Source organism: Sciurus vulgaris (genome assembly GCF_902686455.1).
Source record: "Sciurus vulgaris genome assembly, chromosome: 6".
In the NCBI taxonomy this organism is placed as follows: Eukaryota; Metazoa; Chordata; class Mammalia; order Rodentia; family Sciuridae; genus Sciurus; species Sciurus vulgaris.
Window position 1 is genome coordinate 63777508 of NC_136466.1, and position 72089 is coordinate 63849596.

At 35.1% G+C, this 72089-nt stretch overlaps 2 protein-coding genes across 5 annotated transcripts; both read right to left on the minus strand.

Moving 5' to 3' along the window:
- Positions 1 to 13802: 13802 nt before the first annotated feature.
- LOC306664095 (serine protease inhibitor Kazal-type 12-like) lies at positions 13803 to 26920 on the minus strand. 4 transcript variants are annotated; one of them, XM_079144811.1, is made up of 5 exons: positions 26858 to 26920; positions 18598 to 18679; positions 17043 to 17068; positions 14215 to 14342; positions 13803 to 13986 (listed from the first exon to the last, which is right to left on the minus strand). In XM_079144811.1, exons 2-5 carry the CDS (start codon positions 18656 to 18658, stop codon positions 13941 to 13943), a joined length of 261 nt encoding a protein of 86 aa, XP_079000937.1. In that variant the 5' UTR covers positions 18659 to 18679; positions 26858 to 26920; the 3' UTR covers positions 13803 to 13940. The 4 variants fall into 4 exon arrangements, with proteins under 4 accessions (XP_079000937.1, XP_079000940.1, XP_079000938.1 ...); XM_079144814.1 differs by having other exon boundaries at positions 26900 to 26914; XM_079144812.1 differs by lacking the exon at positions 26858 to 26920 and adding an exon at positions 26646 to 26722.
- Positions 26921 to 35203: 8283 nt separating this feature from the next.
- On the minus strand, positions 35204 to 47554 carry LOC306664091 (serine protease inhibitor Kazal-type 6-like; the record flags this gene model as incomplete). Its single annotated transcript, XM_079144803.1, has 5 exons — positions 35204 to 35438; positions 36294 to 36409; positions 38857 to 38931; positions 44687 to 44709; positions 47497 to 47554. 5 exons carry the CDS (start codon positions 47552 to 47554, stop codon positions 35393 to 35395), a joined length of 318 nt encoding a protein of 105 aa, XP_079000929.1. The 3' UTR covers positions 35204 to 35392.
- Between the last annotated feature and the right edge of the window lie 24535 nt (positions 47555 to 72089).

The following is a 72089-nucleotide window of genomic DNA, read 5'->3' on the forward strand; positions in this document are numbered from 1 at the left end:
TAAAGGATTACTCTTTCTAATGATTCCCTCCATCTGCTCAACTCACAATACCCAAACTATTGAACCAAACTAGGTATCTTTCAACAGATGATGGATAAAGAAAATATAGTATATATACACAATGGAATACTACTCTACCTTAAAGAAGAATGAAATTACGGCATTTGCTGGTAAATGGTTGGAGCTGGAGAATATCATGCTAAGAAAATAAGCCAATTCCCAAAAACCAAAGGTCTGATGTTTTCTCTGATATGCGGATGCTAATTCACAATAAGGGGGGTCTAGGGAAGAATAAAGTTACTTTGGATTAGACAGAGGAGAGTGAATGATGGGATAAGAGGACAGTAAGTTGAATCAGACATTATTACCCTATGTGTATATATGACTACAGGACTGGTGTGACTCTACAACATGTGAACCAGAAGAATGAGAAATTATACTCCATTTATGTATGATGTGTCAAACTGCATCTTACTCTTATGTATAACTAATTAGAACAAATTAATAAAAAAGAAATATCATTTCTGTGGTTTGTAGATTGTGGATGGGATGAAAATGAAATATAAAAGGTAGACCTGGCAGGGTATGGGCTCAGCTGATGAGATTCTGAGTCAATAGTTTAGATAGAGGAGTTTGAATGGAATGTCATGAAGGGGGATAAGAAGTGGAATGAAGGATATGATTATTGTTATATGGAAACAATCCAGTGTTTCTCTCATTTAATTTAAACAGTATCATTGCAAATTGTTTGTCATTTGTTCAGTTAGTCATTTCCAGTCTTGGAAAATAGAATGACTGAGGTAAATTGACTTAAAAATACATATATCAACACTAACCTGAATTTCCATTACATTGCCCTTTGAAGCGTTGTCTACCTTTTTACTTTCTTCTTGCATGTAAAAAGACCGTGATTTCCTTTGTTGGCGAGATGACTCTAGCTTCCCTCGCTGGCTAGGAGATCCTAGCTTCCGTTTTTGGCTAGAAGATTCTGACTCCCCTTGCTGGCTAGGTGACCCAAGCTTCCATTGCTGACTGGAAGACCCTAGCTTCCCTCGCTGGCTAGAAGACCCTAGCTTCCCTTGCTGGCTAGAAGACCCAAGTTTCCCTTGCTGACTAGGAGACCCAAGCTTCCCTTGCTGGCTAGGAGACCCAAGCTTCCATTGCTGACTGGAAGACCCTAGCTTCCCTCGCTGGCTAGAAGACCCTAGCTTCCCTTGCTGGCTAGAAGACGCAAGCTTCCCTTGCTGATGAGGAGACCCAAGCTTCCATTGCTGACTGGAAGACTCTGACTTCTCTTGCTGGCTGGAAGACCCTGGCTTCCCTTGTTGTCTAGAGGACTCTGACTTCTCCTGCTGGCTAGAAGACCCTGGCTTCCCTTGTTGTCTAGAGGACTCTGACTTCTCTTGCTGGCTGGAAGACCCTGGCTTCCCTTGTTGGCTAGAGGACTCTGACTTCTCTTGCTGGCTGGAAGACCCTGGCTTCCCTTGTTGGCTAGAGGACTCTGACTTCTCTTGCTGGCTGGAAGACCCTGGCTTCCCTTGTTGGCTAGAGGACTCTGACTTCTCTTGCTGGCTGGAAGACCCTGGCTTCCCTTGTTGGCTAGAGGACTCTGACTTCTCTTGCTGGCTGAAAGACCCTGGCTTCCCTTGTTGGCCAGAAGACTCTGGCTTCCCTAGCTGGTTAGAAGATCCTGATTTTCCTTGGTCATTAGGAGCATCTGTATTTCTTTTTTGGTTTGATTCTCCTGACTTCTCTTGCAAAATCCAAGTTCCAGACACCAAAGGCTGATTCAAAACTTCCAGACTTCCTTGCTGATCAAAATTCCCAGGGTTACCTGGCTGATTAGAATATCTTGGTCTTCCTTGCAAAAAAATCATCCCTGGTTTTCCTTGTGTGTGACTTCCTTCTAGCTTATTAGATTCCTTTTTTTCTCCTAGAGGATTGGCTCCTTTTTTTGCCTCTAGAAAATGTGCAGATTTTTGATTCTCTTCTAATTTGAAAACACTTGGTTTTGAAATCTGATCTGAAGATACTAGAAGCATAAAAATAAAAATAATGTTATTGAACTTCACATATTTAAAATAAACAGGATTCATCCTAATAAACAGTTTATATTTAATGTCACCTTGATTTTTTAACAAAGCACAAGTCAGTTTCTTCTCTCTTTCTCATGCATTGAATATTTGGGTTCCATCATTTTTTTTCTTGATTACATTATGTGGTTACAAAAAGGTCTCAACACTTAACCAGTTTGCCTATTTCTAAATCAGAGCCTGAATTACTCTAACCAGATCTACATTCTGCCCCAAATTCCCTTCAATGGTTTTCTGATAAATAGATCTGGTTGCTGAGTATTTTAAACTTTTTCCACATCACAGACTCCATTCCCAGTTTCCCAGCCTCATTTTATAGATGAGTCTATCATCAATTTTCCAGACGTAAAGGTTGGCACAAATGAGCCCTACTTTGCATACACGAACCCTCTGTCCATCTTTTCTTTGTATCTTGTCTATGCTTTCTGGAACTATCTTCTTCCTTTTCCCTTGGCTCAAAATGAGAGGTCTCCCTTCTCCTTCAAGACTTACTTTCTTTTTTAATCAGTTTTATTTCCACCATTTCCAATAAAATATCCTGGCATTAATTATGCTCTTTTTGATGGTCTTCTTCCTCCTCCTCTTATTCTTTTTCCTCCTGCTCCTCTTCTTCTTCCTCTTCTTCTTCTTCTATCCTCCTCTCTCCCTCCTCCTCCTCTTCTTCATCCTCCTCCTCTTCTTCTTTCTCCTATTTCTCTTCTTCTTCCTCTTCTTCTATATCTTCCTCCTCCTCTTCTTCTGCATCATCATCATCAAATTAGAGATAATGGTGAATATCATCATTATGTCTTAAAACCTAGGTTTCATAACTCATGTACTCTATTTGCTTCTCCAATTTATTTTGGAAGCCCACCCATCACCTAACGAAAAAATCCGTTTATTCTTAGATTTTATTCAGATTCTGTTCCCAAAAAATGGGCATAAAAAACAATGAGCAAGCAAATGGAATGACTTCAGAGATTTGCAAAATGGCATTCCGTTTGGTTTTGTCCTTCTTATTTTTCCTGTGGGCCAAGTGTTTCCTTTCTCTCCTCTCGTTTTTTGTTTGTCAAGTAGTCCCCTTTCTTCTCTCATCTTCTTAATGTGGGGTTTCCTCAAAGATTTTATTAAGGTTACATTTTTTTTTCCCACAATCAACCTTGGTAAGTTTCTTCTTACTTTACATCATTTCTTTGTGGATGGTTCCACATTTATATGTAAGGTCTCGTTTGCATTTGCAATCACTCTGCTTTGTATGTTGGTGAGTGAACACACTTGTACCTTCAAGTTAATTTAAGTAAAATCAAAGGCATCCTCAGCTGTTGTCTGCTGAACAAGCTCTGGTATACCACTGCAGGTAGTTAAGGTCCTGTCTGGGCACAAAGGTCTAGCAGTAGTGGCATGTCCTGCTATCCTGTGGCACAGCATATGTGTGTGGGGGTGTGACTGAGTCATTCACCCAACTCAACAGAAAGTACATATTTAAAGAGTCCACTATTATTGCAGAGCTAAAGTAAGAGCAGATATGACAATGAGCAAGACACTTACCATCATGCCTTCATGATGCCGAGAAGTCTGGGAATGATTATAAACAGGTAAATAAGAATTTATAGCAATATGATCAATGCTACAATGTTGGAAGTAAATAAAAACAGACCAACTCCCAATCAGGGAACAGAGAGTGTGCAGCCTTTCTCCTTTCTAGAGGAGGTGACAAGTAATAAATATAAGACATGACCAAAAATATGGATAAGAAAATAATAATTTTGCAAACATATGAGTATATACATGGCCTCTTTGAATTCTAGGAATCAAACATTGTTCATTAACAGTCAGTAGCATCCAGTAGAAATCAAGTAGGGAAGAGACAGAATGGAAAAAATGGGTGGGTAGATTAATTTTTTATAAATTATTTTAAGTTTTTGAATAGATGGCATAAACAAATTGAACCAATTTCTGAAGATGCAAAAATGTAAGTTTTAGTTTAAAAGTTTAAAGTAACTTTCCCTTCCTTCTCTGTCTCACACAACCCATATTTTCTGCCTAAGACATAATCACATTTATTGGATTTTTGTGAGTTATACCAGAGATTTGAATTTATGAATACTTATGAATGAGTTTTCCCATGTGATTGGCAGCACATACTACCCACTGGTCTATTCTTTGCTTTCTCCACAATAAAGTGAAGCTTTCTCTGTATCAGTCCATACAGAGCATCTTTGTTATTACTTCCTGACTACATGCCACCCCATAACTATGGATTTGCCATAGTTTATTTAATCAGTCTTCTAGCAATGAGCAGCTAGTTCATTTCCTTCTTTTTCTATTATAAAAAAAAAATCATCAATAAAAATCCTACTGACATCTCATTTCTTACATGAAAAAAAGAATAAACGTAAAGGTAAAAACCAGAGATGAAATTTTGAGGGTAAAAAAAGTAATTAAGATACCAAATTATAGTTTAACATTCTATTTTTTAAATTAAAAATTTGGAAAATATTTTTTTGTTTTACATTTCGCTTGCTAATTTTTACAAACTCCAGTAAGTGTGTGTCTTTGCTTTCCTCCTACATCTCTCTTCTTCACCTTCCAAATCCACATAACCCTACATCTGGTGTCAACACACTTTCTCCCATCCTCAGGTGTCTGCTGAGCACTCACTCTGCTCTTGCAAGGCACTGAGACTACACAACAGATACAGTACCTATCCCCAAGGAATATGTACTAGTGAGGGATTTTAACCACATGGCTTTCCCCCTCTGAAATCACACATTCAAGCTCCCCCCTTCTCCCATTCTATCCCTTAATTTCTGTTCTAATTTGCCAATACTGTTGTTTGGCAGGCCCTAGTGGCATCCATGTATAACTTTTCTCACACCTATTCCATTTTCAATGTTACCACAAGACCAGTATTTTTAGTAGTACAGATGCAGTCACTCCTGTGCTCGGCAATATGAAGCCTCTCTGAAGAGCCTCTGATGTGATGAGAACCACTATTTCTTGTGTTGTAAGTAGAAAAAGTTGAAGTCCTGGGTCCTACATTTGTTATTTCCTTTCACTAGGTTTGATATGGTCAAGGAGGAGGTCACACTTTGGAGATAAATTAAAATCTGTTTTTGTGTGTGTGGGTGGGTAGGGGACATTGGGGACTAGGGGTTGAATCCAGGGTCTCATACATGCTAAACACATGCTCTGCATGTGAGCTATACCCACAGCCCTTGGAAATCTGTTTTATTATCATTTTTTATTATCTTAAGAAGTGTATTAACTGTGTCAGTTATCTTGAAAAACTCACATCTCTGATCTGGAATTTACATTTGAAAACAACTTTAACTTTATTGAGAAAGGGAATGAAGAGAAGACTGTATGTTGTGTGTCAGGACCTAAGAACTGAATTAATGATGGTTAATGCTATCATCCACATAGCTCTTCTAAGACAGGGAAAGTGTAATTATTTCTATTTTACAAATAAGAAAATAGACTCAAATATGTTTAACAAGTTTTCCTAAATCACATAAAAGAGAAGGTCAGGATTTGATGCATTTTTATTTGACTACATGGCCCAAGATCATAATACAAAATCATTCTTGTCTGGAACATGAGCTGGATAAACTTTTAGACTGAATTTGTCTTCTCAGTCAAATGTCTGGCCTTTCCCATTCCCTTGTTCTTGCTTCTCTTCAACCACACCGAACACTTTAGTGTTATTACACTCTGTCACTATTTTATGCCTCTGGATCTATCTATCTATCTATCTATCAATCTATCTATCTATCTATCTATCTATCTATCTATCTATCTATCTATTTTTTGCAATGCCTTCTTCCATTTCTCTGTCTGATGGAGATTTCCTGATTTTAAATCTTCCAACAAAGCATCACTAAATCATCCCCATTTTCTAATTTTTTTACTTTGAAAGCTGCAAGAAAAGTCACTGACTATGACTTTCTTACCTGAGTACACAGCCAGGAACATGAAGGGAAGGAAAATGAAAGCCCGCATGGTAGAGTCAGTTGTTCCAGACTTGGTTGTTGGGTGGATTTAAACGAAACTCTTCAGTAGCTTCTTTCGGAATAAACCATGTTGATCGTCACCATGTTATATATTTGAAAATTTCTCCGCCCTAATTGCTAAATACTGCCACTGTCTTTAAAAATTATAGAGTAACTTTCACAAACTGGAGGGTGTTGTTTCTTGAGAGAATTACCATTTAAAAAAAAAAATTAGCTTCACACCCCAACTCCCATAAATATCCAAACTTTAATATGCGTCTATCAGATATCTTCTCTCAGAAAAAATATAAAAAATAATGATGCATTCCATCTAGGAAAGTGGTAAATTCAGTTCTCTCTTTTCTCTATATCGTTAAGGGTTGTTTACCTTCAGTTGTTATTGTATGTCCATAATAGAGGCCCCTCAAGGTATTTTCCCTTAAATGAATTATATGCCAATTATTTACCTCAAATTATATATTAAAGCAAATAAAAAGGCATTGAGTATTGGTCATTAGTAAGCAATGAATGCATCCAGTGGGAATGACGATGGGTAATGTATTTTTATGAGTGAGTGAGAGACAATAGAGTTCATGTTTGAAGAATAACATTACACCATTGGCCTTCTCTTCTCAAACCATTACACCAAACAAAAGCTCATGTGAAAATCACCTTGTGACTTTTACTTGATCATAAACCCAATATTATAAAACAGTGGAATCCTGTGGTCAAGGATGGTCACCCTATCTGGGGAAAGTTTGAACTAATTGGAGCATGTCCAAAAGAAGATGACCTTGATAATGTCAGGTCTGGAGACCACATAGTGTGAGGAAAGCTTGAAATATAAGCTTGAACAAGGACAGACACAGGAGTGATAGTGGCATGTTCATTGGCTTCCTCTTTGCAAGGATATTTGTATGAAGAGAGTTACCTGTATAGTTCTAGATGACATATAAAGAAGCACAGATTAAACATTTTGGAGTTCTAAAGAAAATTTCAGTTTGGGGCAGGGAGGTGACCTAGATGATTCTTGTAAACCCTTTCTATTCTAAAATTCTCAGACTTAGTTGTTCTGAATTGTGTTTGATTTTCTCTTTAGCTTATTTAGAAGGGAAATTTTGAAAATTATTTCTTTTAATTGAGCCAGTAATTTTATGACACCAAGAGACAAGTTTAAGAGTTTTGTATAGAGAGAAGCCAAAATTCCTAGCCCCACTATCCCCTGCCCCAGGCATAATTAAAGAACCAAAATACCTTGGATTATATAGGAATTTCTCCACAATATTTCATTGTGAAAAAATTCAGAATGTAGGGAGGTCGAAAGAACTGTACCATGAAACCCCAAATATACTTCACCAAGATTCATCAAGCAATATTTTGCTACATTTACTGTACTATATATCTATCAAAACATGTAAATTTCATGGACATTATTTTCACATCCAGATACTTTTTGTGGAACTCAGTGCAGTAAGTTTTCAAATAATGAACGGACCATCATAACTTCATCTGTGGTTTGCTTTCCACACTTAGTGCTATAGTATGTCCTACTCATGCTTTTTCCTAACTCCAGGGCTACTGATACTTCAAAATAGCACATATAATTGAGAGATTAGTAGGTTGGGACTTTTCAGTGGAAGCTAAAGTCTCATGAAACTCATACTCTGAGATCTCAGAGATGGCCTCCAGTGGATGAACTTAATTACAATATTTATTTCTCTTCTAATCATGGTACTTCTCTCACCTTCAGAATCACCTTACATTCTTACCTTCCTTCACATTTAGGAATAAAGTGAAGAGTTCAAAGGATCTCAGAAAATGCTTACCACATCCCCACATTTGAGAAGGAGAAAATGTGTTTTTGCATATTGAGTGGGATTCTAGACCAAGGTTGTTCTTTTAGCAACTTCATGGTCATTATACTTGGGTGGGAATAACAATAGGAAAGGAGTTGAATGTCCCAAGGTGTCTGTCTCCCCTCACTTTTAGTTTCATGATCTTACACAAGTTTTCTTTTCTCTCCGTCCTATTTCTAAAATTGTTATAATAATACCCCATTGCTCACTGAAGGAGTCCAACTTCACTAGGTGTCTTATTGTGGTTTAGGTTTGGAAGGAAAGCCTCTTACTTGCAGTTTGGTGACTGTGTAAGGTCATATATCACCCTAACTCAATTTAATCTCAAGCCATTTGTTAGACACCTAAAGAACAGCGAATGACAGACTCCTTAATAACTTTCTCCTGATCAACACTTTAGCTACTATATTTCAATTTAATTCTTCCCCAGTGGAAGTAAAGCACATGTCAGGCTCTGTTTCTTGAACCCCAGGAGCAGTCTAGAGTTTGAACACAGTGTAAGGGAGAAAGCATCAGCACCCCAGCATTCCTTAGGTTTTTCTGACACAGACATTAGTATGCTTAACTAGGTCCAACAAAACAAATTGAATGTTTGGTTTGGTCTTTGAAATATAATTCATATTTCATGGCAGACACAATGCCTCTTAAATTCAGCGTCCTGTTGCAAAAACGCTCAGAGGCAGACTCGTCAGTCGATTACCAAACCTCTTTACATACTTTATAATATTAAGAAAGAAGCCAAAGGACACCACCAAGTAACCCCTGCCTAACTTAAGACCCTTCCTTAATTTATTCACTGATTTGAAAATTTCATACAATCTTCTCCCCTTCCTTATGAAGGTGTCAGTTTCAGAATACTGAGTCCCAGAGGGAGGCAGGTGATTGAGACAGGATCATAAGTAACTTCTCTGCACTGGCTTCAATTTCTTCATCCAACACACAAAGTTGCAATGCAAAATGAAATTCAAATGTATTCAATGTCATCACTGTTTATCAAGGTGATATATACATCTGACACACACGTTCCATTAATGTGAGTTATTGCTATTCTATTCATGTCAGCATTTGAGGAAATTAGGAACGCACATCCCCTTCCCCCTTCCCTTTAGTTGAACCCACATGAGGTGACCAGAGAACAATAGATATAAAATAGGGCATAATTATGATAGTTATGAAGTAAGGTAGTTATAATGAACATTTATGAACTTATTACTAAGACTTTCATCATATGGAAATTTTTGTTGTAAAAGTTTACAAATTCCAAGGACAAAATATGAAACATAATCTCTTTCTTATCCCTAAATTACGTCCCCATTACCATTATCATTAAAAATAACAGTGGCTTTCATTTTAACCTTGTCTTCACACTTAAGAGATAGTAATTTTACAGACAGATCCCATGTTGATCATTAGATTTATTCTTTTTTTAGCCATTCAGGACCAAGTCTTTTGTGACTTGTTTCTCAAACTTTGCTTTCAAGTACCTCCCATATAGTATCTTCTAATAATTAGACTTATAATCTTATTTTCAAAGAAGAGTGTATTTTTATAATATTGTTACAAAGATCAGCACTAACAAACCCTCACATTTCTCTTCATGCCATATCTTCTCTCCTACAGAAGAGCCCATTCCCTCTTCTTCAAATTGGAGCTAGTATTAATAGGGTGCAATAGACATAGCAACATACCAGGATTTGGTCTAAGCCTTAAGAGGCCTGGCAGGTTGGATGATAGATTATTGAGGTGGGGTGGGAAAAGAGGAAGAGAAGTCACCTCTCTATGGACTGAAATAGAAGGCATATTACTCTAACTATCTTGGACCCCAACTGAACATCCAGACAATACTCTAGGGAGTAAAAACAGAATACTGCCCGCAAAATTTGCAGAAATGTGGGCAAATAAATGTGCAATGATAGATTTAAGCCACTAAGTTGGAGATGATTATTCTACACTAAATACTCATTATAATATTATTGACAAGACAATGATTACTTTTCTCCATTGAATCAAGACCTCCATAGTAAATGTACTAACTACTACTTTTGAAGCATTTTATATGGATTATTTCATTTGATACTTATAACAATACTTGGGTAACTCCCTAAATATTTGATAAGGACACTCAAGCACGGTCATGAATCACTGCATTCACAGTTAACTCTAGCAAGGATATCTTAACATGTCTGTCTAAGAAAGTCCATCCTTGGTTATCTGGAAAACTGGAAATACCATTCCTGGGAATAGGTACTTGGGGAACAAGATTTTAGTGCACAGATCATCTTATGAGTCCTTCAGTTGGAGGTCAATAAATCATTGGCAGAGCAGAATTAATATTCAGGTGTAATTCAGGGATGGAAAGAGATCTGGATCCAGCTACGTGGAGGTTTCCAATTAATTTCTAGCATTAACTTCTAAATCAGCAAGGAGGAAGAGATTGGTGAATAGCCCGCATCTCAGATGCCAAAGCTCAAGTCTTGTTCAGGAAGGATACAGAAGAAAAATCAACTATCTTGTAACAGTGATTTTTAACTTGTGGCCCATCATTCCATAAGTGTGAGGAACAAAATTTCATGTGTATGAATGTTTGCATTTCCCAAAGAGCAAGTTCATGAATCACATCATATTTTTGAAATATCTAGGGTCAAGGAAAGTTGACAGTCCCCAACTTCAAGACTTCCTGTAAAGCTGCAGTAATCAAGTCAGTGTGATACAGGCAAAAGAACAGACAGATCAGTGGAACAGAATTGAGCACATAGAAATAAACTCACAAAAATATAGTTAAGTAATCGTTGACAAAGGGAGCATGGAAATACAATGTAAATACAACAGGAAATATAAAAATACAGCCATTTGAACAAATGATGCTGAAACACTGGAAATCCATTTGAAAAATGATTAGTATAGACACAAATTTTATTCTTAGGAAAACTAACTCAAAGTGGATCACCAATTTCAATGTAAAATGCAAAACTATAGAATTTAGAAAATAACAAGGAGAAATATGAGATAATCTAGGGTTTGGTGATGATTTTATAGGGTTGTTTCAAAGGTCTAATCAGTTAATGCTGTAGTTTCATTTGAAATGTCCCTAAAAGGCTTAATATGTTAAAGTCTTGGTCCCCAGCCCATGGCACCATTGAGAGATCGTGGAACCTTTAAACCTTTAAGAGGTGGGACCTAATGGGATGCTTTAGGTCACTGGGCATATGCCTTCAAGGGGGGATGTGACACCAATCTCTTCCTGTCATGAGGTAAATAGGCTTCCTCTGCCATGTGCTGCCATGGTACTGTGCTACCACAGATCCAAAACAATGGGGCCAACTGGGCATGGGCTGAAACCTCCAAAACTCTGAGCTCAAATAAAACTTTCTTCTTTTTAAGTTTATTTATCTCAGCTAATTGTTATAATAATGAAAACTAATTAACACAGCCAAGTAATGTAAACCCCTTATAGCAATGTCTGGCATGTAGTCAGCACTCAATGAATGTAAACTATTACTTTTTTATTTGGATCTTTAATAAGATCACTAATGTTCATTGAAATTATCAAAACAGGTGATTTCTAGTACTCCACAGCACAGCAGGGTGGCCATAGTTTATGATAAACTTTATTAATGAATAGAAGAGAGGAGCTGAAAGACTCCAAACATAAATAATGATAAGGAGATGGACATGTTAATAACTCTGTCTTATCAGTACACATTGTATGCCTGTATTGAAGTACCACATTGCCCTCACAAATATTTATAATTATTATGTATTAATCAAAGATTTTTAAAAATGTTAATGGAGGTGAAAAAAGAAGGAAGAAGGAAAGAAAAAGAGGGAGGAAAGGAAAGAAGAAAGGAAGGAAACAAGCTTTCTGAGGCAGGTGAGCATACTCTGATAACAGAGAAGGTAAATCTAGAAAACAACAGAAAGAAAGGGCTGTGAAAAACAAAATTTCAGCTGGATGGTACATTGTGTGCGTGGGGGGGGGTGTGCTGGTGTTATAAAAAGGTGGTTAAGAGGTCATTTTGTGTGTGTGGTTTCAAAACAGAGAGAAGTATTATCACTTTGTGAACATAAAAAAGAAGCAAACATGGACTTACTATGAAGAAATTGTTCTCTGTTGATGGTTTGAGCTGTAGCCTTAGAATATCAACTTTCCAAAATCAAAAGTACTCAACAAGGGGCTCGACATTGGTATACCTTAAAGAACAGATACAGACCTCATTTGTTCTCAGGAACCAGGAGCTAATGTTAAAGAGTAAGGCTGATCTGAGGCATTGGGGACACAGTCCATCTAAGAGGTCAGAAGTTAACAAGTTGTTGGTTGTTGAGGGATCTGGTCATCACATAACCAGATCTTCTCATTTCACATGTGTTTATATGTGAACTTTTAAAATTTTTTACCATTTATATGTGAAATTGATGATTTTTGAATGTGAACTTTTATCTTTTTTAAAAGTTGGCATTTAACTGAAAAAAAAAAAATAAAAGGAACCAAATTAGCTGTTTGTTGGCTAAAGAAACATTCCCAAGTCACACCCAGCTTGCTTGCCATTTGCTAAAGTCCTTTGCTTTAAAAGTATGTTTAGTTATATAATATTGAAGTACCCCTGTCTGAGTTCTGTTTTTATTTTTTCTGCATACTCAATTTGAGATTTAGAAACTATCTTTTTAAATATACTGGTTTTCATAATGTCTTTGTTTGTTTGTTTTACCTACAATGCTACATCCTCCTATATACCATGAATTTCTCTATGTCAGGAGTCTATTAATGTCATCAGTTCTATGAAGTTGTTTCTTAATAAATTTAAATAGTTCCCTATAACTCAGAGTAACTCTTTGGATTTTATCTGACCCCCAATGTGATAAACTGACTCTGCTCATTCACCTCATGATGGCAACCTTATTTTTTAAATTTATTTTTATTCTTTCATACATGTTATTTTCTCTGATTTAAATACCCTTCCTCCATAAGTATATGTGTCTCAGGACTCATGTCAAAGAACAAATTTTGAATAAACACTTTCAGCCTGTACCCTGGTTCTTTCCAACATATGCCTCTGCTTTGTTTCCTTTATAGGTTTGTTAATAACTGGAAAATACATTTTTAAAATATTCATTCTTATCTACACAGTAAAGCATGAAATTCTTTGTCAGAATCTTTCTTTGATTTATATATGGATTGGTATCTGGTATGTTATAGACACTGAATAATTATTTGTAGAATTAATAAGTGGAATAATTAATTCTTTGAGCTTTACTAAGTAGGTGTATATCAAAACATATTTTAGTTAATTGGAATACTTTGTCTTTCCTAAGAGTGACTGAAAGTCCATCCATCTCTAGATTTCTAAGCATCTACAACTCATTAATGAATCTGCACTTTCAAGTTTTTTCTCATCTGTCCACATATAGAAAATTCTATTTTCTTTGGTACACTGTATTTAACTGATAAAGTCAGAGACCAGCAAACTGTAGGCTTCAGCTGCCTTAGAACCTGTGCAGCTGCCCAATGACTGAAGTGACCGACATTTTATTCCACCTGTTACTTATTTCTGGCCTCAGCATATAAATTGAAGCTCCAAAACTCAATGTGTTACTTATGGAAAAACACTTCCCAAATATATGTCATGTACTAAAGACTGTTAATTTGTGCCAGATTATGCATATTTAATTCCTTGGATCCAGCTTTATTTTCCTTGAGTTCATCTGCATAACTTCTGAAAAACTGAGTACTGATTGGAGAATTCTTGATTGAGGGTGGTAATATTCTACTATTTCCAAATTGTATCATTTCATACTTAGGTGGTATAGCAATTATTCTAACTCAATTAAACAAAGGCACCTCCATTATTACCTGAAAAGAACATCAATGTAGAAATTTTGCTAGCATGACTTTATTGAAACTACTGCCTTTTGTGCACAATAACTGATAGGAAATACATTGTAATGGAGACTGGGGAAATAGGAAGACATTTTCTAAAGTAAAAGCAAGCCAAAGGTGCTTCCATATTGCAACATCAAAGGAATCAACACTTCCCTTCACGTTTGAAATCAAGTTTTCCAATTCTTTCTCTGAAAGAAAAAAAAGAGATTATTCAGAGATGAAATGGAGTAGAAATACACTAATCCCAGGCTGGGTGAACTGGGAGAGGGCATTTACACTTCCTAAGTCTCAGGTGGGGGATAATAATATTGTTTTATATAAGAATTATCTACAATGTACGTTGAATAATAACATTTTAATAGTTTCCCTGTCTCATACCCCGTTGACCCCAAGTAAGGGGGCTTCCATGTGCTTACATAGCTGCTTTGCAGAATTCACAGAGATTTGGGTAAGTTTTCCCATCAGTGCCACACACTGGTTTATTGGTCTTGGGACAGAATTTTCCATCTGTAGCTAGTTTCTTCTCGTAGTTGCTGCACAAAGCCTGCAATTTAAATGAAGTGACTTTATTTGATGAAAAATGCCATTGACATCATTTGCTCTCTTAAGGAATGAAAAAAATATATTAGACTTATGTGCTTAGAAATTTCTTCAAAAGACTGAAGTCCAAAAGCATTTTGTTATTTTTCTGCCCCTCTCCCTCTTCTCTATGTATTATATTTCTATAAGAGTAAAAATAGAACTACACTATACTTTCATTTATTCTTTATCACTTTCCTTTTATATTTTGCATATTCTAAAAGACAATACTTTTGTGGTATAATATTCCATCATAAAGATGTAACATGATTCATTTTACTGATAAACTATTATTATTTCCTTCTCCTTTCTTTTTATATATTAATTTGGTGCAGATGACTGCTTTCTATAGCTTTTGAATCCAAAGTTGACATTTAGTGAGTTGGAGATTTATTTTACTAGAAATTTATATATATCTCTTTTTGTTTAGAACACTTTTTGTTTTCATTTGTTTAAATCCATAAATAAATAAAATTAATTTCTTCACTATTTACCCAGCAAATGCTAGTAACCACTGAGGGGCACTACTTTGAATTTCCAAGGCAGTATAATCAATGCTCTAATTAAAACCCTACAGCTAAATTTTTCCCCAAGGAAGTAGCTATTGCCTTAAAAAGAACTGAGGATCCTGAAAATACAAAAATAATCAAATGTTATCTTAAATTAGATCTATGTGGGAATTTGAACAAGATCATAGATTAGTGAATTGTTATATCTTGGTAAAAATTTCCTCATGTTGATGCTTGCTAAGGTTATATATAAAGTTAACACTTGAGGAGGCTGAGTTAAAGGTTTATGCTAATTTTTGAACTATTCTTACCCTTTTTTGGGAAATCAAGTTATTTCAAATAAATTGCTGAAAAGCAAGTTTTTTAAAAAATAAAGCTCAAAAAATCAATTTTAGATCTCTTCATCAACATATTTAGAACAATGTTTGTAGTACATGTGCAGATAAAAAAGACACAATTTTATAGCAAGCTAATTTTCAAAACATGGAAGTAATATTGTATTTCACATCTGATCGTTTTCTTATATACTCTAACATTTACTGAATCTTCATTCATCCTTAAATTTGTCTATGCATTGATCCAGTTACGTATTTATTGAGTTAGTGCCGTGATCAAAAAGCATGAGGATTTAAAAAACAAAACAAAACAAAACTCTGACCTAAAAGAGCTCATATTTTAAGAGAAAACCAGTGAAGGGTAACATAAAATGATAAATTTTGAATTTAGTATGTTAATACTCTAATACACCTTCAAATGGGAAAGCAAGGAATCCTTCCTTGCTTGAGACCAATACAGAAGTTATTTTGTTCTTAGGTCATTTTAATAGGTACAGGACACATGAAATGAGGTATAAGAAGTTCCTTCCAAATGAGAAATATCAATTTAATACAGACAGTAGTGGTAAATATCTTCCAGAATGATCAACCTTTAGCAGTCATGAGTGATCCTGGTATACTTGGGAGACTAGGCCATTAGTGTGGTTCAAACTTCTGGTCATTGTTTAGTAGAAAATGAATGAGGTTGAACAAGGAGATTGTCAACTGATGGACTAGGCAAAATAGTTTGGATATTATCTTCACAAGAGGAAAAAATATCTATAATTACAAGTAAGAGAGAATCATATAAAGATAAAGTGTTAGACAAAATGTTCTCAAGTGTCCCTGTGGAGCTGTGGAGGGTATTTATTGAATGAATTAATCTTTAAAAACGTGCTAGAATTGTTTCTTTCCTATACATATTTAAAACATTTGATATTCAATTAGAAAAGCAAAATTATAAATACAACTTGGTCATTAAGATCAAACCATTTAATTTACAGTTTAATAGTAATTTATTTTTATTTAGCACTTATTATGAGCTAAACATTCTTCCATAGGCTGTCCATAAATTAGTTCATATACTTATGAATTAAGTATTATTAGTAGCTGAGTTTTATTGATGAAGTATTGGAGGAGAAAGGTAAAGTAAGTTCTAAAGAAATCTGTATGAGTCTGGCAACTATGTCCTTTGTTTTCAAATCTGTTAAGAGAAATTTAAAGCTGTGATTCCCAAATTTTTGTATGTATCAAAAATATTGGGGAATTTCCTGAAGTACAGATTCCTGAGCCTCATATTTCTAGAGATTGCATTCAATTCATACGTCTAATACCTATGTGTGGGGATCAGGAATGTGTATTTTACCAAGCATTGATTTTCACTTTTATGCACATGGTACTAAGATCTAGAGTGGCCACATCCTATGGGTTACTAGAGATAGACCCAGTTTATGATGACCTTCTTGCTGTAACTACTCTAAGCAAAATTTTCACTCAAAATTATCCTGATTTGAAAAATAAATGGCATTCACCTCACCCTTTTATAGATACTGTCCTATGATTATAAAGCTTTTGAGTGTAAAATCCTTGCATGCAAATGTGTTATTTGAGGAAAACAGGAAATAATTTTCAAACTTTTTCCTCCATGGAGGAATATGCAAAAATGCCAGTGGTGACACTCAAGAACTGTGTGTTCCCGGTTGGACGATCATCCCAACTTCTCACCAGACCAGCCACATAAGCGCAGAAGAGCAGGGGGAAGAGACAGAGTGCTTCCCCATCTAGGGTCACCATAGTATAAGACTTGTGAAAAGAAAGGGCCTGCGAGAGAGAAGCACATACCCGAAGATTTCTGTGGCTCACAGCCTCTGCAACGAGAGAACAGGCATTGATAAGTCACAATGAATCAGAGTTCTGTGATTTTACAGTTAAAATAAATCTCGGAGATCTTCCATTACTTCTGCTTTGCTTTATGGATGAAGAACTGAAATAGAATAAAATATATTCTGTGCTTTTATGAGTATGTCAGAATAAATCCTATTGTTATATATAACTTAAAAAAATAAAAACAAAATAAAATAAAATAGAAAAAAAATTTTAAAAAGGAACTGAGGCCCTGAAAGAGAGGAAACCTGCACCAAGACACATAGTTTCTTAACTGCCTGACTGAGAGGCCACATTATAAACCATCAGTACAAACTCTTTTGACTGTGTTTGCTTTTTGTGTGACTTTTATACATCTTACTTCTCTCATCTCTAAAGCTTGACTTACAAGGAGGCTGTACCTGAAGAGTGAAGGCAGGCTCTTGATTTATTCTTTGTCAAGGAGGTATATACTTACTAGAAAGATGTTGAAGATTCTAAAACTCAAGCCATGTGATTAACAGACAGATTAAAGCAATAGGTAAACAAGGTAATACAAAATAATTTTGAATCACTGAAAAGAATCATAGGATTTACCACCATTCCCACTAACATCATTTTACTGTCTACTGGGGAAGTTCTCCATTTAAGCATTGCATTAAATCCTGCATATGTTAAGTCATACAACCCCACTTTTACAGACAAGGAAACTGAACTCTGGGTCAAGTGACTTGGTCTGAGTACATGCACCTTGTAAATGCAGAACCAGGAACCAAACCCAGAAGCCTTAGAGTCTTAGAGCATATAAATTTCACATGAGCCATTAGCCTATAATGAACAGTAGTCAGAGAAAGGGAGTGACTTGTTTGGTATTAAAGAAAGAGATAATAGCAAAGGAAAATTTAAAGGCAAAATCTTAGAATTCCAGTCTTGGGTGCTTCCACTATATTATCTCTCTCTCTCTCTCTCTCTCTCTCTCTCTCTCTCTCTCCATAATCATCTTTATCTCTTCTTTTTGCTTATCCATAGGGTAAGAATGACTCAGCTTTCTGTAAAATGTCTCCAACATTCTAATGAACTTGAAGTTCACTAGATAAGAATTTCTTAAAGGTGACTTTAGACGAGAATTTCTAATTTCAACATTTAATTCTTCCTGAAGAATGAAGCTTATTTGTAACCTTAAGCCATTAATTGTGGCCTTTCGAGGAGAACACAACTGGCTTAGGATTCTCAAAGTAGTCCTTTGGGGCCCATTAACACAGCCTTCTCATTTCATGGGATGTGACTTTTCTTTTTCTCAGAATTTGATAAAACTATTTCTTGTATAGTACTATAGAGAAAATCATAGTAGCTAACTTGTGCATTAAAGTTTCTTTTAAATCAAAGTGTGATGGGTAGTCACCCTCATTAACTACCCTTATCATCATCATCATCATCATTATCATTGTCAACAACAACAAAAGCATCCCATCATAACTTCTGACATTGACCAGTCTGGTCCAGAATACCATATGTACAAATATGAGCAACTCACCTGTGAAGAGGAACAAACAGGCCACACTGACCAAAAGCAGAAGAGCTCCTGATGGCTTCATGGTCAATGAGATCTGCAAGGTCTGTAGGAAATATGTTAATAGAGTTCAACACTGTGGGTGTTCTAAAGGCTGTATTTATAAGTGGATCCATATGCATGAATCTAAATACCTATACATTTTTCAGTCACATCCTCCACCCTGATTATGTAATCTATTTCTCAAAAGAATAGAGACACTACAAACCAAAGAAGCTTATTTCAGTCCTTTTCCAAACAGTCAGAAACAATGGTCAAAATTATGTTTAGGTAGACCGAAATGTACTACAAATAACACACCCAGAATTTTCTCTGTTCAGCACACAGTGATAATTGCAATCAAGTCATTACCTTTCAATTTATATATTTTGTACCTGCCTCCAGCAGAGCCTTAGGGTCACAAAACTTGCAAGTAGCCATGACCTGCAGGATGATCTGAACAATTTGTGCATAATGTTAATAAAGTTTGATGTCACAACCACCAGGAAAATAAAATGCTGATGTGAGGAATTTTGAGGTCAAGGAATTTATTAAGCGGAGTAAGAGAACATCCCAAATGGTAACTGAAGTAGAAACTCTAGGCAATGGGAGTGAATATGAATTCAAGGGTTGTTTCTCCTAATCCCTTGCTCTTAGGCAGTGTATGCGTGAGAACGCCTATTTACTCTTTTCATTTTAGCAAGCATTTTACAGGTAACTTGTGCCACCTGAACTTTTCTTCTTTCTCATTCTCAAATACATCATTCATTCCTTAAGGGCTCTTGCTCTTAGTGTTTCATCTGCCTGGAAAATGAACCCCAGAAATTTGAATGACTTGTTTCTTCTTTCTATAAATATGAGCTTAAGTGTTATTTGTTCCACAAAGATTTCTTGACCATTCAAAATACTTCCACCCTAAACAAGATCGCCGTCTCCATAATGATATTCAATATTTAAAATTATCTTTGTTTTAATTATTTACTTGAATAAAACAATAAACCTTCACATGCATGAACATGTACACAAATGCAGGCACATACGTGCTAGAATGCAAGCTTGTGGATCTTTTTCTCTGCTGTGCTTGCAGGCCCAGAACAATGTCTTGCACATACAGGCATATAAACACCATTTGATTTTGCAAATGTGAGCCAATAAAAATTCCTTCCTTCCTTCAAAAATAATAATTGAGCACCGATTAATTTCAGGTGTTACTCGATGTTGAAAACAGTGACAACAAAGACATATTCATAGTGCATACATTCTTCATTCCTAAACACTTGAAGGTGGAACCTACTAGGAACTTTATTATATTTTGTGAATTTAAACATGAATAAGAGACGCTCCCAGGTAATAGAAGAAGAAAACAAGTTGATTAAAGCTACACAGAGATACACAGGCAAGGTCCAAAGAGAGCATATTCACATATTCACCAGAAATTAGTGTGGGGAAAGGGCAGAGAGGAGGTGCTCATGACCAGGCTTCACAGAGGACTTGGCCCTGAGAGTCATTAAAAGGTACCGAGACACATATAGGAACAAAAGATGTTCCAAGGTAATAAAAAATTAGAAGAAAGGAAATAAATACAAATGTGCTTTATTTATTTATTTATTTTTGTAAGTAAGAGTAATGTTTAGATTCAAATGCAAAGACGGACCTCAAGGTAAAAGTTAAGGGATATGATAAGGACTTCCATGTTTCTTGTATTCCAGATCCATAGATCTCTGGGCTTAGAAATTTTTATCAAATTTGGAAAAATTCTAATTGCTGTTCTTTTCAAAATGAGCATCTCAGCATCACCATGCCAGTCTATATGAAGTTGCCCCACAACTCGCTGATGTTATCTGCTTTTTTTTTGTATTTTTTCTTATTCTACTTCTATTCATTTATAATATGTTGTCTCCTAGTATTCTTATCTTTTTTTCTGCAGCATTTAATCTGCTGTTAAGTACTATTCAGTACATTTTTCTTTTCAATAATAATGATTTCTTTTATCTTTAGAAACACACTTCAGTTGTTTTCTTCATGTTTTGCTTGGATTTGCTAAATAAACTCTTCTACTTTCTTGAATATAAAGGATAACTGATTTAATAAACTTGTTTGTAATTTGTGTCTTTTCTTCTGTTTATATGACTGATTTTTTTTCAGATCATAAATTACATTTTCCTGCTTCTGTGGATACCAGGCACTTGTTACGCTGGTTGGTTATTTTGTTGGTCATTGGATATTTTTGTTATTTCTACAAATAAGTTTCATCTGTCCTTTAATGCATTGAAATTAAATTAAATTACTTTGAAGTAGTTCATTTAAAAATTAATTAATTAATTAATTTATTTATTTATTTATTATTGGTTTTAGATCTTTTTTAGATCTCACCAAAACAGCCTCTGTCTAGGTTCCTTTTAATTCACTTCAGAGGCAACACACTTCTGAACACCCCACCACATGCTGTGTATTTTGATGCTTTCCACTGTGTCTAGTGGGGCCGTAAAACATTTTCAGTCTTCTGTGAGTACCCAGGGTTGTCCTCGGTGTGCTCCTTTGGGCGAGTTCTCTTGGCCTCATGCAGTTTCTTCGCACATGCAGGTGATCATCATCCATTTGAAGACTAGAGGGTGTCCCTCTGCAGATGTCCCAAGCTCTGCCACTCTGCCCCATGAACCCTATTACCCTCTTCCCACTGACGGAGACTGGGGAGGCTCTGCTCAGGTTTCCTTTCCTGTGCTTTCCACCCGGCTTCTCTCCAGGAAGTTGACTGCTGCCATCTGAGGACTCACATTTCTTTCCTACCTAAGGATTAGTATTCTGGGCCTAATGTTCAACGTATAAAAACATGAGTCTAGTTTATTGGTTGTTTCAGATGGCAGTGTAAATCCAATTCCTTTTACTGCATTTTGGATAAAACTAGAACTCTATACTAAAGATTTTGTATCATTCCTACTCTAAACATAAGTTTTATATACAAGAGTAACATGATTGAAAATAATTACAAAGATCACTGCTTGTACTTTGTGGAAAATAGCTTAAAGGGGGTAAGAGTTGTGGGGCACTGGAGTGTTGTGTAAATGTTTCAGTTAATGTTTTTTGTCCTGGACTAAGACATTAAATATTCATTCCCACAACTCATCTTACTAACTTACTGCATCTCATATCAGTATCTTCATTACTTCAGTTCTATTTTTTTTTTTAACTTTAACAATGCCTCAAGAAAGTTCTTGGCCATCATATAAAGGTCAATATTTATAGGCTTCACTTATCCAGAACAGAGAATTAGCTGCTGGTTCACAGATCTTGCAAGGGTCAGGGATGTTACTCCATTGATTTTCTAAGGTAGAGAAATGGCTAAATTAGGGGTAAGACTAAATCTTCCATTATGTAAGAGAAAAAAGTGCCAGTTCTGGGTTCTCAAATTGGCTATTCATATTACTTCTCGGTAGTTTTAAAAATTATATTGAATCCCATATAATCATTATCATATTTATTCATAAGCTTTCTGCTTTTTGGTCTTTGGAAAGGATTTGAAACATCTCATTCTAAAATGCATATATACACATAACTTTTAAAATAGATTTTGAAAAAGGAAAATTACAGTAAATGCCAAGGAAAGAAATATGCCAATATAAGAGTTAATGGTTATTATGGTTAAATATTAACTTTAGATCTATAAGTTTCTGGAAACCCAGACAGAGAAAATCAGCAAGTTAAATGAATTTGGATTATCTGAAAGAACAAAGATAGAACTGGTATCCTGGAATTAGAATTCCTAATATTCTGTAATATTAAAATATTGCAAATGCGTTGTAAAGCATATAAAGCAAAAAACAGATACATCACACATGGGACTGTCACTGTCATTTACCAGAAGCTGGTAAATATAAATACAAATATTTAAATATAAATATATTTAGAATAGTATAACTATATAATACATATTTTGTATATACAATTTATATATATTTATTTATATATAATTTATTATATATAAATATATTACATTATATATATGCATAAATATATATTTATACTATTCTAAATATAAATATATTTATATTCCTATAAATATATTTAGAAGAGTATTAGCTTCTGGTACAGTGGATTGAACTCAGTGATGCTTAATTACTGAGTCACATTCCCAGGTCATTTTTATATTTTATTTAGAGACAGGGTCTCATTGAGTTGCTTAGGGTCTCTCTGAGAGGTTAAGATGATCCTCCTGCCTCAGTCTCCTAGGCACTGGGATTACAGGTGTGCACCACCAAGCCCAGCTTCTTCTAAATATTATCATTTTGCTTTGGAATATGTAAATCATGTTTAAAGATTCTGAACAAAAAAGGGACATAAAAAATGTTAGAGGTTGCTAGCTGTTACAACATTGAAGGAGGAGAACAAAGTCAGAGGACTGACTACCCTGTCAGCACTTTGTATAAATTTACAGTAATTAATGTAGTGTGATAATGACAAAAGAACAAACTGATGAGCAGAACGGAGAACACGGATACTACTCCCACACACGTAGCTAACTGAGGTATGACAGAGGAGCAAAGGCCATGCAGTGAAGAAAGAAGTTTTTCAGCAAATGGACTTCCACATGAACACAGACTTTGCACCCTCACAAATACTAACTCAAAACGGATCACTGACCTAAAAGTAACTTGCAAGGCAAAAAGTTTCTAAAAGATAACATACAAGGAAAGCAAACACCCTTGGTTTTGGTGATGATTTATAAATACAACATCAAGGCTTGATCTATGAGAGAAAGACTTGATAAGGAGCACTTCATTAACTTTTCAATCTTCTGTTCTTTGAAGAACTATCAAGAGAATTAAAAGACAAACTGCAGACCAGAAAATATTTACTGAAGACTTATGAGATAAAGAGTTTTTGAATAAAAACCACTTCAAAGTTAACAATAGTAAAATAGGCCACCTGATTTTAAATTTGGGGGAAAAATCAGACTTTTAATCTCGATAAAAAAGATAGAAAATAAGTATATGAAAAAAAATGTTCCACATACATATCATTAAGTAATTGAAAATTAAAACACTGAGATACCTCTACACATCCATCGCAATGGCTAAAATCTAAAGCACAGACAGTAGCAAATGCTGAGGAGAATGTGAAATAGTCACAAAAAGATCTAGAAGAAACAACTGCATATTTCTGAGTGAAAAAAGTCAATCTGAAAGAACACATGATGCATGGTTTCAACTGCATGATACTCTGGAAAAGGCAAAACTACAGAGACAATAAAAAGTCAGTAGTTGGTAGAAGTTCAGGGAGGGAGTAAAAACCCGGAGTACGCAGGACTTGGGGGGCTGTGAAACTGCTCTGCACGATATTATTGAGGTGGACACATGATTAGACATTTGTCAATATACAGAGAATGTAGGACATGAAGAATAATCTCTGTAAACCATGGACTTCGGTTGATAATAACAATGTGTCAGTATTGACTCATCTTTTATAACAAATGCACTCCAGTGGTGGACAGTGGTGGAAGAGGCTGGTTATACACTGGGGAAAGGGTGTTTGTAAGTACTCTGTATTTGCCATTAAATTTTTGCTATGAATTTAAAAATGCTTCAGAATATTCTGCAAAGATCTAGAAGAGAAAAATACAAATATACAAGGAGAGAAAAATGCTAGTTGCCCTGGTTTGGTCAGGGCATACTATGTGCCGGTGCTGAAACACCACATTATACTTTATCCACATGTGAAGTCATGACATGTCTAAATTAAATTTAAAATAAACAATAAAATTATAAGTTAAAGAAAATAAGTACGACATTAAAAAGCTAGAGACTCTGTGCACTTCATATTTATTCATTTTTCCTAAAACTACACCTGCGAAGTTTAATCATTATTGTATATGTGTCATTACTGAGCCTTAGGAACTTAAGTTTGACTCTTAATTCCTAGGAGAACCCAAATCGAACATATCCCTCCAACTTTAAATTCAATTCTTTTCAGGCACTCAGAACTCTGCAGAAAAATAGACCGTCAGGCTGTCTTAAGTACAAATATGCAGATCACACTGATGGCAAGGACAAAGACTGCCACAACCCCCCTAGAGGAGATGCAATTGAGCAAGAGAAGAAGGAAATCCATGAAAAATAATGAGTATTCTCTTTTACCACCTTTTTGCTTTCCTTTATCTGGACTACACATTCTCGGTCCTCTCAGTGTTTTCCTACAAGGTCATATTTCTCATCTAAGCAGCATGGTAAAATAGTTTCCTACAAACCAGGTGTGTACATTGCTTATTAGCAGATAGAAGCAGCAAGTCTCTTCCCAGATTCCAGGATTTTAGAAACAAAAGCTAGTGTTCTTAGAGGTTTGAGCAGGAATTCACACCTGTGTGTTCATAAGATTCTGCAGTTTCTCTCATATTAAAAAAAAAAAAAAAAGTATGAAAGTTTTCAGTAAGTCCCAGAAATTAACCTATAATTAGTTATGACGCCTATAGGAGGGGTTCAGTGCCTCTTTATACTCAGTGGGAAGGTATTTAATGATGTCTACATACGTCTATAAAACTTTTGTGTGTGTGTGGTACTGGGAATATAAAATTTTAAAAGCATTGCACATCCAACGAGTTAGTTGCAGCAGAATGAGCTGGGCTTTATTGGGTGAGCAAACAATTTCCTCATAATGAGAACCTAAGGAGGACTGTGTTTATTAGGTCAAACTCCTCATATGAAAGAAGAAATAATTCAGGTAATGGTGACTGTTGCTAGGACCTGACATTTGTGCTATTTGCTTCACTTCCCACTGCTAGCTCTCTTGCATCTGCATTGTCCCCTCATTTTACTCCTGAACACCAGCCGGTCCCTGACATTTTATATATTTCATATTCACATCTCATCCTTTCTGACATTTTAGGTAAGAATTTCACTTTAGTTGTATTGTTTTCTTTTTAATAGTTTAATAGTCAAGTCATGCTTTCCCACATCATGACTTTAATGTTTCTCTTGGGATTTTCTAAATCTTTCTTTGTATGAGAACATGCTCCCCCTAGTGGTGGAGGCTGATCTTCTAAAGCAGTGATTGCAAGCTGGAGACAGTGAACGGAATCAGCCTACGGCTCTTCCATTAGGTCTGGGCTGCTATATTTTGATTAGACGGGACATTTAGTTCAGAGAACACCACATTTCTTACTTCTAGTATCTTACAACCAGCTGCTTTTCACTAGTCTGTACTTTGTAGGCACTTTCTTTTTTAGAAATTTCATTATGTTACAGGATGTATAACAAATCTCAAAAAAATCCTGGTATGAGTTTAAGTTATTTATCTCGTTGCATTTATTATCACCAAGTATGTGTCCCTTATTGCTCTACACCTTGGGGATTCATCAGCAAACATTGGCAATGCCCTCACTCGTGTGGTATTTCTGCCCCAATGAGATAAAGCAAAATATGAAAGATAAAAATCATTAGTTCTACGGTAAAAATGAATCCATAAAAATGTGTTATTATTCGTAATCAAACTGGTACTCAAAAAAACATGTATGTAGGTACATTTAAAAAGGAGAAAGAATCCCAACAAGAACCAAATTGAATAATTTCAGGGACTAGACATGAAAGAGCAATCCTACCCCAAAGTTAACCAAAAAGAGGGAAAATGATGATATTAAAGCAAAGATAAGTAATACTGTGAATAGAAAAAAAAAATAGAAAAATCAACAAGACCAAAACTTGGTTTTTGAAAAAAGCAACAAAATTGGTGAAATTGACTAAGAAAAAAAGAGAACACTCAAATGTAAAAATCAGAAATGTAAGTGGAGACATTACCATTAATTTTATAGAAATAAAAATATTATAAGAGAATGCCACAAACAGTTATACTTCAATTTTTATGCCAACAAATGCATAAACCAAAGGAAATAGATAGGTTTCTGGAAATTCACAATTTACCAAAACTGAGTTATGAAGAAATATTAAAGCTGACTTGTAAGGAGACTTAATCAGTAATTAAAACCTCCCAATGAACAAAAACTGTATATCGGATTACTTAACTGGTGAATTCTACCAAATATTTACATAAGAAGAAGCTCCAATCCTTCTTATATGTTGAAGTGGAGGAATTTTCCAAACTTAGTTTATGAAGCCAATATTACTCTGATATAAAAGATGGGAATATATATTACAAAAAATAAAACTGTGGACCAATATTCCTTATGAATATTGATGCAAAATTACTCAAGAAACTACTAGCAAATCATATTCAGCAGCACAGGGAAAGGCTCAGACACCTGTCCAAGTGGGCTTCATCCCTGAATGCAAGAATAGTTCACCTTATAAAAAGGAATCAATGAATTACACCTAACTAGTAGAATGAAAGGAGGAAATTTGATTGATGTAGAAAAGGTATTTGAAAAATTTCAACATACTTACTTAAAAAATTAGTACACTAGAAGAAAACTTCAGGATGATAAAAGCTGTGTGGAAAACCCTGGCTAACATTGAATGCAATTTTTAAAGAAAAAATAATCTTTCTACCAAGGATCAGGAAGAAAACAAAATCTTAGCTTCATACTTTGATTCAAAATAGGATTGGAAGTTCTAGCCAGATCAATTAGAAAAGAAAAATAAATAAAAGATGTCTAAATTGAAAAGGAAGAAACAAAATTTTTCCTGCTTGTAGATGCCATGGGCTCAAATGTAAAACCCTAAAGATTTCCCCCGCCTAAAATACTTCCAGAGCTAATAAAATGATTAAATAGTGTATACAAAACAAAATCAGCACACAAAAATCAGCTGTGATCTATACACTAACAACAAACAAAAAGGAAACTAAGAGGCCAAGTCCATTTATAACAGCATCAAAATGGTGAAAATACTTACTGGGTGCTGTGGCACACACCTGTAATCCTAGTGACTCAGGAAACTGAGCCAGAAGGATCATGAGTTCAAGGCCAGCCTCAGCAACTTAGTGAGACCCTATCTCTACACAAAAAATTAAAAGTACTGAGAATGTTGCTCAGTGGTTCAATTCCTAGTATCAAATAAATACATAAACTTAGTTGAAATTAAAAAGAGGTGGGGATGTAGCTCAGTGGCAGAGTGCCTCTGAATTTAATCCCTAATATTGCAAAAAGGGAAAAAATAAAAATACTTAGAAATAAATGTAATTGAAAATTATAAATCATTGCTGATAGAAACTGGAGAAAACATAAATAACACAAGGAGACATACTCCTCTTTGATTGAAAGACTTATGTTGTTTAACCAAAGGTAATGCCCAAAGTGATCCATGCGACTCCTAGGAGTCACATTATAATGTGTTATTGTTTGCATTCTTTTAGTACACCTTTTATCAGATCTCAAGGGTGCTGTCCTGAGCTAAAATGGGCCATGCAAGGATACTCTTTTATTAGTAAGTCCTAAGTTTTTCACACTAAAGCAGAGGAGATTTGTTCTGTTTCTTTCCTTGTCTCAAACTGCAGAACAGAAATGAACCAACATTTTTAAAGGTTAGAGATATTAGCTCTGAAAGAAAAAACGAAGTCAAAGAAAGACGAGGAAAGCAGCCCTTAGATGCTTAGTTCAGAGTAAGTCAGCCCTTTCCAACACAGACCTTCTTAAGCTAAAGTCGTAGTCCCACCACAAAATTAACCCAATAATACACAGATCAAGAATTATGACAGACTCAGGTCACATTCCTTACATATTTGCTTAAACCTTTGTTGAATATTTCTATTTCTGATGTCCCCATACATATGGGACTAATCCTTCCAATTCAACACTTAAGTCCAAGTCACTGAAATTACTACAATTATATGATATATAGTTTGGAAATATGAGATTTTCCCTAACTATCCTCAGTTTATATTTAGACTCTACAGCTCAGACTATGATTATGGAAAGAAATCACTTAAATCTCTGAATAAGTAGCTAATCCGCAGACACATCAATGTTTATAGCAGCTCAATTCACAATAGCTTGATTGTTGGAACCAACCTAGGTGCCCTTCAACTGATGAATGGATAAAGAAACTGTGGCATATATACACAATGGAATATTTTTCAGCCATAAATAAGAATAATATTATGGCATTTGCAGATAAATGGATGGAACTGGAGAATATCATGCTAAGTGAAATAAGACAATGCCAAAAAAACAAAGACTGAGTGTTTTCCCTGATAAGTGGATGATGATATATAATGGGGGTCGGGGGGTGGGGAGTGAGAGAAGAATGAAGAAACTTTAGATTTAGTGGAAGGAAATGAGAGGGAGGTGGGGTATGAAAAATGGTGGACTGAGACAGACATCATTACCCTATGTACATGTATGATTACATGAATGGTATGAATCTACACCATGCACAACCATAGAAATGAAAATATGTACCCCATTTGTGTACAATGAATCAAAATGCAGTCTGTAAAAATAAAAAAAATTAAAATAGAAGTTTCTGTTTTATAAAATGGGGTTAAAATTCACAGCAGTTACTAAATTTAAATGTGATAATATATATGCTCAGTAAATAGATTTGTTGTCATTATTAGTGATGAGTTAATTCAATTTGTATGTTAGTAACTATTTTCCCTTTCTTTTTAATGTTGTACTTCCTTTTACTTTAGTATGCATTTGTGTGTGTGTGTGTGTGTTTCACTTTGGAAACCTTTACATTGTTGTAGACAGGCGGTTACAATTGGCCTTCACTCAAGCCTCATTGACTTAGAATGCTATTTTCGTTGTGAATGTATCTTTAGAACACCAGGAAGAGGAAAAAAATCTGAAAAAGACGTGACTTGGCACCAATTGGAGTGGGGAAATAAAAATATTTGAGGACAGTTAATGATTATAAGTTTGGTATGATACAATTTTAGCAATGTTCTCATTTTAATCTGAAGTTATAATAATAGATATGGGTGTTCAGATCAAATAAATTATCATTTTATGCTTTGGAGCATGAAGTACAAAACCATAGTTGAAACAGGGTGTTCTGCCCTAGATAACACAAAAATGAGGGGCATAAACTAAATTGCAAATATCTATTGACAAAGTCTCTTGTGTTTTGCCATTAAAATAAACATTTTTAATGAAAATTTTTAAGCGTATAGGAATATTAAAAAATTTTTTACAATGAATACCTGTAAATCTAGATTGAACCACTAACATTTTATATTTATTTTTATTGAACATATTTAAGGTGTATAAAATGCTTTTTTATACACTTACACAGTGAATTAAAATGCTAAGTAGTCAAACAGATTATATCTTAATATTGTTCCATAGCTCTGTGTATGTGTGTGTGTGTGTGTGTGAGTGTGTGTGTTTGTGTGTTAAGAGCACTTAATAGCCATTGTCTTGGCAAATTCTTAGCATCCAAACAAAATAGTTAACTGTAGTTCCCAAAGTGTAACTCGATCCCTAAGACTTATTAATACTAAAAAATTGAAAAGTTTTACACTTTGACTTAATTTCCCCCATTAACTATTATTCTACTCTGTTTCTACTTACTCAATGTTTTTCAAAGATTCCACATGTACTGTATCAATATTCTATCCAACTATCTGTCCATTGATTCATCTTAGATGCAATTCAAAGTAAATTGTCCCGATCAGAACCCTTCTCTCTAATACTTCCTTATGCATGTTATAGTTAACACTTCACTAAATATTTTATGTTAAGGTACTATTCCGGTGGAATTTCCAGGTTTCTCTAAATATATAATCATGTCATCAGCGAACAGGGATAGTTTGAGTTCTTCTTTTCCAATTCGTATCCCTTTAATTTCTTTGGTTTGTCTAATTGCTCTGGCTAGAGTCTCAAGAACGATGTTGAATAGAAGTGGTGAAAGAGGGCATCCCTGCCTTGTTCCAGTTTTTAGGGGGAATGCTTTCAGTTTTTCACCATTTAGAATGATATTAGCCATGGACTTAGCATAAATGGCCTTTACAATGTTAAGGAATGTTCCCACTATCCCTATTTTTTCTAGTGTTTTGAGCATGAAGGGGTGCTGTATTTTATCAAATGCTTTTTCTGCATCTATTGAAATAATCATGTGATTCTTGACTTTGTCTATTGATATGTTGAATTATGTTTATTGATTTCCTGATGTTGAACCAACCTTGCATCCCTGGGATGACACCCACTTGATCATGGTGCACTATCTTTTTAATATGTTTTTGTATGCGATTTGCTAAAATTTTGTTGAGAATTTTTGCGTCGATGTTCATTAAAGATATTGGTCTGAAATTTTCTTTCCTTGATGAGTCTCTGTCTGGTTTAGGTATCAGTGTGATATTGGCTTCATAGAATGAGTTTGGGAGGGTTCCCTCCGCTTCTATTTTATGGAATACTTTGAGAAGTATTGGAATGAGCTCTTCTTTAAAGGTTTTGTAGAACTCGGCTGAGAACCCATCTGGTCCCAGACTTTTCCTTGTTGGTAGGCTTTTGATGACTTCTTCAATTTCAGTACTTGAAATTGGTCTATTTAAATTGTGTATGTCCTCCTTCAGTTTAGGCAATTCATATGTCTCTAGAAACCTGTTGATGTCTTCGAAATTTTCTATTTTGTTGGAGTATAGATTTTCAAAATAGCTTTTAATTATGTTTTGTATTTCAATCCTGTCTGTTGTGATATTTCCTTGTTCATTCCAAATTTTAGTGATTTAGGTTTTCTCTCGTCTTCTCTTTGTTAGAACTCATGAGTGAATTCAGTAAAGTAGCAGGTTACAAGATCAATGCTCATAAATCCAATGCATTTTTATACATAAGTGATGAATCTTCAGAAAGAGAAATTAGGAAAACTACCCCATTCACAATAGCCTGGAAAAAAATAAAATCCTTGGGAATCAATCTCACAAAAGAGGTGAAAGACCTCTACAATGAGAACTATACAACACTAAAGAAAGAAATTAAAGAATACCTTAGAAGATGGAAAGATCTTCCATGATCTTGGATAGGAAGAATTAATATTGTCAAAATGGCCATACTACCAAAAGTGCTATACAGATTCAATGCAATTCCAATTAAAATCCCAATGACTTACCTTACAGAAATAGAGCAAGCAATTATGAAATTCATCTGGAAGAATAAGAAACCCAGAATAGCTAAAGCAATCCTTAGCAGGAAGAGTGAAACAGGGGGTATCGCAATACCAGATCTTCAACTCTACTACAAAGCAATAGTAACAAAAACGGCATGGTATTGGTACCAAAATAGAAAGGTAGATCAATGGTACAGAATAGAGGACACGGACACAAACCCAAATAAATACAATTTTCTCATACTAGACAAAGGGGCCAAAAATATGCAATGGAGAAAAGATAGCCTCTTCAACAAATGGTGCTGGGAGAATTGGAAATCCATATGCAACAGAATGAAACTAAACCCATATCTCTCACCATGCATGAAACTAAACTCAAAATGGATTAAGGACCTCGGAATCAGACCAAAGACCCTGCAGATTATAGAAGAAAAAGTAGGTCCAGATCTTCAACATGTCGGCTTAGGACCAGACTTCCTTAACAGAACTTCCATAGCACAAGAAATAAAAGCAAGAATCAATAACTTGGATAGATTCAAACTAAAAAGCTTTCTCTCAGCAAAGGAAACTATCAGCAATGCGAAGAAAGAGCCTACAGAGTGGGAGAATATCTTTGCCAATCACACTTCAGATAGAGCACTAATCTCCAGAATCTATAAAGAACTCAAAAAACTCTACTCCAAGAATTCAAATAATCCAGTCGACAAATGGGCCAAGGAAATGAATAGACACTTCACAGAAGAAGATCTACAAGCAATCAACAAACATATGGAAAAATGTTCAACATCTCTAGTAATAAGAGAAATGCAAATCAAAACCACCCTAAGATTCCATCTCACCCCAATTAGAATGGCAATTATCAAGAATACGAGCAACAACAGGTGTTGGAGAGGATGTAGGGAGAAAGGTACACTCATACATTGCTGGTGGGGCTGCAAATTAGTGCAGCCACTCTGGAAAGCAGTGTGGAGATTACTTAGAAAAATTGGAATGGACCCTCCATTTGACCCAGCTATCCCACTCCTTGGCCTGTACCCAAAGGACTTAAAATCAGCATACTACAGAGATACAGCCACGTCAATGTTCATAGCTGCTCAATTCACAATAGCCAGACTGTGGAACCAACCTAGATGCCCTTCAATTGATGAGTGGATAAAGAAACTGTGGTATATATATACAATGGAATATTACTCAGCCATAAAGAGTGATAAAATTATGGCATTTGCAGGCAAATGGATGAAATTGGAGAATATCATGCTAAGTGAGATAAGCCAATCTCAAAAAGCCAAAGGACGAATGATATTGCTAATAAGCGGATGATGACACAAAATGGGGGAGAAGGAAGGGTTAGTGTTAGGGTTAGAGTTAGGGTTAGGGAGGGAGGCAAGTATGGAGGAAGGAAGCATCGTATAGAGGGAAAAGAGGGGTGGGAGAGGTGGGGGGAAGGGAAAAATAACAGAATGGATCAAACAACATTGCTCTATGTAAATTTATGATTACACAAATGGTATGCCTTTACGCCATGTACAAACAGAGAAACAACATGTATCCCATTTGTTTACAATAAAATAAAAAATTAAAAAATTAAAAAAAAATTAAAAAAAATGTACTATTCCCAAAATTCCAAATAATTCTCCAGGTCCTTTGAAAAAAAAAGACAAAAGCTTTATTTCCGGCTGGGACTGAGTGAGCAGAGAACCAAGCAGTTCTGCAACCCTCAACCAGGATTGTGGGTAGGACCCAGCTTATAAGGACTAAAACCACAAAGAAGTGGGTGGGGGATGGGGGAGGGCAGGAGAGGCAGTTTCAATCACAAGATATATTTCATGAAGTACAAAAGTACCAAGCTACATTTTCTCAGAAATTACAGTTTTAGTACATTCTCAGAAAAACAAGCTTGCATTAGTTCCATAGTTCAAGGGTATTGTAGGTAAGGTGCAAGTGGGTGAGGGTGGAGGTGTTAGCTTCTATGTGAGTGGGCTCTCGTGGAAGTGGGGGCAACTTCATACAGGGCCAGGCGTCTGAACAAAATGGGAAAAGTCTGGGCTAGTTTTCAAATCAGCCCATAACATTTATAGATTGGGGGGCCGGGAGTACCAGAGATTGAACTCAGGGGCACTCAACTACTGAGCCACATCCCCAGCTCTATTTTGTATTTTATTTAGAGACAGGGTCTCACTGAGTTGCTTAGCATCTCACTTTTGCTGAGGCTGGCTTTGAAATCGAGATCCTCCTGCCTTAGCCTCCTGAGTCACTGGGATTATAGATGTGTGCCACCTCGCCCAGCTTGTTTAGAGTCAAAGCATAAAAAATACAAATGAACACATCCCTGTAACCCAAATTCCTATATTTTGACTACTGATTTTTTTTTTTTTAGCAAATCAGGCATGCTCCCATCTTGAGGACTGTGTTCTAACTTCCCTTTTTTCTCTTCTCCAAGATATTTGCTTGACCAATTCTCTCATCTCCCAGTTTTCCAAGTAAGAGCAATTCTAACCATTTGCTTTAGAACTCACAGGTTACCACCCTTCCCTTGGCATTTCTCTTCCCTTTGAACACAGTCTGCCTGAACTTTGTCTTACCACCTTCAGCACCCTCTTTCCTAGCATGCCACTTACGTGTTTACTATTTTCATTGTTTTTATCTGTTTCTCCCTAATTGTTGAAGGATTGTTGGCCCATCTCACTCCCATCCACAACTACAAGCACTCACAATCAAGTCTGCCTCAAAGTTGATACCCAGTAAATGTTAGCTGACAGAATGCTATTACATTGAAACTGCATCTAGAGAAGTATTCTGTGTACGTTTTCCCAGGAAGATATTATTTATAAAATCATGTTCTACTATAGGAAAGAATCAAAGGAAGTGTTCTCAAGGTTTTCATTTGACTTGCTCAGGATGAGCTAATTTATATATGCAATCTGGGTTTCACAGAACAGAGCCAGCTACAAGGATACTGAGCTGGTTATCAAAAGGGCTCTATTTAACCTTCAGTCTTACTCTAACTGGAGCTGTTTTCTGTGACAGAAAACAAATTAAATTTAGGATTTCTAATATTTATACAGTGTTCTAGTGTCACAATAAAGCTTAAAATTTAGCTTCATTCTCTAAATGTATATTATTTTTTAGATTTTGTGTGTTCATTGGATATTCATTGGGTGTTCACCATGTATCAAATAGTCACTATTTATTGAATATTTAGTCCCCTTTTTTCTATCTTGTAGCTCCTGGGAAGCTGAATACCACATGTTGTTAGATATTATGTGGTCTAAATGTGTTATTCCCAGATACAGGAGGATACTAGGGTCCACAGAGTCCAAATGTTTTGCTTGTATACAAAATATTCCTGAAAGTAGGAAGAACCAACACTATGTGATCTAATTCTTAAAAATTGTGTTTTTAAAAACTGTAAGAATAACATATGGTAATCTTTTCAAAATCTTTCACTATTCTCAAAGAGATTCCAACAATAAAAGAAAAGATAATTTTTCCCATGATTCCACAGTAACCGAATGGTTGATTTAGATTCAAAAAACGGGTCTTTGATGTACTTTTTTGCCACTTCAGTAAGTCCATGCTGTATCTGTGTGCTCTCTCAATCTCTCAAAGAAAGACACAGTTAATGCTTCTGCAGAATTTACTTTATTGACAAGCGAATCATGGTCAACTCCTGAGGATCCAGAGTAGAAGTTGTGTCTTTACAAATTCAAGGGATTCACCAAAGAAAAGTAAAAGCAGAAGGAAAGAAAGATTTGAGAGTTGGCTAGTCAGCATAAAACACTGGCTCTAATTCAGCATTTTCCTTGATACTTTAGGATAATCTTCCCATCACTTTTCCTGAAAAAAAAAAAAAGAAAGACAAATACATCCTCAGTGCAATTTCACAAGTACTCAGCACAAAGGTTGGAAGCAGGCATAACTATGTCATATCATAGTCCATCCAATCATTTCATTCTGTAGATATCCATATCTATTATGCAGCAGAGTTAATTAAATACATTCAGAGGAGACATCTGGCCTAGCATGGGGGAGCATAAGTCTTAAACAAATCTCAGAGTTTTGATAAGCCTCAGATCTTTCAGTACCAATTGTTCCTTCTCTGGGAGGAAATAGATATACAAGTGGAAAAGGCAGAAGTGACAGAAGGAAGAACAGCAAAGAGACTCTTGTCATAGCTGCATCCTGATAGAAGGTGTAAGAAAGTGAACCAAATACTCATGTACTTGGCATTTTCTTGCAGACTGCACATTCAGGACCTCTTATTAATAAGCAACCATTAAGTCAAACTTCATTTTACCCAGTTGACCTTCCTGAGAAAATTCAGTATTAATGAGTTATGTTATCCACCAAAATGTTCATTATGCATTTATGCTTTAAATTCAGAATAAATTAAAATAAGAAGTACCAAAATAATTTAGATGTATATGAGTATAATTTTTTAAATTACCTAAAATGAATCAAAAGTAATAAGAACAGTAAAGTGATTATAATTATTTTCCAATGATTTGTTTTGTTATTTGTTTGTTGTTGCTTTTGACAATGTGTTTTCAATCCATTTGCCTGAGTCTTATTTCTTCAGTCTCTACGGTGAGGAATGAGTAGAACTTTCTAAAATACCTCAAGGAAAGCATCTCAAATCTTGTTCTGTAAGTTTATGCTTGCAAGGACAGGTTTGGTGGGTATGACACTTACACCACTGCCTTACAGAAGGCACATTTATTGCCATATGTCTGGCCATCGGAGCCACAGTGGGGGTTGGATTCCCGAGTACAGAAGACCTTGGGGTCACGGAACTCTCCACAGTCAACCTACAAAGTAAGCACAGTGGCGTTTACATCGGTACCTTCTATCTCAAGGACTGTCCTCAGAATAGAAGCTTTGGACAGCAAACTTAAAATCACACACATATAAATACATAAATATGTAAATATATAGATAAATAGATGCTCACACACTCATATATATGCCACAAATATTATTATACATTATACAGAGAGATATACAGGTATACAGTGGGGTTATACATATATATACAGATATAGATATATACATATATATTTGCAACATACATATATAAATAAATACATAAAAGTCCATATATATGATATATACATATATAAGATATGTACATATATATATGATATATACACATATTTGTGACATATATATGTGTAGTTGGGACATAAGAACTTCCTGAAACAGAAAATCTGCTTACGTAGAATACATTAACTACTATATTGAGACTTTTTCTTTAAGACACAGAATATTCCTTATAAGAAAGACACTATATTATTGCATTCGGGAGTACATTAACAATGGCCAATGTTATAAGTAAGACTTTTTGCTCCAGTATTAAATTACTCCAACTGAGAGCAGGTTTTTGGGTCATTAAATGACATTTTAAAAAACTGTATTGATGTACTCTAATAATACTTTTTCTGCATACTATAAAAACATGGGTGATCCTTGCAAGGGGCCCCCAGACATCATCTAATGTTCTTTTAGTTTTTCCAGTGAATGCAGCATCCACTTATTATCCCTTGAAAACCAGAGTCTAATGTATTTATATTATTTTGTTTCAAAGTCTGGTTATAGAATTTGAATCTTTGTGCCTTCTACAAAAATTCTTTAGTTAGTAATGACTGCTTAAGTTGCTGTGTTTAGAAGAAGTTTGAGGTTGCCTTTGGTCTTGTTAAGACTGTTTTGACTGATTAATAATCATAATAATGGGAAGGAATGATGTCACCTGTGCCACAAATATATCCATTGAGTAACAGCAGTATTTCAAAAGGAGTCTGCATAGTAAGATTCTTTTCAATGCAATGTCCATTTGGTGAATGTTTGTTATGGGAATGAAATTTGTGCCATTTTTTCCAGAGCACTTTCAATATGGGATAGCTTTAAACTGAGTGCCTTCTAATAACAGCTATGTGCAATGAAGTGGCATTTACATGTGAATGGAGGAAACTTGCTTTAGCTCTGTGCTAGTTCCATTAAAATAATGGTCATATTTTTTATCAATTGCTTTATAATATTTAGCTACTTACGTATAGATTACTTCCAGTTGGGCCTAGCAATAACCTTGAGAGGTCAATTGAGTTTTATTTTAATAATCAGTTGAGAGATGGGAATTCTGGTCTTCTGCAAATTTAAGTAGCTTCCCAATGCTTAACCATACTTCTTCTCATGGCTGGTCCAGAATTTCCAACAGTTTACTGTGGTTGATTTCCAATATATTCTCACTGAGAGAATGGAAGACCAACTGTCACTCTGTGCCCCAATCACACTTGTAGTCAGGACATGTGGGTTTCATTAAAATAGCTCATTAGGTCTCACATATAACATAGGATTATCAGTACTACAATTGTACCATTTGGAGTATTCATGATAAATGAATATATTTTAGCTGCTCTTACCACCAATGCAAACAAAATATGAGTACTTATGTGGGATGTTGAATATGTTGACTATGGTCATCTTTTTACTATCCATATATATCTCATGCTGTGTACCTTATACACAACATCATTTATCTAAAAAATAAATATTGGGGAAATATATGAACACTGGGAAAAGGAATCGTTTAAGATGTTAGCAAACCACTATACATTAACACATTTATCTGAAGGTTTGCATGGGAAAATTACAAGTGAAAGAGTCATGCTATTAGGTTAAAAGCATGTATCATTTTTAAAGTACCAAAGGCTTCAAATTGCACATTTTTGTTGAAATTTGGCACTCAGTGCTCTTGAAGTTGGATTGTGTGGAGCTTACCAACTCTGGTCCTTGTTTTTCCCACCACCCTAAAGGATAATCCCATCCTCTCATTCTATTTCCAGAACAGAGAACTTCCTCTTGGGTTTTGAAGTGGAAACAAGGCTGGACAATCTTGAGACCAGTGTAATCCACAGAGTACCTTTAGCTTGAAAGATGATGCATTTTCTATTTAAGTCACTAATGTCCACATTCAGTGTGCTTGATTCCACAAAGAACTGCAAGCTGTGGTATCATCATTGGTATTTTATCACACAGTGCTGGGTGCTGGTCATCCAAAGAAGAATTGTTGTAAACATTATCTCAACAAGCACACAGTCTCATTTGCAATTAGAGAGGCAGAGAAGAGCTCAGATAAGGACAGTGCCAAGCGTGATAACTACCATGGCGGGATCAGCACAGGCAGGGGAGAAGCTGAGCACCAGGCAGCTCCATCTAGCGTCTGAAGACAGTGAGCAAAGTACATGAGAAAGTCTCTTACTTGAAAGAGACGGCTCCTTAAGGCAACTTTCCCTGCCAGTCGGCCCTCTGATCTTGTGATCCAGCCTCTTTTGTCCTTTAGAAAGCAAATATGGAAGAGGCACTTGGGGAGAGCATCCACTTTGAGAGCCTCCAGACCCCGCCTCCCTCCTGAAGCCCACTTGTAATCCCTTCTCCTGTCCCCTAGAAAGAGGACCAGAAGGGAGAAGAACTTCAGTATATCAAATCAAATCAATCGGCATAATTCCTATGAACCGATACATTTCATTCTTTTAAGTTGTAGTGGCCTGCAGCCAACTGAGAATCTGGCTACAGTACGTTCTGCTACTGATTATGTGTGCCATGCTACGTGAAGCACTCGATGCTGGCGCCTCAACTTTCTTAGCCAAAAAAACAAACAAACCAAAGAACACTGGACCTGCCTCATTCCCAGGTTCCCAGAGTTGTCATAGGAGTCAAAGTTGGTCGTGTAAGAGTTGTAGACAGTCATTGTGGATGATCTGAAGTGGTTCTGGATTAGAAGAGTACACAGTAACCTTCTCACTGGAAGTCTTTCCTCACTGAATCTGAAAGGCATCCACAGCTCATTCGAAATGGACTGTCCATGAGACTATGTGTTCTCTAATGGCCCTCTTCGGTTTAATGGTCCAAGATTCAGCAGTGTCTACTTTTAGTGAAGTGGCTTAAATAAACCTCTCATGTCCTTAGTTCTTCAGTTGGGTGAGAGAAATAGTAACCCTGGCCAAATGCTTCCTCTTTTACATCTAGAGAGCTCTCTGTATTCCTGTGCAAATGTTAGCATGGTGACTGGGGACAGAAGAGGTGCCCTTCTGTGGGCCCAAGGGATTGGGGAAGATGATAGATAAATGCCTCTGCAGAGTTACACAGAAATCCCTTCCGTGAGGCAGAGTGACACTAGAGAATATCAGAGTAGAAAGAAAACACAGTTCTCACAAACTGGGGAGAAGTAGATTAAGATTTCCTAATGTCATGCTTTTCCTCTGCTAGAATTTCTCTTCCTCTTTTATATTTTTATTTTGGAGTCCTTTAAATAGAACCCAAACAACTGGCTCCTCAGTAGAAATCAAAGCAGGTCTGGACTGTGGGTGACAGGAGGATTACCTTTTCTCCTTTAACGTTTCATGCATGAGACAGAAGACCCAGGAGGTCTGAAATCCACCTGAATCTAATTAAAATACCCCTAATGCTTCTGGAATGTTAGGGTTGTCCTAATGGATGGAATTAGAGTGACCTGGGTTTGAATGTTGCTTCCCTCATTAATTGTTGAAATACTTTATTATTCTAAGTTTAAATTTCTATATTCAACACAGGACTGAGAATACCTTTTAGGATTATCATAATGTCATGATAAGTCCTATAAAAACACTTTGTAAAATATCAAGTACCATGTGGAAGATTTCTATCATAAACACCAGCAATGTAAATTGTATCACACTCCAGAATTTCTGGAGCCCATTATTGCTCATCCTATTTTAATGATACTTGTTGTATTTTGTGTTTTTTAGATGGTGTTGAATTTAACAAGAAATTCCATTTATTATCTGGTATTACAGCTTTGAGACTGGCCTAACTCGCAGGAATGATATTTAGTATCAGCCTGACCCCTTGTGGTTCCTCAAAGAACTGTAGCTTTTAAAACATCAGAATGGAGGGACCCTTTCCAGTATCCGTAGAAATAAAAAAAAAAAAAAAACATTGATTTAGTTGGAAAATTGAACTTATGTGGTCACCAACCAAACCAACTAAAGACTTGCGATCATTAATATTTTGATCCAGTTTTCTAGATTTACAAAAAAGAAAAAAAATAAAACAGTGAAAATTGCCATGACAAGTACACACGCACGCACATATAGGCAACACACACACACACACACACACACAGGCGTTGGGTGTAGGATGACATCTCTTTTCCCTTTGCTTAAAAACACTACCTTTGTGACTAAATCGACTCCATCCTTTGCCCGACCAGTTTTCCTAACCCTCTAATCCTTCTCTGCCTTGACATGCCCTCCAACTGCTCCCCAATCTCTTCAACTCTGCTGAAACTGTTCTTAAAAAGATGCCTTTCAGACTACCCCTACTATTTATGAAACGTTCATGATTCCCTAGGGTATGTACTTCTAAAATGTCTTTATTACTCCTTCCTTTGAAAAACTCTTTGTGGTTTTTGTAATATATCATTTCTCTGGTTCCCCAACAATTTTTCTCTTTTTTAAAAATACTTTTGTCCCTCTTTGGTATTAATCATGTTAATTTTCAAGATAATTTGATAAGCTTGATTTTCTCTAAGAACATGTATTTTCCAAAATAATACTGATAAATCCCAGACTTTTTTCCTTGAATTTCATCAATACCTCAAACTCTAATTCTAAATTGTCATAGTATATAACATCTGTAGTCCAAAATTTGATTCAGTCTTAACACGTATTTATATTCAAAATATAACTCTGTATCTGTCCCTCTAAACTAGTTTTGCTTTCTATTTTTTTCCATTTTTTATGAGAGCATCATTCTTTAGATTCCTCAGGCGACCCTAAGTCTGAATCATTGCCATTTCTTGCCTCTTATAAATTTTCTTTTGTATGTTTTCGCCTCAATAAGACTGATTTCAAATTTACTACCTTAACCAACTCTCAGCATTACTTCTCTGAACTGATTGATACAGTAAGTTCTGCTCTCTGCCTCCTTCTCCTCGTAGATACAAATCTTTCTTATGTGGCGAAAAGTTATTTTATACTCTTGTTTTTGTCATGTTATTGCTTAAGAAATGAGGATGATAATCACAATCTCATATTTGTTTAGATATTTACAGAGCTCAAAGCTCTTTTCCATGACCTTCTATTGCTGCTTAAAGCCCGGTGGGTCATGTGGCTCCAGTGTTCCTGGGGTGTTGGTTTCCCAGCTGCTCTGCTGCTGGCCGACGAACCAGTCATGTCCTCTTTCTGAGGCATTGGTTTTCTTATCTCTAGCTAAGTTATAGATAATGAATAACATCTCCAGACCATATTAATATATCTGCAAACTCACCAATTTTAAGTAAAATCAAGGCAACTAGCACCATTCAAGAGCCCTAAACTGATTCTAATCATGAAGCGTTGTTTTTACTAATTTTTTTTATTAAAATTCACCACTATTTATCTTTAAAAAACAAACAAGAATAAACATTTATTCTAGGAAACATTGTAACAGAATATATTCACAAATCATTGCCTTTGACTATGTTTGCTCTGTTTGTTCCAATCCAGACTATTCATCTAAACAACACTTTAAGGATATGGTTCCCAAACACAGAGCCTGGTAGGAAAATAGAAAACATTAAAAGCAATGTAGTCAGTAACTAAAAAAAAAAAATTATTCAGTTCAAAGAACTATCTTTCCGAGAATGTCTTTCAAACTTTTTGATGTTGTCCCACAATTTCTTTAATGAAATGCTTGCTATGATAAATAGTAGTTTTATTTTACTGTCCTTATTAATATGTTACTTAAGGAACCTACTTGGCAAATGAAAGTCTTTGCCAAATATGAGTCATTTACATTTATAGGGAAAACTTTATTGGAACATGAATTCCCAAGCTCTGGGAACATGTTCTCTGTTTACCATGAACAATCTTTTTGGAAGAATGTGAAATGTTCAAAGGTCTATAATTTAGGTTGCTAACTATAATCTCCCATCAGATGATTCATCATGGATAGAATTCTTGGCATGTGAAAAATGACTTGAGTGTTAGAGACGGACTTCCTTTCCTCTTGTCTGAACCTGACTTGAGTGGGCATGCTCCTACCGTGAAATTCCTTTCCTGCCCCAGTCTCCTTCCAGTCACACAAAAGAGAAAGGGTAGCCCTGCCATGATCAGAAAGGGAGGAACCTTCCCTGTCCTTTATATTTAAGTAGAGGAAAGACAGCAGCCTTGACAGCTCAGGCTAGGTTCATAGTGATTCAAATATTTAGTGGAGGAAAAGGTTTTAGAAACCATTGAACCTGCACCTTCATCTTAAAGATGTGGCCAAGGCAAAGGGAGAGAAAGCATTACCCAAATCATACAGCAAGTGAGTATTTGAGTTGGAATTCATCTGGCTCCAAATTCAGTGCTTCCCTGTACAGATTTCTACTTGTAACCTAAAGAAAGAACTCAGATTTTATTCTGCGTGAGTGTCACCTGGATGATTATTTAGAATGAAGATCCAAACTCCCTTGCTTCTGCAATTATTGTTCCATGTCTTGTAGAAGGATCTACAACATCTGGAAAACATCGCAAGTGACCCTGAAGCAAAGAAACTATAAGACTTTGGCCTATCCAAAGGAATAAAATCAGTAAATAGTGGATTTTACATGAACATTAGAAAACATAATTAAAATTCTGAGCAATGAAAGTCCAAAGAAGGGAAGTGACTTGTATGTTAATGAGAAAACTGGGATTATATTTTATGTTTCTTAGATATACCTTGTATTTATTATCACCATATTTCATTACCCAATAGGATATGAAACACGTTGGCTGAGTTTTAAGCCCTTTTCTTCTGCATTTGCATTTATATTGAAGATAGACTTGCTACTATACTTCTTTAAATACAGTAAGTCAATTTTAAGGTACAGCAATACAAACACACATATACAAATGTGTTACCACAGGTAGCTAATAGTAAAGTATCACTAATTATAAGATGCATCTTAATTTCCAAGATGATAAATTTGAGTCAAACAAAGTCTTGTGCAATATAATGGATATATCAGGGTTGGAAAATATTTTTCAACTTCTTTGCTAACTTCAGTAAGTTGGCAGTAGTGTCTGGAAAATTTGATGCCAAAAGTTCTTGGATATACCAAGGCTAAACAAAAACTAGTGTCACATGCCTATAATCCCAGTACTCAAGGGGCTTTAGCAGGAGGATTGTGAGTTTTGGTTCAGCCTGGGAAACTTAGCAAGATTCTGTCTCAAAATAAAAAGAACTGGGGATGTATCTCAGCAGTAGAGTGTCCCAGGTTCATTTCACACTATTGAGAAACAAAGCAAAAAAAAAAAAAACAAACAAAAAGTAGTGCCCAGATCATTGTGGGCACAGAGCAGGACTGGCAGAGAGGACAGCACTTATTTGTGTCAGTTTTTAATAACTAGATGGCAAAGGGTAGAAAAACTTGTTGAATTAAGTTGAAAGGAAAAAAGTCTAACGATGAAAACAAATTGTGAGCATTCCAATTTTTAACCCAAAATTGTGTTTAAAATATGAGTGTGCCAGTCTGTGTATTCTCAATACGGAACATTAATATTAAACAAGTTCTCTCTCTACTTTCGGTTCTTATTTCTAACACTGAAATGATACCTCTGTCTTAACTCCTCCAGAGGCTAATGACAAATCAATAAGTAATCCACATGTAACTTTTTTAGTTTCTCACATACTTTCATAGAGTTTATGCAATTTATATATAATTTTAATTCTAGGAAGTGAATAATAATATCCCTTTTCTTTAATTATGGAAATTGCTGCTCAGAGAACCTATGCAACTTGCCCATCCAAGATTGTATAATGAAATCAGTGATAGAGCATGAATTTTATCTTTCATCCTATTTTTTATTTATATGCATACTACTCTGACAATATGTAAGAAAGCATACATAGGATCTTTTAAATTTAAAATAGTGTATTCATAGAAAGATGGTAGTTTTAAAAAAATCATCATTTCAGCTGATTTCTGCATTGGGCCTGTCTGCTCACTGTTTTGCTCTTTCACATCATAGTCAAACCTTTTTGGCTAGAGAATACCAACCAAGCACCTTCCAGGTCAGAAAAAATAGACAAAACTAAGCACTGACCTGTCTTCCTTGGCTGAAGACACCTGAAAAAAAGTATAAAATACAAAAATTATAAATACAAACAATAATTTATGAATGTGCAGAAGTAAGATTTGCAAACTTAAGAAATCCTCAATACCTGTTCCTAGTTCATGGCCATCTCAAGAAGTCATGGCATGTAGTTTAAATGTTTATACCTGCTCACATTTTAGGGAGGGAGCAGTAGAAACTTGGAAGGTTATGTTACAAGGACATGGGCCATGAAGGGTCAATATTTGTTAGCGGTTAGGATCGGGTGGGAGAAAATGGTCTAAGAATCTGGAGATTTCTGTGACAATACTGACCCTGTCATTAATATGCTGTGGGGATGGATTTATCATCTTTGGTATCATTTTGCAGAAGCTGGCTTGGAAAGTCTCCTCTAACATTAGTATTCCCAAATTCAGTCCATGCAGTTCCTCCACAAAGCCTTTGTTACTGGCAGTTGGAGAGTCCATTGTTTGTTGAGCTCAGAACTAAAGTTTAAGCCAGTAAATGGTAGAGACCAACTCATTCCCTTCTCTAGATCTCATTCTCCTTTCACATTTCTCTAAATTCCTGAAAGAAGAAAACAATTCATATATGCAGTCTTGTTTCTCTTCCTCGTCTTCCTTCTGACCTAATGTGCAGGACTTTAGATTGTGAACAATTAGTTCAGATTTTAAAATACTGAGATAATAAAACTCCTAGGTGTAATCTTGATACAGGCTGCTGGACTTGATCACTTCTGTGGAACTCCTAGTACAGCAACACCTCTCACGTGTACATCAAGACCACCTCAGGAGGAAGTATGGATGAACATAATGCATCTCCAATGCTGGCCAGCACTTAGAGGAGGACAGCTTGAAGTGCAATCTCTGTTGATGAGGATAAGGAGGGAACAGGACTTTTAAATTTGAAAGGCAATAGCTAATCATTTCCAGTAGTGTTTCCCAACCTCATGAATTCAAAACTAGCAGAGTAGGTAGTTATTAAACACACTGGTTCTTTGGACAATCCCTTGAAAATTCCATGATGTAAAACCAGATAGGATCTGTGAGTCTATATTTTGATAAATACTTCCAGTGATTTGTATGGCTGGGGAAAATTACTATAATTAATAGTCATTTCTCTATGTGCAAATATAAATTTAATTATGACAATAGTAAAAAACATTTGTTGAACACTTCCTAAGCCCCATCTGCTTTGTTAAGCACTTTTCATGCATTTTTCTTATTTAGTTCCCCAAAGAGAGGTGATACTTTCATATCCCCATTTTATATATGAGAAAAATGAGGCTCAAAAAGTCACAAAGCCATAAAATGGAAATACCTAGACTGAAAAATCACATCTCTCTGTTTCAACAGTTTGACTGTTAAGCACAATGTCCTCCCAATAATAGTATGTTTATGAAGTACTCATGCTTTGATAAATATGGTAAATAAGTCTATCATGTACAATTAACGATCAGTTCATCTTGTAAGAGAAGCAATAAGAAACATTAACTGATTTTAGGAACTGTCTTTGCAACTAAATTTTAACCTAGTCAAGTCAATTTTTTTCTCCCATATCGGTAATTGATTGAACTACTCATTAAAGTTATTTGACATTAGTAGTCATATTTAATCCATAACATCACAGGAATTCTTTATCTGGTTCTTTTCATATTTTATGTGTATTTGTTTATGTAAACATGACCAGCTACTGTGGGCAATGGCTTCTCCAGCAGCTAAGTCTCATTGAAAAATTGGTTCTAGATGTCCAAGCCATTTAAAATCTTTTATACACCAAAATTCATCTGCTATTATCACGGAAAACAAAGGATCATAGATGGAAGTTCCCAGGGTTTAGTCCCATTTCTAGTATTTTATACAAGAAAGAATATCTCATAGAGTTGAGACATTTCTCCAGTTGACAGTTGCTTGTAGAAGAGATGGGACTAGACCTTGGGTCTGGACACCCTAGTGAACACTTCATCTACCCAAACATAGTAGATTAGACTGAGAAGGAAGGAAAAATAGATACAAATGGTCCTGTCCATTCAGATAGTCCTGATACCTAGAAACCTTTTTTATCTCTAGAGGAAAAGAAATCATCTTGAAGTATGATTGTCTTCGAAATCCCTCTGTTGTTAAAATTTACAGCTGTTGTTCATTAAGGTGGCAGATATATTCCCCTGCTTAAAAAGTTTTTTAATTCACAAAGAATGTTTCTGCATTCTGAGGTTCAGTAACATCTTTTCTTTTCATGGATTTCCTTGAAAATTTTTTATTTCTCCCTTATTCAATTTTAGTTTTTTGAGTCCCTTGGTAATAATAACTAAGAACACAAAAGCTTTCCTTTGTCTTAGAAAGCCAAGATTAAAATTAAGGCAAATATTTAAAGCAATTATCCATCCTGCAGACTAGTTCTTTGAAGCAAGCATCAACTGTGATGTCTAGAAGATCTGGATTCAAATTACAAATTCTATTTACTAGTTGCAAATTCTCTGACAATTTTCTACACTTCTCTGTGCCACAGTTTCTTATATGTAAAACAGGGATCTGAACTCCTAGCTGCAATATTGGAGATGATACATAACAGTCCTTAGTACATGTCTAGAATAGAGTACATGCTCAATAGATGGCAATTCTTTTTCACCATTATCACATCATCATTTTCATCATCACAATCATTATCATCATCACTGTGATGATCTATCCTAATGTCTTTCATATCAAAATTGTTAGAATTTTGAAACATGGCGGAGAAGTACTCTTTTTATCTTCAATTCAGTATAAATATGGGATCTTAATTTTAAGAAAACAACTCACCTGAGAAAAAGCAGAAAAGAGCGAGAGACAGAAGCAGAAAGACACCTGATATTTTCATGGTGTCAATTGGCTCACTCAGATCAAGACTGCTTTGTTCAGCTTAGGTTCTTTGTCAAGACACTTCTCAGAAAGCACTACAACACAGGCTCAGACATTTATATAGACAGGATAAAGGGAGTTGAGATCTCCACCTTCTTTTATAAAAATCACTTTCTAAAGCCATATGCAGTCCCACATACTTTAGGCATTTATGAAAAAATGCTCCATGCACCCCATCCATCTTAACAATTAGAACAATTATGTGAGTCGCACCTTAGATCTTATTAATAGAGGATGTCATTTTCTACCAGTAGTTTACATTTTCCTAACAACTGATACATCCTCCTTGTTCTTCCCTCTAAAGGCTTCATTACATTAAAGCGATGACTCACAGGTGAAGCTGCACTTGCTCCATATGTCTCTTTCAGACAGGACCTACGTGTCCAGATGAGTAACTACAGGGAATGGAATCCCTTGGGTGTAACTTGGATTTCAGAGTCCCAGTCATACAAGTTGTACCTAAAAGAGAGAGGAATTCGACCTTGTCACCAGAACGTCATCAGAACAAGCATATTCTGGGAAGGAATCAGCTTGTTAATTTTAAATCATTATTGCAATCAAAGGCCAGTGCTTTCCAATTTTTGAGTCAAAATGAATGCATTATTTTTACTTTGTTGGATATTATTTCAAAAATTACTGAATTGAATATCTGAAATACATATTTAATATTTCCATTTATTGTACAAAATAAAAATTAATTAGCTAAGATAAAAGTCCTTAAATTTCACCTTCTTAGAAAGTTAGATGAGTTTCATAACCACAATGGCCAATTTGATCATACGATGGATCACACAATGGAAAACCAGTACTTTCTTTGCAGGGAACAAAGAAATAAAAAGAAGGAATAGTTAGAGCCATAGCTGGAAAGTCTGTCTTGAGACATAAACTGCCTTTTAACATGTCATACGTAACAACATAACAAGCTAAAATATAGGAAGATTACATAAAATGTGCCCAAGTGAAATACAAGTCATTAAGTTATACAACTAAATAATTGCTTTTCTTTTATTTGCTTTGAGAAAACATATACATGGTTTATAGTGTTCCTTTACCTTGGGACATTTGTTTTGTTTTTGGAAATTAGCTATTTTTAGAAATTTTAATTTGATGTATCAAAATATTTAGGACAAAGGACAGGGGACGGAGCTCAATGGAGAAGCTCTTGCCTAGGATGCAGGATGCCCTGAGTTCAATCCCCAGCATTAAAAAACAAAATACTTTCAATATTTAGAGTGAATTTTATGTTTTCAAAATGGGGAAATGTTTTATTGTGTTTGATAATAAAGCAATATATTATGGCTTTGATCAAAATGAAGTGTGACTGTGATAAAAAAAAAATGTCCTTTTCATTGCTTTTCTGACAATTAAAAAAATAAATAAATCAATAGAACACCTGAGCAGGACTAAGGATGTTGCGCAGTGGTAGGGAAAGCACTTGCCTAGTCTTCATGAGACCCTGGGATTGATCGCCAGTGCTACAAAAACAGACAAAACAAAAACACATGCACATAAATGGTAGAGGAAAGAAGGGAGAGAGGACCACAGGTGGAAAAGTGAAGAAAGGCCGGAGGATGGAGAGAAAACTTATGCTTAGCAAATTCTAAAATAGGTTTCAAGCAAAGGTGTGGTGATCTCTCTTTCTCTCTCTCACACACACACAACCTGAGTTACCCCTTCAGAAAGTCTGGGGTCAGATGTTAGACACTAAATGCTTTGAAGAAACTAATGAACAACCTTAAAAACAATATCTAAATTTTTCAAATGTTAGTGGGATGAGACATCTAGGGGTAATTGGAAAAATAATAGTGACAAATGCTTAAAGAAAGCTGTGAAAATGTCAAACAACAGTTGTACAATTTTACCTACTTGAGAGGCTCTTTATTTTCTCATTAAATGAGACAGTGTAAGAAACAGTTTTTTGAAACAGAAACATTACATGGCGTTGGTTTGAGTGATGCCTCTACCTTCCTTCTCCTCCTTCCTATCCTATCATTTCCAACATTTCCTCCTCTCTTTTTCCATCTCCTTTTCCATCCTGTGACTACCCTGGATAGGGTCAGTCTAATGATAATCTCATGCCCAAAGTAGCAACAGTTTGAAAGCATCAGCCAATAATGAAAAGCAATGTCACAGTGGTAAGTGGACATGTTTCATCATAAAATTCCTGGTGGCATTTTCTGTTTAATTTCTGTTTGAACCTTTTCCCCTCTTCCCAAAGTTTCATTTTTAGTTGTTGCTTCTTCCACTTTTCTTTTAACTTCTTATGGTTGGAATCTAGAATCTTTCCCAAAGTCTCATGTGTTGAAGACGTCATCCTCAATACAGCAATATTCACAGATTTTGTCGGGGGGGGGGGGGGAGTAATTGGATCATGAGGGTTTTGAACTCATCAATGGGTTAATTCATTGATGGATTCATAATTGGATGGGTTATTTGGAAGGTATTGAAAACTATAGAAGGTAGAGACTAATTAGAGGAAGTAGATCACTGGAACTCTGCCCTAGGAAGTTATAATCTGTCCCCAGCCCCTTATTCTCTCTCGCTTTCTCTCTCTCTCCTTCTTGATCATTACGAGGTGAACAGATGTGGTCCACATATCCTCCTCACCATGATGTTGTGCCTCACCATAGGCCCATAGTGATAGGATCAAGTGATCTCAAGTTGAAACCCATGATCCAAAATAAATTTCTTCTTCTCTAAGTATTTTTTTCCTCAGGTGTTTTGTCACAGCAGTGAACAACCGACTAACACACCTCTGAAAATCACTGTTCACCTAAATGTTACTCTCTCCTTATCTTCTGTTCCTTCCTTTCCTGTTTTCTGATAATCTTCAAGGATTTTTAAATAGAATGATTCTACCCTCTTTTTCTGAATCTTTTAAATTCTGTTTCTTTAGTACTTACCCTACAAACCACTACAAAACTTGAGATTATGAAAGGACAAATTAAATTTTGGCTTTGGACAGGTTTGAGAGAAAGAATATGTTATTGAAAACATATTTATTTTTAAAAATCCAATACTGAATAATCGTTTTTGTTGGGATTCTGAGCCCATATGAAAGTTTTTAAAGTGCTTTTTAAACAACTTAAAGGTAAGAAACTTTCTCTGGGGAATCACTTAATTAGCTCCTTAAATTAGAAGTTGAGATAATAGAAGGTAGTAAAGAAGTTACAGGCAATTATTCACAGACTGAATATAATTCTAGCCTTTTGGCTATAGTGAAAATAGAAGAAACCAAGTCTGAATTTTATTTCCTAGCTTGATAGAAAAATATGGAAAGCTTTAAGAATCTTAACATTTAGCAATAGTTAATCTAGAATCTTAACATTTAACAATAGTTAATCTCAATATATTGAATCATGTGAAAAACAAAAAAGCAAGTAAATGAACAAAGACCAAGAACAAATAACAGGAAAGGAGGTGTGGAAGAAGGCAGGAGAAGCTATGTCCCTTTTATGGACATAGAAGAATGTAGTAACAACGAAGGTACAGTGGACTTCCAAAATTTAGCTAAGCCTACTTTCATTTATGTAAAGACAAAATTCCTATACAGCTACTTTCCATTTACAATGTATTACATAAACATATACTCGGAAATATGACTGTGCAGGGTACTACTGTACATGAGATCATTCATCTACATTTTATTTAATACATATTTAGGAGACATTATTTTTGTGTATGATTTTTCTACTGATTCTACAATATCACTTCATCTAGAAAGATACAGTTTCATTGCTTTTAGAATGATTAGGTTTGAATCCAAGGATATACATCCATTTGTGTTTATTCATGTTTTTGTTTGTATAATTTCTCATTTCCCCCAAACTGAACATAGTAAAATGTATTATTTTTGAAATGTAGTCTCTCAGATATGTTCTGTTTCCCACAAATACTTGAATGCTTCTACCATTTTGCATAGGTTTTGAGATACAATCATATTTTCGAAGAGGACAGTGACTGTTTTAATCCAAAAAAATGCTAAATGGGAGAGTCGGTACATAATGTTGGATTGTAGTCCTTTATCCTCACAAGTATACTAAAAATCAAGATTTTTTTTTTTAATTTGCAAAAATCCAGTGTTTATTCAGAGTGAAGATTGTTTTTCTAGTATCTTTCATGGGTCTGTATATGAAAGCTAAACCTTTCCTTAGACTAGAGGAAGGCATCTAGGAAGAAAAGGAGAAAGGTGTTCCAGAGTTTAAACTTTATTGTTCTGTCTTGATTCAAAATCCCTGGTTTTTGGAAAAGGACAAAGATTCATCATTAGATTTACCACGGGGAAAGCAGAGAGGTAATAACAAGGGAGATACTGAAGTATTTGGACCTGACAGAAAATTCACAGGGGTCTCTCATATTCCAATGGAGATAACAAAAAGCAGTTGAAATTTATGATCCTTACAATACACAGGTGCTGAGAGGGCTGGATGCATCAGAGAGGTTTTTATTTCCAACAATTGGGCTTGGAGTTAAGAGACATTGCACTTACAAGCTTGATGAGAGGATCATATAATTCAGCAGAAAACACATCAGATAGATAACAAGGAGGAGAAGGGAGACACACGCCTTCTGTGACATAGTACCCCAGTTTGTGGGAGATAAACATCAACAGCCTGAAGCCAAGTGGAAATGAATATCCCACTGAGACCAATGTCACACTAATGTTATGAAGGATTTAGGCTTCCTCCTCTATCCAAATGCCATCTTTGAGAAAATCAAGGAACAGAGAAGAAACAGAAATGAGAATCAGAAAGAAACATTAACTCACAGAAATGTGAGTACTTAGTGTGAGAAACCTTATTTATTTTGTTCAATGTTGCGTCCACGGTATTGTCAACCATGCTCAGCAATTAATAGTTACTCAGAAAATTTTTGTTCAGTGTCTGAGATTAAAGTACTTTTAATTGGCAAGATAAGCATTTTCAAATATGAAAATTTCATTTTTTGACACACAAATGTTACATAAAATTTGATCTCATCTAACCAATGTATTAGGCCTGATCTCTATTAATGTTTCACTAGAAAAAATAAAACATCGATTATATGAATAACATATTAAAAGATATTTACTTCAACCCCTCAATACAAAATGTGATCTAAAGTTCTAAGAAATATACACAGTACTTTTAAATTCAACAATTCTGTGATTGACAAGAATAAACATAAACTTTGATTCCAGATAGACCAGGGATATGATTTCTACTACTTCTGCCACATGCTGTATGATTTGAAAGATGTCTATTAACTTTCAAGTCTTAGTATTCTAATAGAAGTAGCTTTCAGAGTAACGTCAGGCATTTCTTATTTTACTGATTTTCTTATATCTTAAACACCTTCAGTTTTTCAAGCAAACTGGATGATGTCCTCCCATTAGCAATTCCTACCAGCTTTGTATCAACTCTCTAGTACATATGACTTCTCTGTCTCATTGCAAAAGCATTGAACCAAACAGATTGAAAGCTATTTCACCAACATACCTCTAGGATTACACCACTGAAATCAAATTCATATTTTTTCTGGCGTAGTACCAAGCTTCTCACTCTTAGGAAATGCAATGAGGCAAGTCTTCCAGGAATATGCATTTAGTGAATCTATGTGGACTATTAGTCACCACTGTTGTCTTTCCTACTCATTTTATTATATTTCCTGCTCCTCCCACCATAGATTCTATACCCCTCTCAAAACAAGCTCTTTATGGTTTCTTATTTATTTACTTACTTATTTGGTCTGGGTATTGAACTCAGGGGCACTAACCACAGTGCTACATCCCCAGGGCCCCCATTTTTAATGTGCATTTTATTTAGAGACGGGGTCTTGCTAAGTTGCTTAGGGACTTGCTAAGATTCTGAGGCTGGCTTTGGACTCACGATCCTCCTGCCTCAGCCTCCCAAGCCACTGGGATTATAGGCATGCGTCACTGGGCCCAGTTAGTTTCTTATTTATTACCATTGTATCTCTATTTACCTCCCATAGCCCATGGTGCTGCGTTTGCCTGGGGTACTCTTTCTTTAACTAATTTAATGTCTAAATTCTGCATATCAAACTATGGAAGATCAAATCGCAACACTCTTAAAATCACCTAAGGCAGGCATTCTAAACTGGTTCATATGTTTTATTTGACCCATAAAAGGGTTTTAAACATTTTTCAAACATAATCTACAACTTTTAAAATTAAAATATTTAACAAAAAGTAAACATACAACAAAAGATTTCTTGAAAATATTTGGACCCTTCTTTACTTTGGCCAAGTACAGCTGGCGTTTGTTGGTGCTTGCCTCATTTAAATGTGCTTTAGTTTCACCCATTGGCTCTACCTGTTGATGGTTTTAATTCTTATTATTTATCTCTTCTCTTTCCTTGTGAAACTGTTTTTCTTTGTTAAGTTGTTTGTGTCGCCACTGTTTGTTTGGATGGTACTGTGAACAGACTCTATAAGTTCTTTTATCTTTTAAATTTCCATCTTGTATTTAGCAATCACTCCACAAACATTTATTGTTTAAAATATGATTTTTAATTAGTAGGATAGGTTCACCAGAGATCATTAGTAGCTGTTCTAGCCATCATCCCCCCACCCCCCATATCATCTTCTTCCTTGTTTAAAAAGTGAGCATGTGCTCATTTCTAGTTTTCTATCATTCCTTTTACTATGGTTCATAGAACTGGATTTCAACAATTGAATTCTTACTTGGAAATCTCTGTATCTTCACCTGCTTCCTAATGAGATAGAGGGTGAAGTTTCTGATTTTCATTCAGGATCACAAGGGCAACCTAGCACATAACTGGTAGTCAGTTTTTGCAATTTGCAGATTGCTGAGTGGTAATTTTTCCTGTGTCCAATTCTTATTGAAGCCAGAACTGAGGACAGGCAGTCAGTGTAGAATAGAGAATCAGGTCAAATCGAGGAATGGAGGTCATCAGAGTCTGGGAGGTTGGAGACCGCCCCTGGGAGATTGGAATGTCAGTGCTCCAGAACTTTTTGATCATCAAGGTTACTTGCCTAACTACCCGACCCAAAAGGCTGCAGACAGGGAATTGCTAATTAATGGGGGGGGAGGGGGGGGGCTTACCTGAATCTCCATTTGGCCCTTCCCCCTGCCATCTGCTTCTCACTTTTTTGCCCTGTCACTTGCAACTCCTGGTCCTAGCCAAGTAGGCAGGAAGGAGAAAGATAAGGTGGGGAGAAAATAGAAAAAAGAAGACCCTAATCTATAAAAATTGCAGGATGCGCTCACTTCTTGGGATTCTAGAACATCAGCCATGGTCCCCTTCTCCCTCCCAGGAGAAGTCTGTGTTGGCTGTTTTTAAATAAAGCCTGCATAATATGCTTGCCTTGGTGTGCTTTTCTGGTTGTTATACTTCAGCACCTGAGGAAGGTCACCGGTAATCATCGGTGTCAATTATTATGTGTACCACTCATTTCCTCTGCTCTACCTCCCACTCTGCCTTTGTAACCAATTTCTCTAAGCTCCAGGTAGTCTATAATTGTTTAGATTACTTCAATCACAAGTAAATCAAACTATGCCATAAATTATCATCTGTTATCTAAAACTTTTGGAAGTCACTTGATGTCATGAATCCTAACATAATATTAATAAAATTTTCATTTCCTTAAGATTTCCTTAGAGATTTATTTCTTCTTAATTCATTTTATTTTTTAATGTTTTTTGGATATTTCTTCTTGAATTTATTTTTAAAAGTTGAATTTCAGATTTCTTTTATAGTGAGCCTCCTTAACTCTCACGTTCCAATGCAAATTTTTCATAGTTTAGCATTCACTAATTTAAATAATATTCAAGAAGAGATTACATTAGCATAGGCTTAGGAACATGATGAAAGGATGTCATTACACTTGAGCATAAAGCCACAAACGATCCAGAGTAACTTTGTTCTCTTCATTACCTAGGTAACTAGACTAGTAGATCTGAGGTATACAGCAACATAATGGAGTTGAACTTCAGCAAGGTCTTAGATAAGGTCTTTCATACTGTAATTCTGAATGGACAATGTAGATTGGGTGGGCTGTTGTAACTGGTAGAACAACAGAACAAAAGGTGCTCATGGATTAATTAATGCAACCAAGGGATAACTGTCCCAGTTAGCTCCCTTCCAAATGACCTAAAGGAAGACATAGAAAGGTGGCCGTTAAATTGGAAGTAATACCTCTATTACCATCTCCTTTGTGTTTCTTTTTCTTGATTTACATCAAAAGTCTTTAATCAAGTTTCATCTAATTCGTTTTGGCCAGTCATCATTCTCAATATGTGGAATCTTTCTGACTCCTGATACAGACTCCCACTTTCAATGATTGCATTAAATTTATTAATAAAATTATTTAAGACAGTAAGGCAGTCACAGGTGAAAATAAAAAATCTAGATGGGACTTCTTAGAATAAACATAACAGATTTGAAGAGAAGTTTTCAAAAGATATTCATACACCCACGCTCACAGCAACATTATTCATAATAGCTAAAATGTAGGAGGAAACTAAGTGTCTTTGAATAGGGAAGTAGAGGAACAAAATGTGTCACACACACACACACACACACACACACATCTACACTCAAATGAGGGAATATTATTCAGCTTTAAATAGGAAGGAAATTCTGACATGTGCTACAAAATGCATGAATTTGAAGGACATTCATTCTAAAGTGAAATGTCAGTCATAAAAAGACAAATACTGTATGATTCCAATTTTAAAGGTCCTTAAAACAATCAGAATCATATGGAGAGAAAGCAGAATGGTGGTTTGAGGGGCTCAGAAGAAGGGATAATGCAGGATATTGTTTAATGGGCATAGAATTTCAGTCGGGGAAGGTAAGAAGAGTTCTAGAGTGGATGTTAGCAATGGTTGTGCGTAATGTGAATGCACTCAACACTACTGAATTGTTGAGCTGTACACGTAAAAGTGGTTAAGGTGGTCAATTTTATGTTGCACATATTTTACCATAATTAAAAAAAAATACCTCCAGGCTGGGAAGTGGGAAAGTGTTCAAAAGAACATGACTGAGCCTGGCACAGTGGACCACGCCTGTGAGCCCAGTGACTCTGGAGGTTGAAGCAAGAGGATCACCAATTTGAGACCAGCCTCAACAATTTAGTGAGCACCTCAACAACTGAGTGAGACCATGTCTCAAATTAAAAAAAAAAAAAAAATAGGATTTGGATTATCCCTCAATTTTAAAGCACTGCTGGGTCAAAGCCCCAGTAAAAGAAAGAACAAAAAAAAAAAAAAAAAAAAAGGACATGGTTGAATTTCTTCTCTGTGATCATTTGTCTCTCTTTTTTTAGAAGTTTCATTGATTTTCCAGAGAGGTTGATTCTGAATTGCTATCATATTATTTACTGATTGGTTCATGGTGCTTTGTCTATAATGATCTTATTCATCTTTTAGATTCTTTTATGGTTTTGCATGGTCATGAACATTTTTAAATGAAAATATTCAAATAGTTTATACATATATATATATGTGTATGTGTGTGTGTGTGTATGTGTGTGTTAATGGTTTTGGTTCTCTTATGTAAACTACCTTCTAATTTCATTTGCCTTTCTTTCTTGAATTTTTAAAGTGGTTTCTATAGATTTCTTTGGCTTTCCTTCCCCGACGTTTTCAAAGAAATTTGAACATAGTTTTTATAACATTGTATTATCCAGGTGCTCAAATATCTCTCTATTTAGCAAATCAGATACATACATACACACAAAATACATAGTATAATATAGTGTGATAACATTCTTGAAGATGTATTTTTTTTTCAAGATGCTATGAGCACATTCATCTTTATTCAGTTAATGATTTTGCTAAGATGATCTCATGAATGAAGGCCCCACAGGGGAAAAGATGGAATTGCACAAGTGAGTCTTGAGAGATATGTGAGTTCTGTTTCAAAATAAGGTTGTTTGTAAGTAGGGGTGGTAATGACTGATGTTGAAGAATAGGACATGCAGAGATAAACTGAACTCGAACCTTAGAGAACAGATGTAGATGAAGGCTGCTCAGTACATTCATGTCAAATAGCTTAGTAGAGGTAGCACAGGATGACTGGTAAAGATCATTGAAAGGGGGCTGGGGAGATAGCTCAGTTGGTAGAGTGCCTGCCTTGCAAGCACAATGCCCTGGGTTCAATTCCCAGCACCGCAAAAAAAAAAAAAAAAAAGATCATTGAAAGGGGGACTAAACTGAAGCCAGTACCAAATAGGTCCTGGAACACCATGGGATACACAGTGCGTACAGTGATCCAAGGTGAAACCAGAGCCAGCTCCAAATCAAGCAGTACTAAAAATTCTTGCCAGCATTCTGACTTTTCCTAACATCCTAAATGTGAACATTTATTCAGCCTTTGGAAAATGTGATGGAGACAGGCAAGGGTAAATTGCACGTTGGTGACAATGGAAACATAGGAAATAGTTTCAGGTCAACTAAACGTCTGGCTTTGCCTATTTCCTTTGAAGCTTAATTATAACCATCAGAGGAAGCCTCTTAAATATTTGTTAAGACACTGCAATATGAGGAAGGGAAAGTTTGCCAGTCTTTCAAAATCACAATGAAGCAGCTCTGCCCAGGTCAGGTGACTTCATTCAAGCAAGTCATTCTTAGGTTTGCCTTCGCCTTTGTAAACAAAAGCATACACAGGAATTTTTATTTCTAAGTTCAAAAATTCCACTATTTCTGCTATACGAATTTGTTTCAAGTCAATCAATTATGGTAGGGAAAATCAGAGGAAGTACTTGTCCATTGCTTAACAAGACTTTTTCAACAGCAAAGGTAAAGAGCTTTCACTTGGATTCAGGGTTCTTCTCTGATTTGCCACACTTCTGTAAAAACTTTATCTCCCAGTTTCCATTACAAAGAACAGAGGTTCAAATCATTAGAAATTTGAGTAATCTGGATTTTTATCTTCCTATAGTTCTGCCCATTAATACATACTTTGTTGAAAATATTGTGCTACTTCTACCTCTCAGAATCTGACTCAACTTTCCTGAGTAATCTAAAATGACTACTGTAGTTACCCAAGGGGAGAAAAAATCAATCTCTCTTCTGATTTAAAACACAACATTTTCACCTTTCATGGTATGTACTATGTGGCATATTATAAGTACATGTCTTACTTATGTAAGTTCCTTACTTCTTTAAAATACTCAGTAGCAGATGTGACATGTGCCAGGATCCTTTATAATAGTTAAAATATAAGAGTAGTAGCTAAATAACTATGAAAGGTGAAATGAGCAAGGTTTGTATAATTTCCAAAGTTAGTTTTATTTTATCTGGCTGTATTACACAGAGGAGGCAATATATTTGGCTTGGTCTTGTCTGAGTATATGATAAACTGAATCCTGAATCTAACGGCACATTAAATAACTCCCTTACCTTCATACCCAAATGCAATAAATTTGGCATCATGACTTTTATTACAAATTACTTATTTTAGGGTAATGCTCACTGATATAACAAATAACCCTATGTAAAATAATGTGCAAAGAAGTCTATTTCTCACTTGTGTGAAGTTCAGATGATTGTCCCTGGTTCTTAGGTAGCTTTCCTCCAAGCCATGATGGAGACACCAGACTTTTTATTTCTGGCTTTTCCATGAAATGTTCTTTAAATACAAATTTGCCACTCATTTACATTGAGGTGTAAAAAGAGAAAAAAAAACATTGATATATTTATCGATCTGGCTAAAAAAATGAAACACTTTTCTACTAATAGTTGCTGAAAATTAGGCACCGTCATACCATGTCAAAAGGAGCACAGAACCTTGTTACCTTGTTGAGTTTCCATTTACAGCACTATTTATATTTTAGCAGTGGAGGTTGCATTTTGTAGACAATTGGACCCTTTGACCCCTGGGGAAACTGAATACAGACTTTGCTCTTCAAAGGAGAAACTGCCATACCAAAAGATAAGGATTTCTCTGCAAGTTCCTTTTTGTGGACCTATACCCCATGCTCCTTACATAATAGTGTAAGAACAAGATAATAATTGCAAACTCCTATTCCAAAGAGAAGAGCAATGAGATTACAAAGAAATGTCCCCAGCACACAGTACTTTTGAGCCTATTCTCTGATTTGCCCTGATGGCAGGAAGCACTCTGTTATGTACCAATTATACTATCTGAAACAATGCTCTCGTCAATTGTTCTTTGTAGTTTCTAGCTCTGCCTTTTGATAAGCTCTTACTTGTCAATCTTCTATCAAGAAGACAGAAATGGAGTCTGTGAGATCTGTTTATTTTTTGAGACTGTATCACTTTCAAAGCTTACTTCTTTGAAGTCAAATTCAGAGACTTCCTTCAAATTATTTAAGGCAACAGACTCTTTTATTGTGAGTTTCTCTCACAATAAAAATCTCTCAAAATTTAGAATGTTCTCGAACTCTTTCCTTTTACTTATCTCCATACCAGTAACTATGTTCAAAACCTTTCTAATCACAGTTCTGAAGACTTTCTTATATTTATTTTTCCATCTTCTGCCTCTATGCTTAAAATTATTTTTTATTTTGTTTCATTTAAATAAAATTAATTTAACTGATAAAAGCCTAAAAATGTGCCTATTAATGGGGTAACATGATGTTTCAATATATGTGATTCATTGGGCAATGTTTAAGTCAAGTTAAGCATATGTCTCCTCAAACATTTATTATTTCTTTATGGTGAAAACTTTCAATATACTTTCTTACAGCTTATTGAAATGTACAGTTATTAATGCTATCCGTAGTCATCCCAGGGTATAATTCAATACTGGAACTCCTTGCTCTTATCAAACTATCATTGGTACCCATTTCCCATCCCTTCCTCCCCTGCCTCTTCCAGCCTCTGGTAACCACGGTTCTATTCTAGGAAATCAGCACATTTTTAGATTCCACAACCCCAGTGAAAGCTCAAGTATAATAACATAGCTATTGTTTTATGTCAGATTTATAATTGGTTTGTAAAGCAGCATTAATAAGGGGACCCAAACTTGATTCTGTTTGCATTTGGTAATCACACAGATCTAAAATGTGCAGCATTGTCTTTGGGACTAGGTAGTAGGCAGACTGGAAAGGCCTTGGAAAACAATGAGTAGAAGGCTGACTGTCACAGTAGGCTGTTGGTGAGGGCTTGAGGAAAAACAAGGAAAATGCTACTGGAAGCTGGAGGAGATGAGATATTTGTTATTAAGGTATGAAAACTTTTAATAAGACTGAGGCCTAAAGAATATGGAAAATAGAAGAATCACATCTAATGAACTGATGGATCTTACTGAGATTTCTAGCTTAAATGTTGAGTGTCAATTGATTTCATCATAGTGTATAAAAACAGATAAGGAAGGAGTGTTTAGTTTTGAAGTAGCATCTGGAGGAAATATAAAGGATCTAGGATTTTCTGAGCTTGGAAACACAATTGTTTCTGGTTCTCAGTCTCTTACAGCAACTAGACACAGGACAAAAATGAGGCTGGGTTCTGCCAGTCAATCACCTGGAGGGAAGAGACAAAGCCAAGTGAACAATTTTAAGCCTCAGACAGACACAGAATCAACCCCACAGGTACTTTGCAGTAGACAGTAGGCCCACTAAAAATCTTATGGTTTTATCTCAGAAACTCCCTCTGTGAGCAATCCTTTTCAATGACTTTGTCACACAGAAACCATAGAGACCAAAGGTCAAGAAGAGTTTATCTTGGACAGATTTTATTTATGTTTTTTGTCTAATAAAGTATAATATGAAATGATACATAAAGAATCCACAATAGGTTTGAAGAAATAAAACATGCCAATACTGAATGGGGCAGATAGTGAAAGATGAAGAGTATAAACTTTGTGTGATTTGACACAGGACACACAGAACGATGTGGGAAGGGAAGCAGGCTAAGAAGACTACTCAGCTGTAAACACAGATCACTTTTTATGGGCAAAAATAAAAGTTGACTCAGAGGGAAGAACCAAGAAACCAGAGGGCAGATTCAAAACATCAGAGAATTACTCCCAGGCAGCAGTACTGGACCTTCGTCAAAGAACTATTTGTACCTGGTCATTGAAGATTTACGATGAAGGAAATGCTTGGTAAAATTTTATTTAGACCGAATTATTCTGGCTGTACATGTACTGTCAGTGTATAATGTTGAATGATTATGAGTACAAGCATGGGTGATAATTAAGAGTGTTGCAATAATTCCAGTGGGATAAAGCACTAAGGAATTAACAGTGGAGCTGATAAAAAGTGATTAGCTTTGGGGTATAGGTGTGAGAGAAAGAGTGGAGTCAAGAAAGATTGTTAGATTTTCAGTTGAGCAAGGGGAAAAACTGGAGTTTCCATTTCATGAGTTTCCACAAATGAGAACGTTTGTGGAAGAGGGAATGCTTGAAACAGAACAAGTTAGAGATTTTGATTAGATATTCAACAAAAGCTGCTGAATAGGCCATTGTATGCATCAATCTCGATTTCAAGGAAGAGATAGAGATTGAAGATGATAATTTGAATAGAGAATGAGAGGACTAAGAGAATAAGGTAAGTAAATCTAGAATAGGTCCAAAGCCTGAAGAAATCTTGCAGCACTTCAACATCTAGAGGTCAAGATGATGAAGAGAAACTCACAGAGAGACTTAGAAGAAAGGTGTTGGAGGAAGGTACCTTGGAAGTCGAGTGTGGGGGAGCGGATAATATTTTAGAAATGAGAGAGTGATTAATTGTATTAAATGAAGTTGATTGGTAAAATGAGAGAAGGATTAAGTATTGATCATTGACTTTAGTAAGTTTTGATGTAGTCATGGGTTGGAACCTGATTCGAGTAGAACTTGGGCAAAATAAAAAAAAAAATAGAAGAAGTATACCACCCTTCAGAAGAATTTTGAAAGAAATAATTAAAAGGAGACATAGAATCAAAGAAATATTTCTTTTCCTCTGTTTTATTTTTTAATTGAGAGACATAAAAACACATGTAAGTTATTAGAAAGAGTTCAGAAGAAAGTAGAATTGAAAATGCAGAACTTTGAAAGAATTGCTCAAACAACATGCTTGAGAAGGCAAAAGTGGAGGAGTGGAGTGTGGGGTGGAGGCACTAGGCTTTTAAATGCAATCTCAGCCATACTGAGGTGAAATTCACTGTAACAAACCATGAATATTTCAAAAGTGCAATTTGATAAATTTTAACATTTGTGTACACCTGTAAGAAAAACCATAACAATAACCAAATCCAAAATCCAAAATTTTTCTTCATGTTCCACCATCCTCATAAAACCATTGATTTGCTAAGATTATAAAGTTTTTTAGAATTATAATGAATGGAATTATTCAGAATGTACACTTTTGCTTGACTTTCACACCACTTAATTATTTTCAGATCCATTTCTGTATTTTTCAAAGACTCCTTTGCCACCTATTTATATTCTTTGATAAAATGCTCATTTAAATCCTTTGGGCATTTATGTTTGTTTGACAATGTTCTTACTAAGACAGGTACCAAGTGCAAGTCCTTTATTCAATATGTGCTTTGTAAATACTTTCTCCAATCTTACGCTTATCTTTTCACTTAGAGTGTTTTTCAAAAGTTTTTAATTTTACAAATTGCTTTTTCATGGATCATGCTTTTGTCGACTTATTTATGAATTTTACCTAAGCTAAAGTCATCAAATATTTGCTTCTAAAATATTTACAGCTTTAGATTTTCTGGAATCCCTTTTGAAGGAATTCTTATATGTGGTGCAGGGTGTGGATTGAGCTTCATGGTTTTGTCTGTCTACATCAAGTTGTTTCATTTGCTGAAGATTGTTTCTTTTCCATTGAAATCCTTTGGGTACATTTCTTTTTCAATCAGTTCTTTATATGTGTGTGGATCTATCATTGGACTCTATTCTGTGTCTCGGATCCATTTGTTTCTTTCAACTCTGATGCCACACTGCCTTGATTCTGATAGCTTTATAATAAATCCTGAAAACAGGTAGTTTTAGCTTTCAAACTTGATTCTTCTTTTCAATGTTGTTTTGACTGTTCTAGGACCTTTATGTTTCCATATAAATTTTAGAATAAGCTTGTCAATTTCTACAAAAAATAAAGAGGACTTCTGGGATTTCAGTGTGAATTTCATTGAACGTATAAATCAGTCTGGGGGAGAGCTGACATCTCAGCAATATTCTGACCTATGGATAAAAGGTATACCTTTCCATTGTTCAGAAGCTCATTAATTAACCTTGCCATATTTACTTTTCAATGTATAGGACATGCACAATTTTCATCACATAAGCCCCTAGTATTTCATATTTTGATGCTGTCAAGATGATGTTATTTTTCATGTAGATTGCAGATTGTCTCTTCTTAGTGTATAGAAATAAAATTTGCTTTAAGAGGAGAATGGTGGATACCAAAGGCCAAGGGAGAAGGGTGAATGGGTAAAGGGACATATAGTTTCAGTTAAACAGGAGGAATAAGCTTTGAGATCTACTGCACAATCTGGTGAGTATATCAAACAGGAATGTGCTTATATATTACAAAATTGCCTAAAGAATTGATTTGAAATATTGTCATCTTATAAATATAACTATGTTAAGTGATGGATTTGTTAGTTAATCTATTCATTCTACAGTGTAAGCATATATCAAAACATCATATTGTACTCCATAAAAATATGTAAATGCTAATCATTAATTTGAAATAAAATGTTAAAATGAGATACGATTCATTTTGCATTTTGTTCTGTTACCTTTCATCTTTATTTAACTCATTGGTTTGGGTAGTGTTTTCCTAGATTCCTTCACTTTTCTTGCGTGGGCCATCACATCATCTTCAGAAAAAGATGTTTTTATTTCCTAATTTCCTCTTTCCTACGTTATAGCCTTTTTCTGTTCTTTCTTATTCTAAGTTTTGTCTTTCTCGTTTTATTGTAATGGCTACAACATTTAGTAAAATACTAGAAAGAGTTGAAATTCTTGTTTTGAGTTCTCAAATGTATATTTGCTGTATTTTTCAAAGATACTCTCTATTTGGTTAAGAAAATTCCGCACTGTATCTAGTTAGCAGCTTTTGTTATTTTAACTTTTTAATTTATGTTGAATTCGGGTCAAATATGCTTTCTTTGTCCATTAGTGATTAAATGGCTTTTCTCCTAGGTTGCTAATACTTTGAATTATTTTGATTGATTTTCAAATTTTAACCATCTTCATGGCTCTGGATGAGCCCTACAGGTCATGATGAATTGCTATTTTTGGGTATATTTGGGTTCTGTTTGCTAAAATTTTGCTAAGAAAACCTGTCTTTGCTCATGAAGGATATTTATAGTTTCTTTTCTTTTTTTATTAAAAAGTAAAATTAACATGTGTTGGAATTAGAGCTCGAAGTCTCTTATCAGAGGCTTTTAACAGTGAATTTTATTTCTTTGATAGACAGAAATTAGTAGAATTTGCTTTAATTATGAATTCAATTTCTTTATTTTCTCATGTATTCATTTTCTTTTCTTGAGTGAGCTTTAACCAGCTTATGTCTTTTCAAGGAATTTGCCTATTTTTCCTAAGGCGCCAAAATATTTTGCCTACATTTTTCCCTAATTTTTTATTATTATCATTTTAATTTTTACAGAAACTAGGATTGTTACATTTTTCATTCTTCATATTAATAATTTGTGTCTTCCCTTTGTTTCTCTGATTAGTCTGACTAAAAGTTTATCAGTTTTATCAATTACAGAGACTTAGACTTCTGTTTCTTTGATTTTTTTTCTACTACTCCTCTGTCTTCCTTTTTATTGCTTTTCCTTTTTTGATATTTATTATTTTCTCTCTTCACTTACCTTGGTTTTATTTCTTCTTTTTCTAGTTTGACAAAACAAAATTTGAGGTCATTCTTTTGAGATCTTTCTTCTTCTTCTTTTTTTTTTTTTTTTTTTTGTAGGGGCAGGGAGATTGAACTCAGGGGCACTGCACTACTGAGCCACATCCCCAGCCCTATTTTGTATCTTATTCAGAAACAGAGTCTCACTGAGTTGCTTAGCCCCTCACTTTTGCTGAGGCTGGTTTCCACTGGAACTTGTGATCCTCCTGCCTCAGCTTCCTGTCCTGCTGGGATTACAGGTATGTACCACAGCTCTCGGCTCCTTCTTTTAATAAAAGGAAAAAATGTTCAGGGTGTGCCTTTGGTTGGAACTTGGAACGTTCTTCCAGAGTTACTCTATGTAGTTGCAAGTGGTGGAAACCTGCCGTCCATCTTGGAACCCCTTCTCCTTTCTCAGTCAAGTAGGAAGCTTATTCATCGAGAATAGGGATGCCAAATGAGGTAAGTTTAATACTCTCTGACTTGAGTTCAGCTTTGCTTAACATTAACATTGATGACCTCCACTTTATTAACCCCCTTTCCACTTTGTTGTTATATTTCTGATGTGTTTTTCATGTAAAAAAATTAAATGTTTTTGTAATGTGATTTTTGAATAGTTTACCTCTTCCTGTAAAAGGAGAGATTACAGTATTAAGCTCATTATAATGGTGGTTGTTTAGATCATTCTGTCACTTTACTTTTTCTATTTTAAAAAAAACAGATTTAGTTCTTCAGTGTCATAGACTAAATGTCTCATATAGAAGTTGTAACTCAGATCTCAGACCATATTTCATAACATTAGAATACTTTTGGAAAGGGAAAAAAGAAGAATATTGAAATTTTTACTCTTTCTTTAAAATGAGTCATTCTGCAAGTCTTTACATGAATATGTCATTTGAAAAAAGTGCAATTTGTTGTGCTATTTTTTTTTTGATATAACAACGTGTGAGCTGCTTATCAGGTATCATCTCATTTATACACGAGAAAACTTATGTGCAGTAAGATTAAATGACTTCTCAAAAGTTATACAGCAGGCATATTAAACTGCTGGAATAGAACCCTGGTTCTTCTTGTCAGCAATACTTGGCTCCCAAGCTTGTAAATAGCTTAATAAATAGATAGTAAACACCTATTATTTCCTAGAATCATTCCAGAGGGTATCACATTGACATAATATCAGCTTGCATAGAAGTTACACTTACATGTAAATTCAGAAGACTAAAGAAGTAGTCACTTAATCAAGTACTTGTTATCAAGTTAGGAAAGAGGAGGAGAAAGTCCCATGAAAGGATGTAGTAACTTCTCCCCTTAGGAGTCAGTGTGTGAGAGGAACTCTACAGAACTGCACTGGAAAAGAGACAAAATTCTGCTGACTGGAACAGATGCTCTCTGCAACGTGGCCATTTTCTTTCGTGAAACTTGATACTAACATGTCACAATTTCTCTTGGAAATTGAGTACATGTGTCATCACAGAAGCTAGGTTATCATTATGATGCAAAAAAGGTAGAACTTTGACATGCTCATTTTTCCATAACAACAGTCTTCTTGGTCCTTTCCTCACTCCAGAGAATATTCAGCAAACTGGGAAACTGAGCAAGGCACTTACTCTGCAATACACATATCCTATTACTACTCAGAAGCACACAGATATTTCATTAAAAAGAAAAGTTGAAAAGAATCATTTAATCATGGCAAGGCATGTATACTTTCCATTTAATATTCTTATTGATTCCTAAATCTATTATATCTAAAACTAAGTATATTATTCTTTCATATTTTCATAAACATAATTTTTGAATTTCCTTTTTGGACAGATCATTATTTGTGAAAAGAAATGCAGCTATTTGTTGTACATTGATTTTGTATCCTGAAACCTTATTGAATTCATTTGTTATTTCTAAGGTGCTATGTGTGTGTTTATGTAGTCTGTGGAACTTTCTACAGACGAGATCCTGCCAGCACTAATAGATACAAATGAATATAATTGCTGATTTGTATTCTTTTTTATTTCTTTTTCTTCTGATTGTTCTTGCTAGTTCTTCCAGTACAATGTTGAACAGCTGTGACAAGAATGGGGATCTTTGCCCTGTACCAGATTTTGGAGACTAGAATTTCACTCTTTCCCCTTTGATTATGATGTTAGCTCTGTGTTTTTCATAAATAGCCTTTATTGTGTTGAAGAAATTTCCCTCTACACCTAACTGTTGAGAGCTTTTATCCAGAAAAGACACTAAAACGTGTTACATGCTTTTTATGTATCAATTGAGATGGTCAGTGGTTTTTTTTTTTTTTCATTTTAACACAATATATCACACAAATTGACCTGAGTATATTAAAATTTCATATGCCAGGGATAAGGATAACTTAGTTATGATGGATAGACTTTTGTATGGTTTGAGGAATTCTGTTTGCTAATATTTTACTGAGGGTTTTTCCATCAGTGTTTATCAGAGATACTGGCTTATCATTTAATTTTCTTGTGATGCATTTGTCTGGCTTTGGTATCAAGGTCTTGGTAGCCTTGTATAAATTGTTTTAAAGTATTCTGGTTCTGTGTGTGGGGGGAGTTTAGAAGGATTAGCATGTATTCATCTGTAAGTATCAGAATTCAACTGTGAAGTCATCTGGTCTGGGCCTTTTCCTCTTAGGAAGATTTTTCATTGCTACTTCTCTCTCTGTATTTGTTATTGGTCTGTTAAAACTTTCTGCTTCTTCCTGACACAAACTTGCTATGTTGCAGTTTTCTAGGAATTTGTATTTGAGATTTTTGTTATAAGCAGATTGTAGGTGTTCTTGACATGAATAAAAAATGACTTAACTAAGAGGTATAATGGGTATGTTAATTTGCTTGGCTTACTATTTTTGAAGTTATAACTACCATATGACCCAGTGATCTCTCGTCTTGGCCTATACCCAAAGGAACGAAATCACCACCTCTTAATGGTCAACACCACATCTGTATTCATGGCAGCACTATTCATAATAGTTAATACATGGAAACAATCTAAGTGTTCATCAACATATGAATGGATAAACTGTAGTATTCACATATACAAAATATTATTCAGCTCTAAAAAGCAATGAGATCTTGCCATTTACTTCAACATATGAGCCTGAACAACATTTATGCTACATTTAATAAGCCAAACACAGAAAGAAAATATTGCATTCTCTCACAAGTAGAATACAAAAAGAGAATTTTAAATATGAAGAGATAGAGAACAAATAGTGGTTACCAGAGGTAAGGTTGGAGAAAGAAAGTAAGGAGTTCTAGGTTTTATCATAAATGTTGAATTTGAACAGCTATTTTTGTAGTTACTGAAAAATTATATAGTTTCTCTATTTTATGATTATCAAAAAGTCAAAGGGCAAGTGACTCAGGAGCCTGAAGCAGGAGGATCACAAGTTCAAAGTCACCCTCAGCAACTCAGTGAGGCCCTAAGAAACTCAGTGAGACTGTCTCTAAATAAAATACTTTTAAAAAAGGGCTGGAGAATGTGTGTATATATACACCCACAAACTGAAATGACCTTGGATACTTGGGGTGAATTCAATTTACCGTCCTCTCATTAATATTAATTGTTAATATTTGTGGAAATTACATATATATAATTTATTTTTGCTTACAATGTTTTTTTTTTTTTTTGCTTTGGTTTTGATACCTGCATAATTCTGCCTTCATAAAATGAGTTAGGAAGGGATCCTTTCTTTTCTGTTTTGTGGAAGTCAGAGTACAGATTTGTATTTTGTATTCATTAAATGCTTCATAAATTTATCTTTGATCCATCTACATTAGGAATTTTCTTTATTAGGAAGATTTTTGACTACCAATTTCATGCATGTAATGAAGATAGAACTACTCACAATATTTTTGAGTGAGTTTGGTAATTGGTGACTTTCAATGAATTAGCATATTTCATCTTAGCTCTCAAATTCTTGTGCAGGAAATGAATTTGTCATATTGTCTCATTATCTAATTAATGTCTGTGGAGTTCCCCTTTCAATCCTAAAATTGGCTATTTTTGCTTCTTACACTTTTTCAGCAATAATTTTCAAAGAAATGTTTTTTTGGCTTCGTTGATTTTCTTTATTTTTTTCTTATTTCTATGCTATTGAATTATGTGCTATCTTTATTATTTCCTTCCTTCTATTTGGTTCCGGTTGCATTTACATTTCTGTTTCTTGTTTATTATGGTAAAAGTTAGATTCTGGTGTATACTTATGCCAATAAATGTCATAAATTTCCCCTTAAGTGCTACTTCAGATGCAGCACACCTATTTTATATGATACTTCTACTACTTATTTTATTAAGTGTCTTGAATATTGCTCTATAACCGATCTAGTATTTAGAAGTATGTTGTTTAACTTCCAAATCATTGGGGATTTTAGAGATATTTTTAATCTTCTACTATAATTTCTTCTTAGAAAACATGCATTGTGTGATTTTTATCTTTTAAATTTTTACCAAATTTTGTTGAATTATGATTTAGAAATAAAAATTGTATATATTTAAGATGTTCAATGTGAGGTGTCAATACATGTAGACAATATGAAAAGATTACCACAATCAGCTTTATGCATTTAGAAATAAAAATTGTATATATTTAAGAAATAAAAATTGTATATATTTAAGATGTTCAATGTGAGGTGTCAATACATGTAGACAATATGAAAAGATTACCACAATCAGCTTTATGCATCACTTCAGCTAGTTATAATTTTGTGTGTGAATGTGTGTATGGATGAGAAGGTTTGAAAATACTCTGGGCAAATTTCAAGTATCTAATACATTAGATATGCAATGTGCTTTGCCTTTTGTGTCCACAATTTATCTTATAAGTAAAAGGTTGTGCTCTTTGGCCATATGCCTTTCCCTCACCTCCAGGCCCTAGTAATCACTGTTTTATTCTGTTTTTATGAGTTTAACGTGTTTTAGATCCTATATGTAAGTGAGATCATGTGGCATTTGTGTTTCTATGCCTGTCTTATTTAACTTAGCATAATGTCCTCCAGGTTCATTGATGTATTTGAAAATGGCAAGATTTCCTTCTTTTTTTAAGGCTGAGTAATGTTCCACTATGTGAGTATGTGTGAGTGTGTGTCTGTGTGTATGTGACATTTTATCAATATGATGAAAGAATCTTAGATTGTTTCTTTCAAGTTTTTTGAGGTTAGTTTTATATTCCATTATGAAGTCTATCATGGTGAATATTTATACGCACTTGAAAAAAGTAGTGTATTCTCTATTGCTGGATGAAATGTTCCATAAATGTCAATCATAATAATGTGTTTGTGTTGTTTAGGTTTTGTATTTACTTAGTGATTGCCTGTCTACTTTTTTCTATAAATTATTGACAGAGAAATGATAGACTATTCGACTATATTTGCTATTATATAATTTCCAGGTTATCCCTGGTAATACTTCTTCCTCCAGCATGTGCTTTGTCTTTTTTACTGTCTATTTGAAATTTGTCTTAACTGACAGTAAGGTTAAGGAAGGAAGAAATTAACTAAAAATTAATTTTCCAGTTTTCTGTTGTTTTGTTTTGTTTGTCTGTTGTGATGCTGTGCATTGAACCCACAGCTTCACATTTGCCAGGCAAGCATTTTACTGCTGAGCTATATCCCAGACCTAGGTTTCCAGTTTTTAAGCAGAAGGTGGACAAAATATACAGGGCTCATGAAATTGATTAGCCAACAAACATATTTTAATTTTAAATTAATATCAAAGGCAGAGAGGCTGCCTAGGGACCTGAGAGTCAGTGACCATGTATGAGGTCCCAGCCTGATAGCAGTACACACTGCAGTAAGGTGAGCCAAGACCATTTTGAAAATTTCAGCCCAAAAGAACTCCTGCTGACCCCACCTGAATCAGAGTCATTAACTGGTCATGTCCACGAATTATGAAATAGAACATATTTTTTCTTGAGTAAGCCACTGTGGGGTATGTGTTATTCTGCAACATATAATCAATGCAGGATGGTGAAGTCAAATGAAATCATAGAATTGCCTTCTTCAAAAACTCAAAGTGAGCCAATAGTTCCTATCAGCATTAAAAGTGCATAGAGACTATGTTATGAAACAAACTTAAACATTTGAAGACAAGGAAATGAAGGGAATAATCTCACATGTCAAAACTTAGCTCCTAACCCATAACTTACCCCAGAAGTATAAATGGTGAACTTAAGAATTTCTGCAATTTTTTTTCCCAATAAAACTATAATTCTTTTCAAGATTAGAAAGGGGGCATTATTTTTATTTTCTTTTTCTGCTACCAGATAAAGAATAAGGATATGTGATTAAAAGGATAGCAAAAGATGCCATGAAATGAAGGTTGGAAGAAGTGAATTGAAAAATTGGAATTTGTTTTCTATAATGGAAACTTAGACTTCAAATGTCCACATCAAAATAAAGTAACAAATGATTCAATAAATTACTTTTTTCTATGTGTCTATTATATATGGCCATGCATGTTGATTTTTAAAAAGCAGAGAGCAAGCAAAGCCGAAATTTTCCAACAAAAGTTATATTATTTATAGTTGAGTTCTCCTTATTTAAACCCCAAATGACTTCATACCACAGAAAATGAGGTAGAACAAAACAACATTAGCCCTTAATTTTTAGTCAAAATAGGAAGGCAACAAATATATGCTAATGTACAGATGATGAAGAAAAACTAATTCGCACTACATCTGATCAGATAGAAGTTGTGGATATAGCAG

Bases quoted from the DNA above. Each gene is read 5' to 3' on its own strand.
- LOC306664095 (XM_079144811.1), bottom strand. From the start codon at position 18,658: ATGAAGCCATCAGGAGCTCTTCTGCTTTTGGTCAGTGTGGCCTGTTTG. The intron at 17,069-18,597 runs GTGAGTTGCTCA...CTCTCGTTGCAG, and splicing joins CTGTTTGTTCCTCTTCACAG to AGGCTGTGAGCCACAGAAAT. The intron at 14,343-17,042 runs GTATGTGCTTCT...TTTAAATTGCAG, and splicing joins TGAGCCACAGAAATCTTCGG to GCTTTGTGCAGCAACTACGA.